Source organism: Prosopis cineraria, unplaced genomic scaffold, assembly GCF_029017545.1.
Source record: "Prosopis cineraria cultivar Desert tree isolate PC_DT_omini unplaced genomic scaffold, ASM2901754v1 PC10, whole genome shotgun sequence".
NCBI classification, from domain to species: domain Eukaryota; kingdom Viridiplantae; phylum Streptophyta; class Magnoliopsida; order Fabales; family Fabaceae; genus Prosopis; species Prosopis cineraria.
In genome coordinates, this window is record NW_026555341.1 from 4,430,749 (window position 1) to 4,497,561 (window position 66,813).

Genomic DNA, 66,813 nt, shown 5'->3' on the forward strand with positions numbered 1-66,813 from the left:
TATTAGTTAGTAAGGGCCATTAATATCCAAATTTAGCATTAATGATGGTGGTTGGGAATATTTAATAGCCATTAAAGGTAGGTTAATAGCTCACTAATAACAATGTAAGTTAAAAAAACCTAGTAAACCTAATAAGAATGGTTGAAAATGAATTTGTGATTATAGTAGAAGGAAAATGTTGAGATAGAGGGTTGGAAATTATTCAAATAAGGATTTTAATGGATATCCTTATGATTTGATTATAAATTAACCTAAAATTGAAACGATTCAAGCTATTTGGAGTTTTAAAAGTATGTATTTTGAGAGACAAACTTTTGACCTCTTAAAGGTTAGAGGTAATTGAAAGAAATTTGGTTTATGCTTTTATGTATTAATTAATTATGTGTTAGAAAAAATGATTTGAAATTCACTTATATTTGCGAACATGTATTCAATGCAAAGTTTGGCAATTTGTTATGATATGTACAATAGTATGATTAAGAAATCGATATGTAATGATTGTCAATATGTAATATCTTAAATTTTAATCCTCATATGATTAAGAAATTAATCAAGTTTGATTATAGCAATTGAGAGATTTAATGTGATATATGGGTAGGAAGGTTTAATAAATGTATTTGGTTGTATTTTCAGCCTTAATTATAGGTCTGAAGTGAAATCAAGCTACCCGAGCATCAAGAGAAAGAGAAAACATAAAGGAAGTATCTCTGTGCCATATGTCACAGCATGCAGCACATCTACCATGGCATACAAATGACCACTGAAGTAAGAGTACCTCTCCGTGCCATGTGCACTATGGTGCACGACCAAATTTTTTGATAAAATGATCGTGAACTGGGACAGAAAATAAAAAAGAAAGAAGAGAGAAACTGAAGAGCTTATCTTTGTTGCGTTAGGGTTTGTCACATTGGTGATTTAAGAGTATTTTGGTATTAGAAAGCACCTAAAATAAGTGTTCTACACCCTAATCTTCCATTCTCTTCCACTTTCTTAAAGTTATTGGTTAGGGTTTGGTAATGAAAGATAATTTTTGATCCATACATTTTATGGGTCTAAACTCAGTAACTCAAATAGAGTTAATGAGTATTGTTTAGAATATTTAAACGTAGAGATTATGGGTTTTGACACTTTTAATTGGTGAATATCATTAGTGTTTAAAAATGGACGTTTAATTCAAAATTATGAAAGTGGTTGAGGCATTAATGAAAATGTGGGTATTTAATGAAGTTGAATAATGCTAATAAGAGTTATTAAACCTAATGGGTAAGCTCAAAATTAGGAAATAAGGGTGTTGGGTATTGTAGAAGTGAAAGTGTAAGAGTTGAAATTATGCTCTTAACAATGTTGATGAGTTTAAATTGATAAATTGTATATTAAGCATTTGGGTGTCATTTTGACTTGAGAAGTCAAGCTTGAAAGCTAATTATTGAGAGGTAAACCTTTGACCTCTTAAAGGTTTGACGTAACTAGAGAAATCATACTTTGGGTAGTTGTTTATTAATTGTATGATAATGTAAAAATGGATTTGTGTGTATGAATGATTGATTTTGTTAATTGATAACATACTATGCATCATGTGTTGGTGCATTCAAAGTGAACCAAAATGCAAAGATGAATTTGAAATGTATTTCAAACTACAATTTGTATTGAAATATAAAATTAATGATTGTTATAGAGATTTTGATTAATGGTTAAGCATAATGGAATATAGATGATTATGTTGAGCTTGAAAGTAGTGAATATCTGTGATATATCCAAAAATGAGATATGATGCTTACTTGGCCAGCATATGGTCGTGACCCTAATGTGTTAATTTTAAAATGAAATTGTGAAAAATGAGTAGGTATCATACATTGCATGATCAGGTAATGAGAGTTCACCTAGAGAAATGAGTAGTTAAAATTCATATGGCATTTTAGGCTGTCTTCCAGTGCATAAGGGTACAACCTTATCTCATAGTTTGTTAATGGACTGCCCCATAGTTTGTCGAGGAACTAGAACCTAGCTATCTCTACTAGTTTATCAAAGAGGTTAGCTTAGGGTATATGATACCCCAGGGATTTGAGAGTAAAGGAAGCTATGGTCTGAAAGTGAATCCTGTGATCTTTAATTGGTTCATATCTCATAATTAGTAAGCTTGGGTAGTCTATTCACACGGACGGAGTCCTATTTGATGTTATAGCCCACGGTTTCAGTCAGAAGGTATAAGGAGGGTATAAGGATGATTGATCATGCATATGTGATTATATGGTGTGTCACATGGTTGTTTAAGTTTACGGGAAGTTGAGATAATAAATTAAGTTATTGTCACATGTTTATGTGTCTTTTGGCAATATACCTTAAGATAAGAATGAGGTAATTGAGAAATAATAATTTATGTACATGTGTTAGTGTGTATCTTGAGAAAATCAACTTCAATCTTATGCGTTTATTCAATTGATATGCAACCGCATAGGGTGGGCTTACCTTAATTACTGAGTAGTTAGATTCATCCATCTTTTTTAATATTTTACAGGCTTTAGCTTCGGCGCAGAAAGGAAAAAGGCTCCAAAAGCTTAGGAATCTGAGTATTCCTATTATATGCCTCTTTAATTCATTTTTTATGTGTAATAGACTGAATATTGTTAATTAGGATGCATTTTATTTACACTTGTACTTTACAGTTGTTTGTGATGTCTAAAATATATTTTGAGCCTTGAGATTTATTTATGGTAAATTGTAAATGTTGATAAGGCTAAAATACTAGTGCAAGTGTATAAATGTTCATTTGATTACAATGTTAAATATTATGTTGAAATGCAATGTTAAAACTTCCCTCTTTTGTTTTTGGTATAAAAGGGATTGAGGAGAGAAATTTTAATATAGTGGCATGCTTATACATGTGATGTGTTATATTGTTAGTCCTTGGTCCAATGAATATAGTTTAGGTGTTAGGAATAATTTTTGACACTTGTATAGGGTTTTGAACAGTCTTTCATTGATAAAGTTAAGATAAGTTGTGAAAATGAGTTTAAGTGTCTAACTTCCTGATGTGACTTGATTTGGAAGTAAAATCTGTGTCATTAGCTAGTTTATGAAAAAAAATTTGCAAACACCTAGAGAATTTCATTTGGACATCAGACGAAAAAATGAGGACACCAAAATTTGCCCGAGTCTGATTTGGAAGTAAAATTACTATGACAAGCCATGACATATGGTGCATGAGCTGCGGCGTATTGTTCTATTTTCAGCAACTTGAGATTTTCAATTGTTTTTAACTCCCTTTACTCCTTTGAAGTATCACATGCTTCCATAACATGAATTTACTTTGATTAAAGGTTTAATAAATGGGTTTAACTCATTTTTAAATTATAAAAACTTGAGATCTCATTATTTTAAATTACAAACTTGGTAATCTCTTTATGGGTTAATCTTTTAATTACCTTAGTTTATAAAGTTAATCATATTTATGAAGGAAGGATATTTTGTAACATCCCAATATAAATTTTAATAGTTAATTTGGGTTAATAGAAAAGTAAAAAAAAATAATTTTAAAAAAAATAAAAAAATAAAAAAAATAATATTATTAAATTATTATTATAATAAAAAAAAAGGTGTAAAAATAAGAAAGAAAGGAAGAAAACGTGAACGCAACCGCCGCCTCAACAGTAAAATATAATAATAAAAAAAAGAAGAAGAAAGAAAGAAGAGAGAGAAAATAATAAAAAAAAATGTGTGGGACCCACTGAATTTTTATAAAACTCACCCGTTTCCTTTAATTTCTTCAATTCCTTTCCTGCGCGCGAGCTGAGGCGGAGAGAACGCGAGTCACCGGTGCGAAATATCTAAATTTTTAAGGTAAGAGTTTTTAATAGGATATTTAGGGTGTGATTTTAAGCTTTTCAAGACTAAGTAAGTGTTCTAAAAATTTTTCTTAGTCATCTTTCTTCTTTGGTTTCTGATGTTGTAGTGGTAGAAAATTTAAGATCTGGAAGAGGGATGAATTTATGTTGAATAAATATGGTTTTTGAGGTTGTTAGTAGTATAATAAATATTCTAGAGTATAAATTTATTGATGATCTTTGAATTTATGGCTTATGGATCAAATTTTAAACTAGATCTGAAAATATATGTTGATTTATTGAGGTTTAGATGATTATTTGGGATGAGAAATGAATTATTATGGCTATAGGATTATGATTCTAAGCTAGAGACTCAATTTTTAATTTTTGAGTATTTTAAGTGCGAATTTATAAAATAAAAAGAAAATTTTGATAATAGAAATTAGTTTAGAAATTGATTTTTAGATTATTAATGTTTATTGATAATTAAAAGAGGAGTTAAAAATTATACTTAATAGTATTAACTATAAATTTGTATTAAGATTGAGATTAGAAATTATGTTATATTTTTAATTCTATTATTAGACTTATTTTATTAGTTTCAAAAATTGAAACTAATATTTATAAATAATATCTTATTTGTAGATTGTATTACTGGTGAAGATTGTGGTGAGAGAGAAATTTTAAGGAATAATTTATTGAAAAAGCCACAAGGTAACCATGCTTTTAATTTGTGATTAGTGTTACTTCTTGTTAATTGGGTGATTATTGAGAAAATTATGAATTTTGTAATATTGTATAATTGTGCAATATTATTATGAATTTATTTAATTATTGTGGGAGGTGTTGGGAGACTTGCTATTGTTGTTGTATTTATGTGCCACGTGGTATGCCCCTATTGGAGCTCAATAGGTGGTTTGTAAGGGCTCGGGCTAATCTACCTTTGGCCGGGTAATTTAGCACCGAGTGAGGGCTACGGCTCGAGGTTAATGGAGGGATATAAGGATGGTTGTTTGTGTGTATTGTAATATTTCTTATATTTGTTGGAATTATATTATTTTTAATTCTCACTTAGTAAGCACACACTTAACTGTTTGTATACACTATCATAAATTAGCTTTGGTTACTGGGACTTTTGAGTCTCATTATGTGGTTAACAAATTTTCAGGAAAAGAGCCACGAGTGACACGTGGAGGAGTCCCAGAGGCTTAGTGGTATAGATCCACTATCTCTTTTGGGTATTTAATTTATGATTTATAATGTGTTATATTGCCAATATTAGGGCTTTTTGTTTATTGTCAATTATATGAATATATAAATGTAATCATGCCTTTCAAACTATTTCTATTTTTGGTACAATTTGGATGACTGTAATTTTAATATTTGGTTTACTTTGGATTGGTTAAAATGGCATGATTATAAGGCCAAATAACTGGCTTATGTTGAAAATTGACTAAATTGCTTATTTTACTTGTTGGGAGTATAAGGATGGACAAATGTGATTTAGTTTACTTGTTGGGAGTATAAGGATGGACAAATGTTATTTAGCCTAATGGCATGTGGGAGGTAAAAATTTATCTGAAATGTTATAGTGTGTGAGTTGAAGCCAATTATAAAATATTTTATATCAAAATTATTGATATAAAAATGTGTTGGGTGGCTGTAACCCAACTATGGTTGAGTTAAATTATTTAAAAAAAAATTTGGTGTGTTACATATTTCACAATAATTTTGCATACTTTATGTTAATGCATGTGTAGTATGATAATTTATGGTAAAGGTATAGTATTAAATCCATATGGTAGTGGCTGCTCACTATTGAAATTAAAAGCTAGCCTCAACACCAAGTATTAGAATCAAGAGGTAGCCATTATCCCATGGTTGATGAGGGATTGTCCCATTTGTTTTTAAGGGACTAAATCTGACTAGTGTCCATCGATCTATAAGAAAGGTAGATTAGGGATATGACACCCTATAATTGTTAATATTTAGGGGAAATCATTAATCACAAGTAAATGAGGTAGCCTTGGCTAGGTAGCTCCTCACAAATGAAAGGCTTGGTTAGTCTGGATCATGGACATAGCCATTAAATAGCCACCAGTTTTACATTGGAGGTATAAAGAGGGTATAAGGTTGGCATTAATCATGCATTTTATATTTTCGACCACATAGTTGTTAGTTTTATAGTCTGGCATGATTTAAATAGCGACACATGATTATTATTATTGCATTCCCATATGTGTATAATTGATTATATATGATGAAATGCATATACTACTATGAAAAGGTTTATTAATGCCATTTTCATCCATAATCAATTAATATACGATTATTTAGGTTAAGTTGACCTTAATTATTGAGTAGTTATATTCATCCCTTATTCTTCAATATTACAGGACTTAGTTCATTGGATTAAGGTTGGGGAAAATAATCAGAGGTATAGGATTTTGTGTAAATCCTAATAGTAGGCCTCTTAGTTATATTTATGTGTATTTTAAATTGTTATTTACCAACTAAAATCTCATGTGATTTATTTTGACTACTTGCACTATTGTTGAATGATTTAAATGTATTTTGTGCCTTGGGCTGTTTGTGGTGTGGTTGTATAGCTAAATAAGGCCGAAATACTAGTACAAATAGAGAATTGAGTAATTAGTTGAGATTGATGGTTGTCATATTGATCTTTGCAAATTAACTTCCCCTTATGTTTTTGTAAATCAAGGGATTGAGCATTGAAATTATAATTTATGTGTGATTGTTTGGTTGTAGTATATTGCACAAGTTCTGTACAGCTTATTAAATGTGGTTTAAGGTTTAGTGTAAGCTTTTGACACTTGCGTTATAATTGGGAACCCTAGTTGTATATTTATGTGAAAAAGGAGTAAGTTTTGTAAATGATGTCCAATTTTTTTTAGAAAAATGATTTGGTTATAAGGTTTATGCCATTAGCTAAAGTTAAGAGAAAGCTCTCTGTAGACATCTAGATCACCTCAATTAGACGTCAGACAGAGAAATGAGACGCGTTGAAAGTTCATCCCAGGAGTTGTCATATGACACTTTATGCTGTCATGAAATATGCAATTTGCCAGGGCGTATGACATAGAGAGCAATATGCCACTGTTCACATAACACAAGTCGCGACACACTTGTCTCCACTGCATTAATTTCAACATTAACTTGTTTTAGATCCCATGCTTCAGTATATATTCTAAACTTTGACTTGTTGTTTAAAGGAAGTGTTTCGGTATGTTTTAAATTTTTATTCATGAAATCTTAGGATTTCCATTTATGCAAAATGATGAAATTTGATAATCAAGTTGGTTTATCCAATGGTTACCTTAGTTTTTAGATATTAATTGTGTTTATGTAATAAGTTTTGCAAACCTAGTAATTTTTTTAATGTTAGACCCTTGATTACCTTAATGATAGAGATTAAGGTAGATTAATACGGGTAGTCTTCCTTGTCTACTTAGAGATTTTACATCCCACATTTACACTTAAATTATGGATACTTGAATTTTAGGGTGTAATAATTACTTGACCAACATCATCCCCTGTAGGAACTAGTGATATTGACTATCCAACATTATGTTTAACCCATAACATGCCCGTGGGTTAATGGCAATACTAAGCACATTTAATAAATAGATATACCAACCACTTTGCACAAAATCAATAAAGGCCACACCATATGGCTTTTCCAATAATGCCCTTTACTAACACTTGGGTGAACTCCCACGCATAAATCATCATGCAAGTTTATTAAACATATGCTAGACATTCCTATAGGCATATCTCAATAGTTCAATTTAAGAACTTGTATGCTTATTACAACTCATAACTTTATGTTCACATAACCAATACATGGCTAATCTAGGCCCCACAATTCATAATCACAATAAACATGTGATACCTCTGTGTGTGTGTTCGTGTTCGTTAAGTAAAACTCATCACATAAAGACTTGCTTCACAATTCAAGTATCAAACTTAAAGACAATATAATTATGTCATGCTTTCATTGCTCATTCCAAGCCATCAATAACATTATAGAAATCATAATTTGCAAACATAGTGATATACTAAACTTAAATTTATAGTTATCTTAACTCTTGGGTTTACTACTCTAAGAATGTAACTTTGGATTTCTCGAGGGAGTTTTCAACCAACACTAGCTCCGAAAATTATCACTTTACAATTAATAATCCAAAAACAATGTTAATAACTAATCATCATTAATTAACCCTTAATCATGATTAAGGCCTAATACTTTCATTAGCATGATTGAGCACATCCAACCCCAAAACTCATTTTCATTAGCTTATTGAACTTCTAATAAGCTTAATACAGATTACTTGCTAGTCCTATTAATTTAAACTTAATTATTTAGCATTAAGGTTAACTCTAAACCCTTCATCACTTGCATTTAATGCTCCCAACAACTAAAACTAGGGGCATAACACTTAAACAACTTTCCTTGGACTTCATTATTGGAGTCATTAAAGTGGTTGGACTAGCCCTTAAGTTCGAACCCTACTCTCACAGCCTTACAAAATTGAAGACAATGCACAAGAATGGTAGAAGAGGAGAAGAAAGGACTTACCTAAGAGATTAGCACCCTTAAACAAGCTCTAAAAAGCCTGCTTTCGCGCTAGGGCATTAATTTCGTTGCTTGTTGCTTACTAATACATAGCCATTTTCTTGCTCATTACTTGTTGCGTACTAACACGCACAGCCATTTTCTTTCCTCGTTTTCTTGCTTGATTGCTGGTTAGTGAAAGCCGACTCCTTTCTAGTGTAACTATAGAGGGAGAAGTCAAGCTATTAGATCTAATAGCCTTAGATATATGCCTTTCAACTGGAAATGGAGATATAGCTCGAATAAAACCAGAACATTCATTCCCGGATTTGAAGGCACGAAAGGAGGACCTGGGCACAAAAGGGTGGGGAGAAAGACCAGAACTTCACTCTGCCTCTTCTAAATATCTATACTAACCTTAACAGAGCTTTTAACTCTCTCTCAAACTCCCTTTCTTTTTTGCCTGGTCAAGCTATAAACTTAAGATTTAAAATTTCATCACATCCACTGGGGCCCACTGTACTATCTGTCGTGATGGATGGCTTAAAATGTGCAGCATCACTTAAGCCTATTATTTTGGGCCTAAAATGGCTTAATAACTTCCTAAGCCTTATTTTAAACCCCTTTTATGGTCCAATAGACCTATAAGGCCATCCAAACTCTATAATTAACTTCTAATAACTAATTAAGTCTCTTAATTAATCAACTTAATAATTGAATTAAAATTTAAAATGTTATAATTCTCCTCTCTTATAGGAATTTTGTCCCTAAAAGTGGATAAAATCAGTAAGTAAACAATCACAAGTAGTCGAGTAAAATATTCATCTTGGACAACAATCTATCAATCATGTATTAGATCACCTAATGCAAACAAGTCACAAAGCAAAACAATCACTCAATTATACTTATGCAAACAAGTATGGGAACTGCTGACGCATCTTCTCCTCACTTTTCCAAGTGGCATCTGCAGGTGTCATTCCCTTCCAAACCACCTCTACTAACAGAATCCTCTTATTCTTTAGCTACTATCCGTGGTGACTACAATCTTCTTCAGCTCGGTCCAGTAAGTAGGGTTGTCATGAAGCGCTACATCTTTCAATTTAATGACAGGAGACGAATTTAGATGGTATTTCTTCAATTAAGATACGTGAAACATGTCATACACACCCAACAAGTGAGGCAATAAGGCAATTTCATAAACAATTGGCTCGATCCTCTTCAAGATCTTAAATAGACTAATAAATCTCGGTTTTAACTTCTTTGCCCAAATTGACCTCCAATACTGATCATTAATGTTACCTTCAGCAAGACATAGTCTCCAACCATAAACTCAAGCTGTCTTTGCCTCTTATTAGTATAGCTCATCTATCAACTCTGAGTCATCAATAACTTTTGTTTAATCATTTCACTCTTGTTGGTGGTCTTATCTAACAATTCCACCCTAAAAAGCTCCTCTTACTTAACTTTGTCCAACAAAGTAGAGATTAGTATTTTCTTTTATACCAAGCCTCATATGGTGCCATCTATATCCTTAAGTGGTAAATATTGTTGTAGGAGAACTCAACTAATTGTAAATGGCTCTTCCAACAACATTCCAACTCAATTACACAAGCCTTCATCATGTCCTCTAGAGTCTAAATCATCCTGCCCATTTGACTATCAATCTGTGGGTGATAAAGTATGTTAAACTTTAATCGAGTACCCATCACTCGAGGTAGGGTTCTCTAAAAGTTTAAAGTAGACCTCAGATCCCTATCTGAAATAATATTCTCAGGCACCTTGAGAAGCCACACTATCTCATTAATTTGGACTTCTACCAACTTCTCTAGCAGGTAAGATATTTTAACGGCCAAAACGTAAGTTGACTTCATAAGCTAATCCACTCCATTGAGAGAAAAGATCTAGCTTAGACTCTTTCTAGTTCAACTTTAAGATGAGCTTGAGATGGTTCCACTAAGAGAGAAGAGTTAGGGGGAGATAAAATTGATTCAATTATCATGCAGGTGACACCTGTATATATAAACTGTCGCATATGTAATTTTGGTCAAACAAATGGTCAGGCTTTCCTTGTTTTAACAACAGGGGCTAATTTGAACCATTTTGTAATTTTAGGAAGGAAAATGTACTAAAGTATAGTATTGGATGCCGAATGCTTCTAAGGATATAGTTCAAGGATAAAATAATTTTTAACCATATTTATTAACTTGGATTCTTGTATGAATATATGAAATATTTTCATTCATTATTGGTAATTGAGATTAAATGTACAAAAGAAAATAAACTACATATACTCCTCCAATCTTAATTATTGATAAAAAATAATTTTTACTCTCTCTGTTAAAAAATATAAGGCATTTTTCGAGGAGTTTGATGTTAAAAAATGTGAGGCATTTTTAGTTTTTTGAGGTATAATCATTACCTTTTTTTAAAAAAATATCTTTATTGATAATGACTTTATATTTATTATAGAGTGTTTAATAGGGATAAATATGAAAAATTAAGGTTAGTTTAAAAGTAAATAATTACTTTATTGGGGTGAGATTCAGTTAAAAATACTTTATATTTTTAAAAAGAAGGAGTACTCTTATTTATTAAATATTAATAAATGTTATTAAAATATATTTAATAGAAATAAAGTAATAAACTTTAAAATTTATTAATTTTAAGTTTTTAAAATTTTTAATAAACCTGAGTATTAACTTATAAATCTTCGAAAAATGAAGTGTATGTCAGTATATGTATAAAAACCATCGTTATTTTGTGAAAACTCCGTTTTAACTTTTGCGATGAAAAGAAGCGTTTGGGTGAATTGGTGCGGATAGTTCGTAGTAATATACTTTGAGGATCCTTTCTCAGTTTCCGTGCAATTAAGAAAACCAGAGTTGCTCGTGAGAAAGACTGATCCTGCTCCACGATCCCTGCTACGACTTCACTCTATCGCCGAGGATCTTTCTTTAATTCCCCTCTTTCAACTCCCGCAAGCTTCTTTCTTGAAAAGTGGACCAAACGGCCTCGCCGTCCTGTTCTCTTTTCCTCTCACTCTAATTGACCCTTCCCTTGAGGATGGGCTTTTTCAGAAAGATAGCTGGATTATTAGGGTTTGTCAAGGACGACGTCCACGAATCCAAAGGTGAATCCGACGACGACAACGATGGCCAAGCTCCCCCACGCGTCCGTTTCAAAGAAACTGGGATTCCCCGCAAAGGGTTTGGCGTCAAAGTCGAGGTTCCCGTCGATCGCCCTCACCTTGGTCCTGTTATTATTCCTTCTTCGTCCGGCGACGGTGGAGTTCAGGTCTTTCATTCCTCAATTCGCGCTCTAATTATTTCATTTTTGTGCTTTCGGCTACTTGTAGTTCGTAGGGACGGTTGTATTTTTAACGCGGCCGTTGTAATTTCATAATAGTGGAGCCCATGTTTCTATGCAAGAACATATTTTGGATTTGACAGCTCTTGATATTATTGCTGTGAAACTGTTGAATCTTTATGTTTTGTTTCTTGGTCCAGACGCTTGAATTACTGAAATCTGCCCCCTCCTCTCAAATTTCCCGCTGCTTCAATTTTTGAAGTTCAATCCTGGTTATCTAATCTAAATATGTGAGAAGAAGGAATTTTTAATTCATAAGCCCTACATTTAATGCATCTTATAAAAGCATCCACTGTTTCGGAGAAAGGAATTTCTTTATAGTCGCTTGCTGTGAATGGCGATAATTGTATCTTTGGATCTTCTATGTTGTGCTTGAAGTCGTTTGTTGTTGGATACTTTATCAAGGTAAAAATGTTAAGGTGCAAAAATTATGAAGAAAAAGAAATCTCGCTTGCTTCCGTGCACTAGGGACAAACAGGTATTTTTGAAAGGTTAGCGAGCTGAGTCTGGTGCCTTTAATCGTGATTTCTACGATGGACGGCATGTGTTTTTAGAAATTTTTCTTGTGTTTCTTGCTAATTGGCATCCGGGTACTTGGGTCAGTGGTCCTTGCATAAGTCCTTGTAAGGTCTCTGTTGGGCGGATCAAAATTTGTTCCATTGTAATGGAGAACAAAGCAGGGAGAGTACCTGCACAAATACTGCCCAGAACAAGCTAATCTGACACAAATACAGCTCAACTTTCAAGAATACTAGAAACAGATTTAAATCTAACCGTGTAGTTCTCTATCGGTATTATTACATTTGAAACTAATAGAATATCATTGCACGTGTCTAACATTGCTACCAATCTGAAGCATAAGTTGTTCTCCACTCTGAGCGCAAACATCGCGCATGACATTGTCACAGTAGATCAAGACAAAGAGAGCAGGGTTTGGCTCGAAGCAGTTGAGTCCCTGAATGAGTGGCCGGTGTACCTCATGTTTACTGAGGCAACTTTCTTGAGAATGTAACATTTTTGTAAGCATTATAGCCATAGTGATGTAGGTAAGAACCCACTCCTAAAAGCCTTGCTGTGAAAATTTTGGTAGCCTTCATTGCATATCAGATTTTTATGTCTCTCACCTGGTATATATTGGACTCTCCTTCCTCTATCACAAAAGTCTCTCGATGAAGTTATAGTAATAAACAATTGATTGATTTTGAAATAGAAAAGTAGGTGATTTTGTGCATAGGGTTTCGTTATTTGTTCATTCCATGGAATTTATCAGGTTCATTTCTGCAACATTGTTTAAGTACATGCCTGTGTATGATACAATGAATAAAGCTGCCTTTGGGACCCAATATATTCTGCTGTAAAAGTTACATTGCTCTGGAGTAAAACTTACTGTTTTAGCTTGCTACTTTATCCCTTCTTGGTTATGCATCTATTCCCTGTTCTTATGTTTTGCAATCCTTGTTTTGTCTCTGGTACTTTTGTTGCATATAACTATTTGGTTATCTCAGCTATGAGGTTTAGAATTGAAGTAGGACAGGTTACATCATGTTTTGTTTTGTCATCTGCTTGCTGGTGGTTAATATATCTTTTTCCCCTCCTTAAATGGTTCTTCCATCAGGGTCTGAGGTGGTATGCTGACCGCCTTAAGATAGATGAAGATGGAGATGTAGCTGATGAGTTCCTTGATGAGGTTCCTCCAGATACGTCAGCACCTCAAGTAAATCATCATAAATTAGTGGCAACGTTTAAAGTTAAGAATGGTACCAGGCCGGCCAAAGTGAAGGGACAGACCTTATTAGATGGGAAACTTCGGCAGCATGTGGAACACCAGGGCAGATTGCAGTGGGTGTAAAGATCTTTCTAGTAATTGATATGGATTTGGATTCTTTGGGCTTTTAATGTTTAGTCTATACATACGGTGGGAATCTGCCATCAAAACTCTAGTCTTTTAATTTTAAATGAGCTTTCCATGACGGTTCCTTTTTGGTGTTTAGTTAACTTTGATCTTACATCAATAATTGGATATGTCTGGGAACTGCTGCATAAAGTCTCTGCAAGTTAAATGTGCACGGTAAGGAAGTCGAAGCACGTTACCCTAGAAATTTAATTGCCTGTCTGGCACAGCCTGCGTCAGTTGTTTCAGTCAGGCGATTGAAATGTTTTGGGTTCAGCGATCTCAAAATGCGGATAGGCGCCTGCGTGAGCAGTACTATTAAAACCTTAGTTGACAGCTGACTGAGTTTGGAGTTTAATATTCTTGGTGTAATGGTGTTTTCCATTAGATGCATTGAAATTAAAGTTTCCTGTGCCTCAGTGAGGCATGGTAGATTTGTATATTGAAATGAAACGCTGTCTATGTTTGTTACTATTATGTTTCTAGGACTGGCAGTTTGTTCTATGCTCCATGTAGTTAATAATGGTTTTGGGCTCCTAACGCTGACATTGGCAACACATTTGTAATGCTTCTCAAATACGGGTCACACGTGGCTCTTCTTTTATAATGGCCACGGCTTGAACCACAAGATCCACTGCTCAACTTGGTGCCCCAGCAGCCCAATGTAGCTAGCCCGACCCTTCTTTCAAAGTTAAAACTAAATTCTCTTGAAAAAATAGAGAAACGGTGACAAATAATTTAACCCAATAATATTACTAAAATAATTATGAACTGGTTTGATTTTGTTTTCGCTTTTTTATTTAAAAAATATGTTAGAAACCATTTTAAATAATATTTTTTAAAATAAAATAATAAATTTATTTATGTTAATTTAAAAATAATTTTAACGTAAAAAATTGGTCAATGGTGGTGATGCTAGCCTCTCATTCAGGGGCTCAGAGAGATATTTGGTTCTTTTAAATAATTTTTTTTAATTAATATTATTTTTCTCAAATCCTTCGTCTGTCCTTATAATTTTCCCTACATTTTTCTTTTTTTAGTGCAAATTCACAGTAGCTGGCTGTTGCAGTAACCATGGAATAAAGAAAATGCAGGACATAAAAGGAGAGACAGATGCGGCATACATGTGTCCAACAATCATTGGATGAGTGGAGATGCACAAATACGATCTAATCCTGCAGCGCAAGCGCGTGAATTGGTTGTCCATGGATAGTGTTACCTCTGGTGTCGTGAGTCGTGAGTCGTGACTCAACGGTGAGCTCAACTAGAGGCAAGATGTCACTTCGAATTCCCTGTAACTGCTGCTGCATTTCCGACCTAAAGTGGCGATCCTTTCCGTCAAAGACCAATTACTGTTTCAATTCTTCCAAATGCCGCCGCAAGATAACGTCGGAGCTCCAAACACAGCCCCCACTCACTGCTAGGGCCGATTACTCCTCTACATCTGTTCCCACCCATAAAGTTACTGTGCACGATAGACAACGGGGAGTCGTTCACGAGTTCCTCGTGCCGGAGGTATTGGTTTATTACCGATTGTTTCCCAAGAATATGCCGAAAAAAAGTTTATTTAAATCTTTCCGTGTTCCCCATCCTTTTGCAACGTGGCCATTCGTTGATTTTCTTGACTCCTTGTTTTAGTAGTAACGGCATTACTAAAACTCCTAAATTATTTATTTATGAATTTTTTTTATTCGTTCTTCTCCATGATACTGGTAGTGATTATATGGTGCTTTCCTTATTCTTTCCGCTTGTGGTTATGGAAAGGATCAAATTCCCCCCTTTGTTTTAAGTATTCCGTCATCTTGTGATTTATTTAAATGCAGGATCAGTATATATTACACACTGCTGAGTCCCAGAACATTACGCTTCCCTTCGCCTGCAGGCACGGTACTAAGTATTCTCCATTTTGTTAACTGTCTAATCTCTTTTCACTGTAATAAATAATAACGCATAACTCACAACCAAATTTTCGCTCTAATTTCTTGCCGGACCGGTTTCCATTGTGTAGCATTTAACTGTTTTAACAAATGCTTGTTTCATAATATTTATATATTGTCATGAGTTCCATTCCTATGCTTGGTTCCACGAGCGTTACCTCTGGCCTGCCAGGCATCCTCAACTTGTCCAATCGTAGTAACTCATTTGTTTCCTATATATATATATATATATAACTCTTGCTTTATTAGACTTTGGCTCCGTAAATCGTGTGATGCATCTTGACACTTACGTTGCATGATGCATGGTTTGCCATCCAGATTGAATATTTTTGAAGATTTTGATGCTGACTTCCTAATGCTGATTGCTTGTTCTGGCAGGTTGTTGTACAAGCTGTGCTGTACGCGTAAAAACTGGAAAAATTAGACAGCCAGAGGCGCTAGGGATATCTGCTGAATTGAAAGAAAAGGCATGTATAAAGTGTTTACATACTGTTAAGCTTGAATCTGTAGAGTTGGCTTACGTATCAATGCATAAACTCTTCATGCTCTATCTTGTTATCCTGAGGTATTTGATAACAGAATTTATGAGTACAATTCTAATTTGTTGCACGAATTATTTCGAAAGAAGAAAGTTAGAACTTCGGTTTTATTTTCATTATGGGGTGTAGGAGACTAAACTGGGAAGACTAACCAATTTAATCTGGGCATCCTGTAACAAAGTAGAGGATGGAAATGGTAGCAGCTGGTTCAGAAAAAGGACTGGTTGTGTTGGCAAGAATGATAATTTGGATAAATTTAATGTCCTAAAGAGGGGGGGGGGGGGCGGTAATGAAAACATTTTATTTGATTTAGAAGGATTTAAGTTTACTCTGCTTGACTCTCCATTCGAAGTATCTTACTTATATGTTACATTAAATATGTAAAAAAAAAAAAATTAATGCTATCCTGTACCTGAAAAAGAAATAATAATAACGATTGTCTAAAAAAATGGTTAGCTTGATGTCATTGACCGTCCTTTGTTCAGTATAGGCATTCCTCTGTCACTGATTTTATTTATTTATTTTTTGAAAAAAGAAGAAAATTCAGACTGCTGTAATGTATATTCTGAGCGAGACAGGTGTATGGAACTTATGTGTCTTTTCAGGGTTATGCGCTTCTTTGTGTGGGCTTCCCGACTTCTGATATTGAGGTAGAGACTCAAGATGAAGACGAGGTATGCGCTGTACTGCAATTATCTTTTGATATGAAATGTTTTCCCTCTTGAGTGATTGAATTTAAAAATTTAGTAATTGAATGAACTTATGAAATATTGTTGCTGTTCTTATTTCTTCCTGATTCCTGCTGTGGAACCTTGTTGTTGATGCAAGAAAATTGGTGTATCTTTATTAAACTGGAGGCCACAAGCTTCAGCGAGAGATTATCACCTGCAGATCTCCTTTGGAATAGATCTGTTTATTTTGCCTCTGGGTGGATGCTCAGTTTCTTTTTTTTTTTTTTAACTTTCCTTTCCTTTCCCCCTTTTCTTATATATAAAACAAGTTCAGTTTCTTTGGAATAGAGCCCTTTTGAGTTTGAAGTTTATCTCCCTTTTGCTTTGCCCTTAGTAGTGTTTTCCCCTATAAGACCAAAACCATTAGTTGAGGAGGATTCCCCCTCCTCCTGCTCCTTAGTCGGTGTTTGTGTGTATCCTGAATTCCTGATTATGAATTATGGGAGTAACAATGTTTTTGTCGCTTTCAGGTATACTGGTTTCAATTTGGACGATATTTTGCTCGAGGACCTGTGGTAGGCTCCATTTTCCTCGACAGTCGAGTACTTAAATTGCCAAAGGGTAAAAGTGGCTTATATTCCTCATTTTAATTGTGTTACTTTGACATCTTCTATGTTACAGGAGAGAGATGACTATGCGTTGGAGTTAGCCATGGGCGATGAATAATCAACTTAGAAAAATTCTATGGCGCAAAGGACGAGAATTTCATGTGTTTCTCCTTCTCAAGTTACTGCTCCCTGGATTGTAATTTTGACCTCACAATAATCTTCCAAGCATGCTTTACATGTACGATGTGTCCTATGTAGGATTTGGCATAGTGAACTGTAGATCACCCTTGCTTATTTAACGTTGTGCTTCCATGACTCAATTTATATTAGCTATCTGAACGTTGAAGCTTCATGCATGCTTTTACCATAATTTCCAGACCAAAAATTCATGCACCCGAAAGAAAAGGGACAAGAAAACTGAAGAAGCCTTGTAATATGAAGAACCTTGTCATCCTAACATTTTCTGCAACAACTATTACAAGAAGTCTTACCTTATTACGTAGATCGTGAATATAGATTGTATTATATCATTGTATGCCACCATTTCTGAAAAACAAAATGCTGAAGGTTGCAAAGCCTGGAAAATTAGGAGTGGGGAAAATGAACACAGGCCAGTTCAAACTTTCAAACACCAAATTATATGCACTTCAATCTTGAAGACGAAGGCCTTCATTGATTCAATTGAGGTCCATGATCCACCTAAGCTTGGAGAAAAAGAAGCAAATAGTTCACTTGGTTACATTGCGAACGAGACAATGTTACCACTAAGATTTCGGAGGCTATACCAAGGTGGTCCTGTATTCAATTAAAAACGAGAGCGACTTCAGACGAGTATGGTGGAAATTACAGCACCAAGCCACGCCTACCTCTCCTTCCTGCCGCCCAAAAAGGGTCCCTCAGGGCTTACAAACAAAGGGTCACTTCAACATTGAAAGCTACGCACTGATCAGTATATGGACCTGGAATCAGATAAGCATGCGGTTTTTTCCCCACTGAAGATTACTCTCTACTCGCTTCAGAACTAAGGTCTAGGGAACATAAAATTTACCCGCTCGTAGAGCCAATTAATATTGTGATATTACTTGCTTCAGGAGTAAAGAGACGAGGACGGCCAAGTAGTATCTTTGTAGAATAATGAACGCCTTATACTCCAAAAGGAGTAATTTTCGATTGAACTGGACGTAATGGACATGTTCGGATCATTCACTGTGACTGATTCTTGCTACCTCTTAAAAAGGACTGACAATTTGACAGGCTTCGATTGGAAGGCAGAACAAGTGCCAAGTAGAGTTTGAAAGCTGAAAGGGACGTGTGTTTCACACTCGGGTTAAGCTACCAGAAAGGTTGCTTCCGTTATGTTATTCTGGGAAAGATATGGCCCAATTTGCCGGTCTGCCTGAAATTAATTTACCCCACAACGCCAACCTTAAAATAAATAACCTGTACTGCAGAATCCTCACCTCAATTTCATTTCTGAAATATCTAAACGGACCCTGATGTTATCTTTTTCAATCATGAATCAACCCCATCTTGTGTTTTCCTTGACTGCTTTTTTTTTTTTGGTGGGGGGGGGGGGAGGCGTACTTGGACCTTATGCTCTGCTGATCCCTAAAGTAGCAAGTATCTGAAAGGTAAACGAATTAATGATGTGTTTGGTGCTCCTTCATAAATAACTTATCACTTCATCAGCAATCGCAAATACGGTGCACCTTATCTAGAAGAAGTGGATTTTCTTAAACACTCATTACCAGGAATCTTATATAAGATAATAATAATAATAATATCCTTACACTCAATCCACCGAAATCATTCATTAATTCACGCAAAGGAAAAACAACTCTATACATGTGACTTGGAGAACTGCTGCTCTCAGATACGCACTCTTTACTAGGAGAAACACGTAACACGCAAATGGAGGTTGTGGTAATGATTTGGTCACAAGTTTAGGTACTAAACTTCTGCTCAGCCGTGCTTGCTGAGACCTGCAACATTCAGCAGCACAATCGTTTAGCATATGACAACAATCCATATAAAAAAAAATTCACGTTACAGAGAAAATCATTCTCTTCTTCCATTTATGACATTATTAAACAAACTAAGGCAAGCTCTTTTTGCACACTAGGAAATTTCTACTCTTCCCTCTCATCAAAATTAAAACATCAGTCATGAATGTCAAAGAGGATAAAAATTTATTCGCGGGACCGTGTGACAAAGATATTAGCTGTTATTAACTGATTATAAATGGTTTGCCTTTCCTACTGGCTAAATAAGAAATGTCATTGTTAGAAATTGCGATACAGCAAAGGGTCTTCAATTGCTTAAAAAAGGCATCTTCTCTAGTAACTACCAGTCAAAACAGAATTATTCCCTCTATCAAGCATGGAACAAAAATATTACCAGAAACCTGCATAGTAAGGAAAAATAATTAGATTGTACTAACCCCAACTGATGTCACAAAATTGCAAACAGCGCATTTCACGGATCTTGCTCCATATTGGTACATCAATAGCATTCTGCAGTTTCCACAGTTGACATGCGCCACCTGATTTGCTGTCAAAATGTGAAGCAATCTAAGTTCCAAACATGTCTTGAAAACCGATGAAGGCGTGAATGAAAGCTGATCAGTACCTTCCAAAGCTAAATTGACGGTGTGACAGCAAGAGCATTGAACACTTGTGGCTCCACGGATGTACATGAGTAAAGTGTGGCAGCCTCCACAAACCAACTGGGCCATTTCAGTGCCTGTCCACACAACACACATGCTTCTCCTTTGACTGTCTAATTAACAGTCCCTTGACTGAAAAAAGCGATAGGGATAGGTAGCAAATTGAACTTGAGAAGTGAGAAGAAACTAGAGCTTACCAGGAGGAGGCACAGCTGTGACTGCATTGCAAACAGCACAACAAACAGAGGTGGCCCCAACGGGATACATTAGAAGGTTTCTACACCCAGAACACACAAGCTGACTCTGTGCCCCTGAATACCCACGCAGATTTTTACATGGTTCATAAGTGTTCAATAAATGACCAAAATACGTAAGTACTACGGTCTCTTTTTCTTCTACCATTCCCCACTTTCTTCAAGGGAATAGAGTGTTCCACATACTACTGCATACAAATTACAGCCATGCATCTTAGCAAACTCGTTTACATACCCATTATCCCATTTTTTCTGTGAGTTTAATAGTAGAATTTGGCATGTTTCAAGTTTATATTCATCTGTTCATCTTAGATTCTAATGACTCGTTCCTTCAGGTAATCCTTATTTTATTCTTCGACGTTTGCTCTCTAGTCTCTACACAAACTTTTGGGAGTAAAATTGGATTATTTATGACACAATGGAAGAAGATGAAAAGCAAAAATCTCCAACCGAGACATCGCCAACATTAATGAGAAAACCATCCACGGAAAAAGCAATATATATACCATTTGCCGGAGGAGTATATGGAGCTGGGGGCGTCGGATTGGGGGCAAGTGGAACTGGCATTGTATAAAGCCTAAAAACTGTTGTCTTTCTCTTCCAAACTCTACACCCAGAAATATACATCCCTTCTTCCCATTTTCACAATTCCTGGAAAAAAAAAAAAAGAGGAAAGAATGAAATGCTTCGAAAATATATAAGAGGCAATCGGGATGCATCCACAGGGTGACCATGGAATAAGAAGAAAAGCTGTGACGCAAAGGGTGTACCAGAACCATATAGCGTAACATTCAAGGAAGACTTCCCCCTCAGAAATGCATTCATAAAGCTAGAGGTTGAGGAAGGAGAGGCAGAAGCAGAGAAGCCTAAGTCCCTTGAAGAGAAACGAAATTTAGTTGAATAATAACGTGAAAGTGGGGTGAACACCTGCCCTTGGGAAATTCTACAGATGAAGAGGAAAGAGAAGAGACACAGAGCAAGGAAGATAAGCAGGCATTGGAAAGAAATAAGAGTCAGAAAAAGGCTGAAAAGGTATTTGCAAAATTAGGTTAATTAGTTTTTTTAACCTCGTTTTCTAAAGTGTTATCCTTTGGGAGTTGAGAAACTATCACTGTCTGCTTTCTCCTTTTATATCTGACTGATTCACTGCCATTTCTGTTGGTGGCATATCAAGATCAACTCTGTCAAAGGAATCCCGGGTCCTACTTCTCTCCCTATCTCTCTTTTAAGCTTCGCCATTGGTGTAATTGCAAAGCATGCACGTGATCAGTGATGCTTACTACAGCCACACTCTTTTATTTCTCTCACGGGAGTTGGATGGCTCTTGACGAACCACGTTGCCTGAACCTGGACAGGGCAATCAGGGCCATCCGTAGCTAAAACGCGACTCGATGATGCAGAAATAGAGCCAAAGCGCAAGCAGGGTGAGGCTTTCACTTTTCAACAAGTGGTCCTGCATCAGCATGAACTTCGATTTGCAGTGAGCTATGAACACTCACATTGCCCTCAACTAACAAGCTTTAAAGGTAGAAACACCAAGACATAGTGAGTGCCAAATGACATTACTGGTGCGATTGGCCAGTAGCGATGTCAAGCTTCTTCATACACACGAGTGGCCCCTGTAATTGTTGTTTTTCTTCGTTTCTGGGTATCACTATGGCAACATGGTATTGTTAACAAGACAAAGATGATGACTTGCACAAGAAGATCGCAGCATGACTTCGGCTGGGGCTTTGCATTATTTTACCGAAAGAAAAGAAAATAATAGAGACGACGAGACGGGAAAAGAAAAATAGAGATACAAGTGGCGATATGGGTAAGTAACTAAAACCTTCTCGTAAGTCTGAAACGTTACAACAAGGCCGTAGATAAGCAGGGGGACCACGAACATGTACTTTTATTGGATTTTCTTCGATCCTACTGGATATTCCTCTCAATATTGTTCTGCAGATGCCCCCCTCAATCATTCTTCTAGAATAGATTATTTATTTATTCTTTTCTTTTTTCCTCGAAGTCTTGGTCAAGTAACTAATTTCTTTCATACGCCCATTTGACCTATTGCTAGAACCACATCCTTTCCTGGTGTGAATGATAGGATGCTCAAATTAGTCCAATGATATCTGGGGATATTGGAAAAAATTTGGGAAAAGTTTAGATGAGTTGGATTCTGTTTTCAAGAATTCAGAGAGATTCACGAATTGAAAAAACACTTACAAAAGGCACCCAGCTTACATCAACAAAAAAGAATTGTAATATAAAGCTAATTAAATCCTGGACATCTTTGGGTCATTCGTGTTCGTTTATATATCCATTAGTGATGATAAAACATAGCGGGAAAATTTGGAGAAAGGGTCAAACTCGGATTGAAGCCAAACAAACGGGTGTCTTCTAATATGGCAACATTAAAAGCGTGCTTTATGGTCTAAGTTCCAATCAATAAAATACAAAAAGTGAAGAAATGGTTTGCATGGAGAAAAGGTTATATAGGCCGGCACGAGTCCCAATCTGCTATCTGATCCATGTCCTAATCCAATAATCTTATCCTCAATCGATCTAATCAAAGTAATATAAATGGATGAAACTGATTAACTGAGATTAGTGAGGGGGACATGCGAGATATGTTAATCAACTCAATCTTCAATGAATTGTCTAAGTTTAAGATGATATTTTTGGGTCCATCAGTAAACGGAGATTTCTGAAAAGGACTGTGGAAAATCACAACAGGGATATTTATCTTCGAGTCTTTTGTTTTCGGCCACACCATTTCAGGTTTATGTCTATGGGCAGCGTCATTGAAGACTTCAAATTCAGGCCTCACCTTACGCCAAAAGAAAGCCAAGAAAGAAAAAGTCTTCCTAGCTCTCTGCCTCAGGTCCTGCCTCCCGGAAATGCGGTGGCCCAACCAGTATTCTACGTTTTTTTTTTTTGGGGGGGAAAAAATGCACTTTCTTGGATTAGTTACGTGTTTTTTAAACAATTATTCTGCTAAAAACATATTAGAAAGTATTGACCTCGAAACCCCCCGCTGGACATAACCCATTTTCTTTTGTTCTTCACCGTTAATCGCGGTTCCCAAGCTTTGCATTAGAGAGAGTTCACTTGAATATCGTGCTATTGTTGGACTCTGCAACTTCACAGCATGTTGGTCACCGGGTGTAACATCTCAAAATTAAATTAAAGAATAAATTAACTAATTAGGCATTGTAATTAATTAATTATGATGATTAGGAGTTGACTTTTTAAGGCCAGATGGCTATTGGGCCTATAGAACCCTTGAGGGAAGTCAAAATAGGGTTAAAAGGAGTTTTGAGCCATTCAAGGAGTAATATCTCCAATATTTAAACACAAAATTAACACATACTTAAGTTTAAAGTAGAGTTATCATGATAATTCTAACTAATGTAATCAATAATAACAGATATTATAGAGAAAAAAAAAGATTAACCTTAGCTATATAAAAATGCAAAAAGCTAAGTAAGAAAACTTTGTAGAAATGAGATTTCATAAATCATTTAATCTCAAAATTGAGTTTAAAAAGTCCTTTAACTATTATAAATCAAAGTAAAAAGTATTTGTGAGGCATGGAAGATAATTAGAGTTGAAAAAAGTCAAAATAAGGTAAAATGAGTCATTTTTTCTTAACAAGAGTACTTGGCTATTACTAGAGCATATTAAGCTGCGGTCAACACTTCCTGTGATGGTTGCAACCAATTCTCTTTTGATTGCAGCCTAATGGTCTTGAGAACTCCTTTGACTGTAGCCAACAATCTATAAGCTATAGCTAAAACTCTTATGATGGCACTCCCAACCATAAACTTTCGACGCGTATAACTTTTAACTTAAACTTCCAATTAAGGTGATTTAAGTGCTCACACATTAACAATTTTATATTCTAGCTAATGGTTTTGGTTTTCATGTCAATCTTGTAACATCCCAATTTAAATTTTAATAGTTAATTTGAGTTAATAGAAATTTTAAAAAATATTTAGAGGTAAGCAAATTAGTAGAAAATGATTATTAAATCTAATTTAGGATATAATTCTAAAAAAATTAAAAAAATTATTAATTAATTAAAAAATAAATAAATAAATATTATTAAATTATTATTATTATTATTATAAAAAGAAAGAAAGAGAAAAGGTAAAAAAAAAAGGAAGAAAAAGAAGAACAAAATTGCTTTCAGTGCGTAATGATCACATTTAATAAAAAAAAAAGAAAGAATGAAGAGAGAGGAAAGAAAAAATAATAAAAAAAATGTGAGACCCACTGAATTTTTTATAAAAACTCACCTGTTTTCTTCATTTCTTCATTCTTTCCTTCGTGTGTGAGCTGAGGCAGAGAGAGCGTCTGTGAGCCAAGTTCTCCGGTACTGGGTTTTAAGGTAAGATTTTTAATAGAATATTTAGGGTGTGATTTTAAGCTTTTCAAGACTAAGTAAGTGTTCTAAAAAATTTTCTTAGTCATCCTTTCTCTTTAGTTTCTGATTTTGTGGTGGTAGAAAATTTAAGATCTGAAAGAAAGATGAATTTATGTTGAATAAATATAGTTTTTGAGGTTATTAGTAATATAATAAATGTTCTAGAATATAAATTTATTGATGATCTTTGAATTTGTGGCTTATGGGTCAAATTTTAGACTAGATTTTTATTAAATCTGAAAATATATATTGATTTATTGAGGTTTAGATGATTATTTGGGATGAGAAATGAATTTTTATGGCTATAGGATTATGATTCTAAGCTAGAGACTCAATTTTTAATTTTTAGGTATTTCAGGTACGAATTTATGAAATAAAAAAATTTTGATAATAGAAATTAGTTTAGAAGTTAATTTTTAGATTATTAATGTTTATTGATGACTAAAAGAGGAGTTAAAAATTTTACTTAATAGTATTAACTCTAGATTTATATTAAGATTGAGATTAGGAATTATGTTACATTTTTAATTCTATTATTAGAATTATTTTATTAGTTTTAAAAATTAAAACTAATATTTATAAATAATATGTTATTTATAGATTGTATTATTGGTGAAAATTGTGGTGGGAGAGAAATTGTAAGGAATAATTTATCGAAAAAGCTACAAGGTAACCATGCTTTTAATTTGTGATTAGTGTTACTTCATGTTAATTGGGTGATTATTGAGAAAATTATGAATTTTGTAATATTGTATAATTGTGCAATATTATTATGAATTTGTTTCATTATTATGGGAGGTATTGAGAGACTTGCTATTGTTGTTGTATTTATGTGCCACGTGGTACGCCTCTATTGGAGCTCAATAGGTGGCTTGTAAGGGCTCGGGCTAATCTACCTTTGGCCGGGTAATTTACCATTGAGTGAGGGCTACGGCTCGAGGATAATGGAGGGATATAAGAATGGTTATTTGTGTGTATTGTAATATTTTTTATATTTGTTAGAATTATATTATTTTTAATTCTCACTTAGTAAGCACACACTTAACTGTTTGTACACACTACTATAAATTGGTATTGGTTACTGGGACTTTTGAGTCTCATTATGTGGTTAACAATTTTCAGGAGAAGAGCCACGAGTGACACGTGGAAGAGTCCCAGAGGCTTAGTGGCTTAGATCCACTGTCTCTTTTGGGTATTTGATTTATGATTTATAATGTGTTATATTGCCAATATTAGGGCTTTTTGTTTATTGACAATTATATGAATATATAAGTGTAATCATGTCTTTCAAACTATTTCTATTTTTGGTATACTTTGGATGACTGTAATTTTAATATTTGGTTTATTTTGGATTGGTTAAAATGGAAAGATTATGAGGCCAAATAACTGGTTTGTTTTGAAAATTAAATAAATTATTTATTTTACTTGTTGGGAGTATAAGGATAGACAAATGTGATTTAGTTTACTTGTTGGGAGTATAAGGATGGACAAATGTGATTTAGCCTAATGGCATGTGGGAGGTAAAAATTTATCTGAAATGTTATATTGTGCGAGTTGAAGTCAATTATAAAATATTTTTATATTGAATTTATTGATATAAAATGTGTTGGGTGGCTGTACCCTAACTATGATTGAGTTAAATTATTGTAAAAAAAAATTTGGTGTGTTACAAATCTGACATTATACAAAGAATTTGGACACCCGAGACTGTAATTTCATATTTTTGCCTCTAAAACCATCCACATGTCTAAATCTCACCATAAGCCATTAGCCCACACAAGGGCTTGAATTACACTTAATGAGTCCTAATACACTTTTTCAAATAGTCACAAGTATCAAACAATTTTTAATACAAGAATTAACTGCGTCACCACCATAAGGGCATATAATAAGGGGTGAAAATATAATTTTTTGCATTCAAGCTAAATAATCACCCAAAACATGTAAAACTCATTTAACTTGCTAAAATATACTTGTTCAAACTATTTTGGCACACTTTCATAATCAGATTAAGTGTTAGGATCCTCAAAACAATTCAAAAATGCCTAAAATCAAAGTTCAAGGTTACAATTGTAAGTAAACTTCAAATAAATATAAGTCAATATAAAAGATCCTTAATATTGACAAACTAATGTCAATTATACATAAGTTAACTAGAGACTTTACAAGATAAGCTGTAATGCTTTAGCATCGATGCCTCCCCCTTTCCCTTAGCTTTATTATCTCCTATAACGATACTAATAAACGAGAGTAAAATTAAACAATCCCAGTAACCAAGAAACTTAATTAAAGAATATTAAAGTGTAGCACGTATAAATGACTAGATAGTTTATATCACGTAGATCAATCACACATTAATCACATTATAACATAAGATAGTATGCCTCATGATCAATGCAATTATCTTACATCATCTAACTGAACCCATAGGCTAACAACTTGTATAGGTTTAGTCCGTATAATTAGATTAGCCATGCTTTCTAATTATAAGGGATCACCCGACCAAAGGCTATCGTACTCACTCTTGAATCATTGGTTTCCCTTACTCAAATTTCAAGGTGTCATAAGCGTCTGACCCACACTGTCTAGTCTAGGATTAATGATATTGAGCATGCTGCTTGACGTATGCCATACCCATATGTTGACAATTCTAAGCACATATAGTAATAAATTATGCCAACCACTGTGTGCAAAATTATTGAAGGTCACATCACGTGAATTTACCATTCTAATCTTTTACTATTTTAGGGTGAACCCCCACCTATCATGATGATGCAAATTCAATCAACATATGTAAATATATACTCATGCATATCTCAATAATTGAACACGATCATAAGCAAAACTTACATGTTATCATATAGCCATAAAACATCTTTATCACTATTAGATATGTTTATGATATAACATTAACTCAAAGTCAACATATTAACCAACATGTTCATATTATCCATCTCAAGCTAATGATAACTTAGCATAACTTACAATTGCAGACACTATGATATATAACAATTAAAATTCTTGATTACCTCAACTCTTAGTTTACCAACCAAGAGTACTCATAAATATCAAATGGAGCCTTCAATAAGTTCAATAACACCAATAATAGTTAATATACAATCAAATACATTAATAGTCATTAATGACTAATTATTCTTAATTAACTCTAATCAAGGCCTAAACTCAAAAATTCTATTGTGGTCATCTACCTACAACCAAGATTTTTAGGTTCCATTAGTTCACTTAGACTTTTATTAGTCTAATCAATATCACTAATAACTCATAACCTCCTTGGCTCAACTAATTAAATTTAAGGTTTACTTCAAACCCCACTTTAAAATTCTAAAATATCAGTAGCATCATAACTCAAAAGTTAGACACTTAAATAAATGCCCATTAATCTCATTAAAGTTAGAATTATAGGCAAAGCTAGAACTCATTTTCGAATTCCCAAAGAACTACTCAAAAATAGTGATGAAAATGCACAAGAGAGGAAGAGAAGAGGTTATAAGTACTTATCTAAGTGATTAAAAGCTCTAAATAGACTCAATTGAATGCCACAACAAACCCCAGTAGAGCTCTCATTTTATACTCCCCCTCAACTATCTAATTTTTTGAGTTGATATGCGAATTTGAAAGCTTAAGAATTAATTATTAGTTGCAGCTAGAGGCTAAAAATTCAAATTCTGAACATGGTATATCTAATTAGACTCAAATATGACCCGATGCCACTTAAGATTCAATTCTAAGTTCTAATTAGGGTCTGATAGACTTATTAGCTATATTTGTACCTTACTTTTAAATCTAAGTTAACTTTTAATTGTTGAATTTGTCATTAATTACCCAATTAACCTCAAGTTAAATTTTTTGAGATGTTACATGTAATCACTTGCCTTACTAAACACAATTACTCCAAACTAAGGTAATCAAGGGTTTAAACCCAATGAGGATTATCAAGTTTTCACAATTTTACAAATAAGATCCTAAGTTTTCAATATTAAAAACATACCCAAAGATCTTTGCAAACAATATCAAATCTCATTTTATATGTAGAAGCATGAGATCATTAACAAAGTCAGTGCATTTGCCTAAAACTTAAAACTAATGAATCAATGCAAAAAATAGCTTATGCACCGCAACTCAACGCTCTTGTGCTACAGCATGCATGTCTCTATGACATGTGCCTCAGCGCATTGCACAAGTTTGACAACATTTTGCTATTAAATTGACAGCACAAGGGACAAACTTTTGACACATCATTTCCATCCGACATCCGAGTAAGGTGATTTTGGTGTCTATAGAAAGTTTTCTCCTAACTCTAACTAATGGCACAAGTTTTACAACCAAATTCATTTTCTATCAAAAGTTGGACGCCTACACTTAAAACCAATTTCACTTCTTTTTCATAAATATACACAACTAGGGTGTCCAAACTCACACACACGTGCTAAATGCCTATACCACCCTTTAGACCACACTCAATAAACTATTTTGAACTCGTGCAACACATCACAACAAATCAAATTTACATATAACATAGTTTCAACCCCCAACCCCTAAATTCACAAAACATAATAGGGAGGAAATCTTTGCACAAAATCATCAATATGCATTCATAACATCCCAAAATACACTTTACTTTACTTGCATAAGTATTTTGAACTTATATAAGTTTTACAACCACATTACCACTAGCTCGAGGCACAAAATATATAAGATTTTCACATTGATAATGTAAATAGATCAAATAATGATATAAGTCCTAGTTAACAAGTTAACAACTTAAATACACATAAAAACAAACAAATTTAAGAAGCCTATTAGTAGAATTTGCTTAAAATTCTAAGCCTCAGAACATTTTTCTTAATCTAAATCCAATGAGTCAGGCCCTGAAAATATTTAAGAATGAGAGGTGAGTATAATCACTTAGTAACCAAGGTCCACCTAGTCTATATGATTGCATGTCAATTAGAAAACAGATGTAAATAGAAATAAATCCACATATAAAGCACATACGATAAATATAGCCTTGGTTATAATAATAACAATACCGGGCATAAAACACATATCATCATGTATATAAATTATGCACAACCTAGGGTTGTAAAACTAACAACCATGTACCCCTACAATACACCGAATCATAATAATAAATAATAATAATAATAACAACTATGTGATCGGGACTAAATGCATGATCAAGGCCAACCTTATACCCTTTTGTTACCTCCGATATAAAACTAGTGGCTATTAAGTAGCTACATCCATCGGACTAACCTAGCCTTTCATTTGTGAGAAGCTATCGAGTCAGAGTTAGCTCACTCACTTATGTATCGTGATTTCTCCCAATACTAACAATCATGGGGTGTCGTAGCCCTAATTTAGCCTCCTTATAAATTGATAGAGATTAGTTAGATTCAAGTCCCTTAAAGAATAAGTGAGACAGTCCCAAATTAACCATAGGACAATGGCTATCTCTCAATTTCAATAGTTGGTGCTACGGCAAGTTTTTAATTCCAACGATAAGCTGCAAGTACCACATAGATTTACCAATCTACTCCCCTCCCTAATACTCCTCTCACTTATGTATCTTAATTTTTTCCAATACTAACAACCATGGGGTGTCGTACCCCTAATTTAACCTCCTTATGAACCAGTGAAAATTAGTTAGGTTCAAGTCCTTCAAAGAACAAGTGAGAAAATCCTGAATTAACCATAAAATAATGGTTACCACTTGATTCCAATAGTTGGTACTAGGGTAAGCTTTCAATTCTAATGGTAAGCTGCCAGTACCATATGAATTTACCAATCTACTCCTCTCCCTAAGCAAACTTTCATTAATGATTATACTATATACATATTACGTATATTTATACAATTCAACTATCATATATCTCACACCATTTTCTTACTCTATCATACTCTACATACTAAATATCATATATAGCACATTTTCACAATATCATATTTTCTATTCAACATCACAAGTCACATATGTAAATGACAAATATATATTTCTCCATAATACCAAACAATTTCACATATATAAATAACCACATTGTTGAAATTGCATTAATAGTTTTCTGACACCAATCAAGTTCCAACACATTTATTTTAATAAATATCTAATTAATAAACAACTATACATGTTAGATTTTCCTCAAATTACTTCAAATCTTTGAGAGGTCAAAAGTTTACCCCTCAAAACACAAGCTTCCAAATTAATTTGAATGATGCCAGAATTAAATAATCTATAACCAATCATAAAGATATCATTAATATCTCTCTTTGAGTAAATTTTTTAATATTTAACTCTACATTCTCATTCCATCAACATCATAAATTTAATACCCACATATCCAATAGGTTTACAAGATTTCAATGACTAATATTGACATAAATGAGTCATTAAACTACCATTAACGATCATCAACACTCCCAACAACCTCATTTATTGCTAATTTTAGATATTAATGGTCTTAACCCTTCACAACTCACAAAACCATAAATGTAGAATTTTAAAATTCTAAATAACTCTCATTATATCTATTTTAGTTAATGGCTTCGGATATCAGACCCATAGCTCATATGGACCAAAAGTCACTCTCCTAACTCAAATCCTAACTTAACTCCTCATAAAAATGAAAGAAAAGGGATGAGAGAAGCACAATGTCCTTACCTTGGTGGTTAGGATGCTCTAAAAATGTCCCCAATAGTCCCCAAGTACATGCCCTGAAAGAGCAATCTCATACTTATCATTTTTTTCTTTTTCTCTCCTTTAGTTTTTCATCTATTTTGTGACTAGTATATCAGAAAATCTAGCCATGTGCTATGACACACACAACACATGCTACAGCATATAGCACAAAGAGGTCATTCCTTTATTGTATGCCTATATATGTCATGGAAAACATTCCTTGTGCCACAACATGTGGCACAAAGAACCTTCCTTCACTTTTTCCTCCACTTTTGATACCCAGGTAGCTTGACTTTACTTCAAACTCATATTTAAAGCTGAAATCACAATCAAACACACTTATTCAACCTTTCTAGCGACACACGACATTATTCACTTAATTATCCTCATTAGGCTTAATTAACCAGGTTTAGATTTCTAGGATGTTACATTACATTGGGCTGAATTTTTTGGGCTTTAGTGAAGTTGCTCATTTTGAGCTGTTCAACGTGGCAAGTGTGATAGAATTTTAAAATCTCAAATTTACCATTCTAAATGACAATTTTATCTTGTTCTTGAGAGAGATCTGAGGGGGAGGCATCTCAACTCTATTAAGGTTCGACTATAGTGAAGGTTTAGAGGTATTTTAAGGTTCTTATGCCTTATGTAAGTCTTATACTTCAATATTCTTACTTTTTCCTAAATCTTTAGCTAGCTTTTTCAGGTATGTTAGGGCTATCAAAAAATGGTCACATTAGTAAGTCATTTAGGATATGTTTAGTTAAGGGGGGGAGGGGTGATGCTTTCCTCCCCTTATTTAGTTGAATTTCAAGGGGAAGGGAGCCAAAATTTATCCTTCCCTCCCCTCCTTTTGGTTCCCTTCAAATTAGAATTTTTTAAAGGGGAGCCAAATATCTTGGCTAATTTGTCCCTATTAGTTTTCTTATAATCCATAAATACCTATCGATCAAAACTCTGTCTCTTGTGCTTGACTTCACAGCTTCTTGTCATTTTTCTATCAAGCTTTCTTTGGTGAGTTTCCCTTTATTACTGATCATACTGTAGTTCAATCTATCTTAGCATTTGATCTGTGTCAAATCACTAGCAATGCCCTTTCCCTATTCTCTTATATGCAAATGAATGAGGTTGCTATCATGTTACTGTTCAATCTATATGAGAAAAGGGAACTGGCCATCACTCATTGTGGACTCTAACTCTAAGCTTTATTTTGACAATTGATAGAGTGAATAAAGGATGAGCAAGGAAGTTTGCACTCTATTTGTTTGGAACTAGAAGTCGGCAGAGGCTAGCTTGAAGGAAGGGCAAATGGTTGAAGTTTAATGATAAATTTCCATGTGCATGTGGTTCTAGTGGTTATAAACATGCTTTTGAATTTTAAAAATATTCAATAAACACGTGGCTAGGAATTCATTTATTTATTATTTATTTAAGAATAATGTTTGTGCATGTATTTTTAATTGCTAATCTAATCACCTAAACAACACAGTTTCAAATGATTGTTTATTATAAAATTCTTTTAAGGTGTAAATTAATTTATATAAGATAAAAGTAAAAAAATAAAATAAAAGATAATATATATGGGTATGATAGTAAATTAATTATTATGTCCCTTCCCCTCCTAAATCAAACAAGAGATCATTAAAAAACCCTCCCTCCCCTCCCTTCCCTCCTAACAAAACCAAATAAGGTAATATAAAAACGCTCCCCTCCCCTGAACCAAACACAACCTTAATGACTTGGATAGAACCTAAGGGTGCTCATAAAGGTCATCAATGAAGGGGGTTTGAGTAATGGTTAGCATTGAATATCATTATTATGGGTTAAAGTGCTAACCCCAATACTAAATAATTATGGTAAGAAAAATAAATTAGTAACTAGCAGTGATGGTTAAGTCTAGTAAAAGTCAAAAAAGCTAATAGAAATTAGTTTTGGAGTTAAATGTGCTTAATCTTACATAAGAAAGGGTTTATGCCTTAATCACAATTAATAATTAAATAATAACAGTTGGTCATTAATGATAGATTGTTGATCTCTATGTGTAAATATATACCAAAGCTTAGCAATAGCCAAAAAGCTTCTTTGTGTTCAAACTTCCTACTTTAGGGAATGATAAAGACTTCAACATAAAGATAATCAAATGCAATATTTTACTATAGTGAACAAATGAAAATAATATCATCCTAAGGATAATTAAAAATAACCTTTTATTGAGTTTTGGTTCATTATGCGAAAAGTCTTTGGGCAAAATGCAAGGTTGAATATAGGGGATAAAGATTTCATGTTTAGCATGATTATATCTTTGGCATGTGAGGCCAATGATGTATATTGTTATATTTAAGTATAGATTAGTATGTCAAGAATTGCCGTATATAATTATATTATCTAGCTACTAGTACCTCCCATTACCTATTGCGATACCATATAAGAAACTTGGAATACAATGTCGATTGGAGCAATTAAGCTTAACCTTACTCATTTGTACACTTAATTTATACTACCACAATATATTAGTAACTCAAATCAGCTTAATTCCATTCAATTTCAAAAAAATAAAAAACAAAATCTGTTTGACATGCAATTTTATTTTATAAGTGATAGGAGGTACTAGTAGCTAGATAACATTTTTGTATAGATGTTTAAACCACCTTAATTAGAGGTATGAGTGATTAAATATGTGAGGTTTGTAGTTAATTGATCAATGGGTATAGCAACAATGAGAATGTTTATGCAAGTCGATTGTGATGAGTGTGACTTTAGTTGCACCATGTTAGCCTTGTTGTAGTTAGCCACGACGAATTATTGCAATCTCCAAAAATGATTGCTTTGTCCTTTTATTCATCCCCTTTCCCAAGTAAAGTTGTGTTCTCTATGTTTTTGCATTGTTTTTAAATACTTTGATTTTTGAAAAGTAATAAAAATAGTCCAATCGTGAAGCTATATTTTAAGTTATCATAAATTTTTAAAACTATCCCTAACCTAATTATTTATATCTATTTCTCTAAATCTATGTTTTCCCTTCACCTTTTAACCCATCAAGATCACTCATAGACTTGATTAAATGATGGCCAATCATAAAATCAACATGAAGAACAAGAGAAATAAGTATAAGTGAAAAAATAAAAATATTCATAAATATAAATACAAAGACTCAAAATAAAGAAAATAAAAAACTAGCTCTTCAGTTGGGTTACATCCCTACTCTAATTAGATAATTTAAAAACACATAATAAAATCAAATAACACTATTCTAAAATTCTCATGAAAAATAATTACAAAGAAAATTAATGAGTAGAAAAAATAATTATGATTTATAGAACTCCTCAATGATCTCACTTTCAACCTTCAAAATGCTTATATGGCTTCTAATATCTCTGAAAAAATTCTTAAAATATTCAAATAAATGATTGAATAACTCCCCTCTTGATGGATGGGGTATTTATAGTCAAAGTAGAAGCTCATTCTCTTATTTTTAATTGATGTATGACTCTAATATATAAATTATTTGCCTCATAATATGATATGTGAAAATCCACTACTTCAATATATATATATATATATATATTATTTTCTTTTCTTTTTTTGTATTTTCTTCTTTTGTTTAATCTATTATTTTCTTGCAAAATAAAAAAGAAATATATGAGTAAATTTTGTATCAAAATTATTTTTTATCTTATAATTAAGTGATGGGAGAAAAATATATAAATATTAATTAAATATATATAAAATTTTAATAATTATAATCAAATTAAAAATAAAATTAAAATTTATTTAATTATAAAATATGCACTTATCAATCACTTCACGAGACTTCAGACTGATTAAAAATCTTCAAAGGGACTCCCTAGTAATTTTTCCTTTTTTTTTCAACGACAACAGACGCATTTATATACAATATCTTAAATCATTAAATTAGAATGCTTTAAATTATGAAATTACAAAGTCCTTACAAACGCACCTGTCTTGAGTTTTCACCAAAATTTCAAGTGAGCTTTTATTTCATCGCTTGCCGATTTTTAAGGTCAAATCATCCTTTTTAATACTTTTATGTATAAAATACAATTTTATTACGTCTTGAAAAGTTCAGATATCTCATCAAAATTAAAACAACACATAATAACTGCCAAGTGATGAAATATTGAAACTTTTTAATTTACGAGAATAAAATAATTAATACTATGAGTATTTTAGTCAATTAAAAATCGCATTATTATAATGTCACCAGTCACCAAATAAATCAAAAATCACTATTTATAAATCATGTTGGGCCTAAATATGCTGGGCTAAGTGTATTGGGATGGGCCCTTGCCAATATAAAAAAAAGGAAGGACTTGGACACAGTCATGGACATGGCAAGTCATAAGTCGTAACCCCGAAAAACAGTTCAGACGATGAGCTTCAGTCGTGCAGCTGCATGCCGTGCCATCTCAATATTTCGTTGCCCCGTTCTCTCGCGGCAAACTCGGAGCACACTTAGACTCCGGCGCCGATCTTGATTGAGCTCTGTGAGTCTTTCTCTTTCCATTAGCCCTTAAGTTTTGATTTTTATTTTGTTGTTTAACTCCTCTCCCTCCGTTTTTATTCTTCTTATATTTGCTTATATATCTCTGCTTTTGCATGCCTCTGTATATAAGTTATAGATGGGTTGCAGTGGAAAGGAAAAACATACCCGAGCAAATCGAAAATCTCAATCGGTTAAGCCAGACAACTGCTGTCTTCGCAGATTTTCAATCTCTAAATCTATCATGGAATCAGGCCTCATGCCGCTGAAATACCATTTGGATCTCGACGATTCCACTCAAAACCCGAATCCCGATTCACACCCTAACATCAAACCTGCTCCTAATGGCGAGGAATGCGGCTGGGGTTACTGCACAGAAGAACACTTGGAAGAAATTCTATTGAAAAACTTGGAGTATTTATACAACGAAGCTGTATCAAAGCTTGTTATTTTGGGGTATAACGAGGACGCTGCTTTAAAGGCGGTATTGCGAAACGGGCATTGTTATCATGGTGGAACGGATTTGCTGACAAATATATTGAACAACTCGTTGGCTTATTTAAATAGTGATAGTGGGAGTGATAGTACAAGGAAAGGCAATTTGGATGAATCAGAGCCTGTCTTCTCAGACTTGAGGCAGTTGGAGGAGTACTCTCTAGCGGTCATGGTCTGTCTCTTGCAGCATTTAAGGCCGCATTTGAGTAAAGGAGATGCCATGTGGTGTTTACTTATGAGTGATCTTCATGTGGGAAAGGCAAACAAAATGGAAATCCCCGTGCTTCCTGAGCCAGGCGACGGTAATCCTTCTTCTACTACAGTTGAAACGGTTAACAAGTCAGTACATGTGATGAGTATGACCCCAGCTCTTTGTAGGCTTCATGGGAGTTGGGCATTTGCAAATAGCGGTGAGTCTGATTTCCCTGCCAATGGATTATTTTCTTGCGATGCAGACATGACTTTACAAAGAGATATTGAATTCCCAAAGAATTTTAATCTCTCTCCTTCTATGAAGTCATTGCTGAAAAGAAATGTGGCTGTTTTTGCTGCCTGTTTAAGGGCAAACTCAAAACAATTGCAGACACAAGCAAAAACACGTCCTGGCGATAGTTATTCATCTATTTCGGATTCTCCTCCTATACTGGGGACTAAACCTCCAGTTGAGGAGTCGGGGGATTCCCAGAATCAAAATAACCAAGATGCTGTGAATTCAGTTCTGAGTAGATTTTGTGATCTAAGTTTTCACGAAAATGTGGAGTCTCTGGCAAAAGATCGGAAGGATGAGTTGACTTCCACTATACTTCATCAGATTTATGATCTTGAGAAACAGGTACAGGAGCGAAAAGATTGGGCTCATCTGAAGGCAATGCAAGCTGCAAGAAAGCTAAGCAGTGATCTGACTGAGCTGAAAATGTTAAGGATGGAAAGAGAAGAGGTTCAGAGATTGAAGGAAGGGAAACAGGCCCTTGAGGACACAACTATGAAAAGACTTTCAGAGATGGAGATTGCACTGAGAAAGGCAAGCAGTCAAGTGGACCGAGCAAATGCAGCAGTGAGGAGACTTGAAACTGAAAATGCAGAGATCAAAGCAGAGCTGGAGGCTTCTAAATTGAGTGCTTCAGAGTCTGTCTCAGCTTGCTTGCAAGTTGCAAAAAGAGAGAAAAAGTGGTTGAAGAGGCTTCTAGCTTGGGAAAAACAGAAAGCTAAACTACAGGAGGAGATTTCAGATGAGAAAGATAAGATACCGGAGATGCAAAAAATGTTGGCTTGGATAAAACAATGTCAGAGAGAAGCTGAGGTATGCTCTTCCCCACGCCCCCTTTTATTTGTTGATCTATCTAATAATGCCACTCAGAGTCTCAGACTCGCATAGAAGAAAGAAGAAACAGAAGGTTTTCTTGCTGTATCTGTAATATAAGATTATTGGTTGGAGTTGCATATTTCATTTAGAAGAAAAATAAGATTGATATATATCAGACATCTGCAATACGGCTAGACAGGTGTGAGACACAGGTTGCTATTGTCACATTGTAATCTATAGTTGTGCATCCATTCGGGATTGCGGCAAATTTCTGCATACTTCAAAACTATTTCTAGTTACTTCTCCATATTAGTACTTCTCTTGAGGGGAAAAAAAAAAAGGCAGCAGTAGCACAGCCAAACAATTCGAATGATTGGGTGCATATCTAGCTTGAAGTTGGAGTCTGCAAAGTGTGGATTAACACATTTAAGTTCATTCTTCCATAGATGAGGCTTGTAATCGTGTTTGTCTGTCATATATTTAACGGAACAGCTTTTCTATTTGATTTGTATTACCAGAAGAGGAAGTGTTGCTGGTCTTTAATTTGCTTGTCTTTCCTTCATTACTCCCCTATTGGGAGAGTAACTACCTACCGCATAACAGTTGCAAACAATAGGCATGTCAAGTGCTTTTTTTTCCTTGTAGATCCTGAACTCTATAACCTAGGTGTTTCTTCATTCATAGTTTTTGAAATGAAATTATTAATCTTTTCTATTACAAGTCTATGACCATGGTACTTGATGGTTGTTATATCTGAATTTTCTCTCCGTAAACTCCATTTATGCTCTCTTAATTGGAATGAAATCATCTCACCATGTCGTCATTTCTCAACTGAATTCATTAACTTCGCATTGGATCCCTGCCTCTCAATTATTCCCCTTGTAAATGTCATGTGGTGCAAATTGCTGTCACTGTTTGGCGGTTCCTTGGTTTTTGCTTCCTCATTTCCCTCAAAGAATGACAGGACATAATTTATTCTTCTCTCTAATTATTTAGTTGACCAACCCATGCTCTTACTGAATCAATTTTACGCTACATAATGTATTTTGGCAGATCAAGCGGAGGGAGGAGTTGAGGGCTAAAGAGGAAGCCTTAACACTGTTTAAGGAGGAAAAGCGCTTGAAGGAAGAAGTAGAGACAAATAATAAGAGGAAGCTTGAGGCTTTGAGCTTAAAGACAGAGATTGATTTTCAACGCCACAAGGATGATCTCCTAAGACTTGAGCAAGAACTTTCACGTCTTAAAACATGTGATCAGCTTGCTAAGTTGCATCATCACCAATCAAAAAATTCACCTGCAGATGAGTCTGAGGGGGCAAGGCCCCAAAGAGAGACAATTGCTAAGCTACTTCAAGAATTAGATAAATTGGAGGAAATTTCCAAGAAAGAAGACAAGTTTGATAGGGAATGCATTGTATGCATGAAAGATGAAGTGTGTATTGTATTCTTGCCGTGTGCACATCAAGTGATGTGTGGTAGATGCAGTGATGAGTATGGGAGAAACGGCAATGCTGTTTGCCCGTGCTGTCAGGTTTCAATCGAACAGATGATCCGTGTATTTGGCCCAACTTCTTAGCTTTTTTATACTTTGAGGTTTTTGCTGAGTTTTCACTTCGTCTTTGCACTCATAAGGGTTATTTGTCCTTAGTCTCATAAGGCAATGCACGCTGTGAAAAGTGGAAACTGGGCACAACGCTGTGCATAAACCAAGCCTCGGCGTTTGCTTTTACATGGAAAACTGATAAAATATCATAAATCAAGTTGAACCCGCTTCATAACGGCTTTCTGGACTGTAGCATGGAAACATGTATCTAATTTTATATATGGAAGCCATTGGGCGCATATTTTCTTCCGTGGAGAATGTTCTTTTTGAAGGAAAAGAGACGGTAATTGTAAATTTTATTAATATATTTTTTACTTGTGATAAAAGAGTATGGTGATTGCATTGAGGATTTTTTTATGGAGAATTTTAATTCATGCTAGTTGAGTGTAATTTTTTAATGTTTTCAAGAAATAATTTCCCTAAGATGTGTGTGTTAATTTCCTCGCATAGAGATTTAGTTTTATGGTTTTGAAAAGAGAAATGGAAGAAAATTATTATAGAATCTGATAAAAAAGAAGAGTACAGATGGCAGGATGAAAACGGTGCCACATGGGAAAACCTGGGCCTCAAAATGAACGAGTTGGGAATGCACGAGAGAACTGCTCATGTAAAACATCAAACCAGCTGTTGTGAAACATGAAAAAAGCGTAGATTCTGATTCAGAAAGTTAGGTTAACGAATAACAACCCACACGCTTCTTTGTTCTTTTGGTTCCAAAAGGTTAAATTTTGATGTTATGAGGCATTATTGGTTCTGCTTCTACTTGCTTGCCGTGACTCAAAAGGGCTTTTCTGGACTCTGACTTCTCCCAACCACACTGTTGCCCCATTCTTTAATGCCCAATCAAGTATCTGTGGCCTTTGCCCCGGTTGCTTTGACAGCTCCACCACCAAAAATAAATAAATAAATAAATTGCATGACTTAGCAGTAATTTATGTTAACCTCATGAAATCAAGCTTGTTTTGTTTAGTTGATGTTTCTGTACGTAGCCTTAAGTGGTGAGAGTCTGTTACTGTCAACAATCACGCTCCAATATTATTGGACGCTTCTCCGCGTTTCCCTTGCTTCAGTTACAACTTTAATGCCCCTGATCATGATTCATGATACTCCCCGCAGATATGAACTAAAACATGTGAGATCGAGAATCTACAAATCCACAAATAATTTGTGCAAATACCACTGATAAGATATTCTTTTAAAACCCCACAAAGACATTGGAAATCAAATACATAAAAATGAGAATCACCAAAAACTGTACCTTCTGGTTTTTAGAGAATTGTATGCTTCTTGACATGATTTTCTATCAAAATTCAGCTATTTCCACAAGCCAAAAAGGCTTTTCAACCATAACTTTTGGAAGAAGACTGTATGCTTTGTCTTGCAAGCATAGTAGAGTAACATCTAATGACTCAAAATGAAGTGAAGGTAATTAATATTATTAGACTTCTGCTGACATTGACTTCTAAGACTCCATAAAGTACTCAACTTGAACTCTTGTGAACTTTAATGGATTTCACGTGAATATAGAAGTGACATGGCCAACTCTTCTCCCTCTTCCACACCATAAAAAGTTGACACTCGCTCAGCATCATACATTTAGAGTCCTAGACTCCCCGCCAAGAAATGGTCCTGAAATTTCATGCAGGCTTTGAAATGGCAATGGCTGCGAATGAGAATGGCAGGATCACTGGGAATTGGAAGAAACGTGTTCATAGAGCTGGTGAGAAACTGAAGAGGCTTCCGAGTTTGGCTTGGCAAACCATGTGGAAGGTGGGACGCGAAGACCCCAGAAGGGCGATCCATGCTTTAAAAGTGGGCTTGTCTCTAACTCTTGTTTCTCTGCTGTATCTGGTGGAGCCACTGTTCAAAGGGATTGGAAAGAATGCTATTTGGGCTGTAATGACCGTGGTTGTCGTGCTTGAGTTCACAGCAGGCCAGTTTCTCTTGATTTGTTCTGCTCATACTACTCTATATATGCTGCCTTTGAACTTGGATGACTATTTTTTTTTTTTTTCTTGGGGTTACAGGGGCAACATTATGCAAAGGTCTGAACAGAGGACTTGGAACCATTTTAGCAGGATTATTAGCTTTCCTTATTCAGTATATTGCAAAATCATCTGGCCATGTCTTTCAAGCTATTTCCATTGGAGCTGCTGTTTTTCTAACAGGTATCCTTTCTGATAATTCAAAAGGGATCATGCCACACACGACCCTGCTGTTTTGCTAACCTATGGGATTGTGCGGTCGTGTCAGGAGCTGCAGCTACTTACATGAGGTTCTTTCCCTACATAAAGAAGAACTATGACTATGGCGCAGTGATATTTCTCTTGACCTTTAATCTGATAACTGTGTCGAGCTACCGAGTTGACAATGTATTGACCATTGCACACGATCGCTTGGTCACCATAGTCGTAGGCTGTGGCATCTGCCTCCTCATGAGTCTTCTGATATTTCCAAATTGGTCAGGGGAAGACCTTCATAACTCCACGGTTTTCAAGCTCGAAGGCCTAGCCAATTCTATAGAAGGTATGCAAACCATTGACAAGTAACCTTCTTTTGCCTTTTTTCTTTAAAGAAATCCTATAATGGCTGGCAAGGTAAAATGTTGCAGCGTGTGTCAATGAATACTTCCATGGTGAAACGGAAGCGAGCGAAGACATGAAATCATCCGAGGATCCTATTTACGAAGGTTATAAGGCCGTTCTGGACTCAAAATCCACTGATGAAACACTGGCAAGACATCTGCTTTAGATTCATTTATTTAAATAGTATACGCAAGAGTTCATTATAACAGATTTTCTAATGTTGCTGCATTCTATTGTGAAAGAGTAGGCATTGCATGCAAGTTGGGAGCCGAGGCATTCAAGGTATTGTCACCGATTCCCATATAAGCAGTATGTAAAAGTTGGAGCTGTTCTTCGTCAATTTGGGTACACCGTGGTTGCATTGCACGGCTGTCTAAGAACTGAAATTCAGGTAATATTTGAGAAATCAAATTAATTTGACCAATCAGCTAATTCATTGCATGCTTAACTTTTGAGAAATCAAATTAATTTGACCAATCAGTTAATTCATTGCATGCTTAACTTTCAATTTGTTTTAAAGACGCCACGATCTGTTCGAGCCCTGTTCAAGGATCCCTGCATACGGCTTGCCGCAGAGGTATCTAAAGTACTGATAGAACTAGCCAACAGCATAAGGAATCGTCGTCATTGCTCTCCGGAAATTCTCTCTGATCATCTTCATGAAGCCTTGCAAGACCTCAACACTGCCATAAAATCTCAGCCTCGTCTCTTTTTGGGATCCAATGATAGTCGAGCTACCAACATGTTTGCTATTGCTGCAGCACAGGCAGGGCAGAAAATGCAGAAACTCAATAATGGAGTTTCACTATCAAGTGTTAAAACAGACTCTTCGGCATTGCTGGAGTGGAAAACTAAAAGGGTTTCTGCTGAGCAATCAAAGGACGCAGAGAGAAAGACTTTAAGACCCCAACTTAGTAAAATCGCGATCACTAGCCTTGAGTTTTCTGAAGCTCTTCCTTTTGCTGCTTTTGCTTCATTGCTTGTGGAGACAGTTGCAAAGCTGGACTTTGTCATTGAGGAAGTTGAAGAACTTGGAAGATTAGCTTGCTTCAAAGAGTTCAGACCCGATGATGAGGTTGTTGTAACTTGCGAGAAATCCCGTGTTGATGTGACTCAAAACCATTTAACTTCTCACGGGGTAGATTGATTTACAGAGTTCTTTGGAACTGTATTCTTTCATGAATAAGAAACTAAGGGTGTTTTATTATTTGATGACTTTTTACGACTTAGTGATATAATTTTCAATTAGTACAGTGTCACTTTCGGAAAACGGTGAAAGTCATCTGAAGTGCTCAAAGTGCGAGCTTATACCAGAAGCGTGTTGGGGGCAAAGAATTCGTCCATTTTTCCTTTCATGGCTTCTGTCTACATCCATTATGAAACAAATCCTCCACAGTAATGTCTTTGTGCAAAGAAAACAAAAATCCCTAAGCCTTCGTCATCTTCCACTAGGAAGATCTAATAACAAAGAAATATAGAAAAATGAATATGCATAAGCTAACCTTTCACTCGTTTCATTTTCAACTCTTAAAGGGGAGCATAAATGTGTTGAAGGAATTATTCTTTTGCAGCCATATAGAAACCTTGCTTAGTGAGGAAAAAGCCGCATGCGCGCTTTTAGATGGGGAGAGTCGGTGCTGAGAGTGAAGCAGGGGACGGAAGAATCTGTCACAGGCATTATCACATTTTTACACATGGTAATTGCTAGTGCTTTTTAAAAAAAGCGTTCTTAAAATTTATATACTAGTGAGCTCCTCTATAAGCGTACCTGCCAAGATGGAGAAACTTGGAGAGATGTACTTGTGCGAATTGTAGTTTCCCGGAAACTCTTGGCCACTCTTGAATATTTGTAATTTTGAATTCTTGTTTGTGTAAGTAATATCATAGCGGGCATGCCCAATACAAAATGATGGGCTTCGGATTAATGCAATGTTATTAGTAAAAGTTAGAGACGAAGTGCTCGAAATAATGTGATTGGATGAGGTTATACGCAGGACAGGCACACATGAGCCTTAATGAGTTTTATTGAACATTTACCCAATATTGCACATATATCAAAACACCAGTTACCGCTTGTAAACATGAAGTTTATTGGATGCTCCTCAAAGCAACTGCACACTGCAATTGTCCTATCAACTCCAAAAGCAAGATTTATATTGATTTTTTGGAAGACACATCTCTGCAATGATAAGGTTATATGGCGGCTCTGGTGACTAAAAGTAGAAACTGGAGCCCAATTCTGTTGGCACGCAGATTCTCCTTCCTGTTTGTTCCTGCTTTTGACTTCAAGCTTTACATAATTAAGCATCTTCTGCGCGTAATCTTACTACAGTGCAAATATCAGATTGAATTAGCATGATGCACGCATTGGCATGCTCTTGCGTTGGACTTGGAAGAGGAAGAAGATGGAGCCGAAGAAAAGCTTTTACTTAATACAGCACATATATTATAAGAAGCTTTTACTTAATCATAGAAGCTCGCTTTTACAGAAGATTGATAGTAAACCAATTCTCAGGGGTGAAATCGATAGAAGTGATGATCACCGGGCCACACTACATAGTGACACAAATGACAAACATGCGCGATCACTTCAAACAGAAAAACAACTCTGGTTGGTGCATGATAAGTGTACTTTTACGTCTTATTCGTCACTCCAAGACACACATTAAAAAAAGCGTTGCCTCGGATATCCCTTCTAATAACAAACCAGGTCATAGTTTAAATAATTAGGATTGGACTCTCGCATCCAGGCAAGAAACCGTCTCCAAATTCTCCTAAACTCTCATCTTAGCCTGCTTGTCTTTTCAGAAATGTCTTGGATGCGTGATTGAATTGAAGTGGTCAAAACCTTCATAGGTCACAGGGTCATTTCCGTAGGAGTCCATGAAGTTCGCTTGTGCCATGTAGGTTGACATGCTAAGATCACCGGCAAATTCAATTTCCCCATTCAAATTTGAGTACGATGAAGAGGGCGAAATGTCTCTGTGTTCCAATGGCTGCCATGGGGTCACTGAACTTGACAAGTCATACTGTGGAAAGTACTCGGACACTGCATGTCGTACTTCAGGATAGTCCTGCAGTTGTTGAGAGGGGAAAAAATGGTCAGAAACGCCTCTAAAACTAAGCCATACAATCTTAAATTTTCTTCTTTATTGTCCCTTCAAAAATGCAAGACCTTTGAAGAATCAAGAATAAAATCTGGAGAGATCCAGATATCTGAAGGATTAGTCTCCATTGAAGACGTCTGAACTGCATTGGAGGGAGAAGCGATAGGGCTTGAATGGCCACTCTCATTGTGCAGATGACTGGTTTGTGACGAAACGTCACCAGAGATGTTGAAAGGCTCGCTTGAGATTTTCATGGAGGTGCCATTCCCATTAACAGAACTGCCTCCAGCCTTTTTACCCTTGTGTTCTCCCTTCAAATCATTTGGTTTCTCATTCTTCTTCACTACTCGGCATAAAGCAAAAGCACCCTAGACTCAAAAACACACCAAACATCACTCTTGTGAGCTTCCAACACTAAGACATTACATTGAAGGAGGCTTAACTCAAGGAACTTCAGAACTGTAAAACATACCTGAAAGCTCGGTGATCTTGGGGCAAGATCATCACAAAGGCGATACTCGTGCATGACCCAGTCGGTTCGATCCCCTAAGGGAGCTCTACCGCAATAGAAAACCAGAGTCTTCCGATAACCGGTGACGGAGGAAGGAGAAGAGTGGCATACAACCTTCCTGTCTTTTCCGGTGGCTTTCCAGTACCCAGCTTTGGTTGCTCTATTTGTTCTTGAACCATTCGGATATTTTCGATCTCTGGGACAGAAGAAAAACCATTCCATATCTCTCTTTGGAAGGAATGATTTCTCTGCAAATCGCACAACTCATGAGTTAGACTTCTGGAATTCCCTTAACACCAGGGGGAAAAAGAAAAAGAAAAAGTCGTGGCGTTGCTTTTTTCCAAGCTTGACAGAAAAAAAAAAAAATAAATCCCCTAGGGTCGGCTTTTGCAAGGGGAAAAGTTATCAATAATAATTAACCCCAAGAAAAAAGTCGTGAAAAGAAAACGAACAATAGTCCGCTTTCTGACGTTCAAAGTCCCTGTTTTCACACTGTTATAGAAGAGGTTCCTTTTACTGCAATATTATATTGCAAATTATGACAATGAAAATTCGTAGATTACCAGGTAACTCCCAGGGATCAAATTTGTAAAGATCAATCACGGGGATAACTTCAAGCTCAATTTCCAGTCCCTCCACTTTTCTTTTCAGGTAATATCCCACCAGTTCTTCATCAGTAGGATGGAATCGAAAACCTGGTGGCAGTGCCGCACCTCCCATTGTAATTTCTTTCTTTCTAAGAAAGACTCGAACAATTTTGGAAACTTGAAAAAGGAAGAGGAAGTGGGGGGGAATCAAATTCTGGAAATAAAGCTCGAAGCTTTACGGAGAACTGATGGTAGTTTCCGAGATCTGCAAAGGGGGATAATGTAAACCGCCACTAAGTTTCCAGACTATATCTATTGAAGATATGGAAAATCCAGAAATAGAAGCTTCTCTCTAAAATAGATTTTTCATCAAAAGTCTGGTAGAATTTCCACAGACGGCACCCGTTGAATGCCAGAATCATCGTATTCACGAAATTCGAGGTCTCTTATCGCAGCTACCTCCCAGCACCCCCAACCCCTCCCCTTAATAATTAATCCCAGAAAAGTAAAAGAACAAGTTGAAAAAGTGGAAGCTATAACTGCCCAGAGGAACTGTAAACAAGGGACCCAGAAAGACAAAGTGATGACTGAACAAGAGAAGAGTGAGTAGGTAGAAATGAAGAGAAAGTGTAGAGTAAAAGCAGAGGGGAGTGGAGCTGCATTTATAGCATTTGGGAATTGAGAAGGGAACCAACAGTCCGCAAATGCTTACACCGAAAGTTTGAGGTAACTTGTCTCAAGTGCACCAAAAATTCTAAAGGGCATTGGCCCACCGCTAAACCCGTTTCACACCAGAGGCAGAGCATCAGGTTCCCGCCAATTCAAGTGATTTGTGACCGTTATTGCCAAGGTCCAGTTCCGGCGGATTTCAAGTGAACATTAACGCTGAGATTCAGCATTCATCATCGTGCCCTTGAATCCATAGGAGGAAAAAAAAAAGCAGTTGGGCGCCTCCAGTTTCATCAAATCAAAGTCCAATTCGACTTTGAAAGTTGAAACATTCTTGATGATGATTCAACTTTGACCACTCCGAGCACGATGGAAATGCCAGATGCCAGCCTCCGTCCCTCTCCTGTTGAATTCAAGCGAAGTGTTAGTATGGCAAATATAATATCCCCATTTTTTTCAGATCTAAGCGACTTTGAGATGAAATTTTCTGATAATTAGAATTTATCATATAATTAGTTGAATAAAAAAATTTACTCAAAACGAGGTTAAAGATATAATTTTTTGGAAAAAAATTATAAAATTAAGTGAGATTAGAAAAACATTTAAAATAATGTTCCAAATTGTCATATAATATTTAGTTAATATTAAAAAAATATTTAAATAAAATATAAGAATTCAGCTCAAACTATCAAATTTTCAAAATGTATGAACTTTTATTGTGTATATTTGTAGTTTAATAAAAAGAAAATGAGAATAAAATTCTTTCGAAAATAAAAAAATGAAGTTTAATATTTTGATAAATTTTTTTAATAATAGAAATTATATTTAACAAATTGTGATTTTTTTTAAACTCTTATGATTCATAAAATAAAAATTATTATTTTTTAAATAAAAGTTGTGATTGAGGCTTATTTTTCAATAATAGAAATTACACTTGACAAATTGTTATTTCTTATTCAACTTTTATGATTTACAGAATAAAAATTGTGATTCTTTAAAAAAATTGTGATTGGGATCTTATTATTTTTAGTAAGGACAAAATGGTCTTTTTTTTAAAAAGGTTATTGACAAAGAGATCCTTGAAAATTTATAAGTATTATGACGTTTTAAAAGACTAAGTTATCATTTATATAATTTAAAGGGGTTTTATTATCATTTTCTTTTATGATATATAAGGTAAACATAACTTTTGACTCCTGTTCTTTACTCTCATTTTATTTTTTATTTCTATACTTTTTTCAATATTTTAAATTCTTACACTTTTATTTTTTATTATTTTGTGTCCTTTCAAGAACTCTATACCTTACTCATAGAAAGACTGAAAATAATAAAAAATAAAAATTTAAAAATTTAAAATATAAAAAAAGGATAAGAATAAAAAACAAAAAGGGAGTAAATTAGAAGGATTAAAAGTTATATTTATCACAAAATATATTTATGTATGTATGTATGTATGTAGATTAGAAAAAGGAATAAATAAAAATAATGAATTTACGGGCATGGGCCCAAGCACACTATTTGATTAAAACCCTCGGCTGTGCTCCGCCATTACCTGATACATTCCTTTTCCACCTTTCAAGCATAGCGCGGCGATACTGTGCGTGAGAGGGAGGCACATCAAGAATGAGAGTCAGAGATAGTGTGGGGGCTTTATTTGAACATTATTGAATTCCAAATGCTCTTATTTTAAGATTTTTAAAAATTAGGTGAATGATTTAGATTTCTTTCTTTCTTTTTTTTTTTGGTTCTGTTTGATATTTTTGAGATTTAAGGAAAAGAAATTTAGAGTTGGATATATTTTTAAATTTGTTAAGTGTTTTCAACTTATTATTGGGCTACTAAGAGAGCTAAAAAAGTTACTATATTAAAAGTCTATATGTATTAGTTTTATCTTAATTATTAATTTTGAAGGCTGTAGAGTAGTTTTTAATGTTTCAAGAGATTTATGATAAATGAATAATGATATATTTATAATCCAGCAGGCTATAAAATCTTTCTAGAGGTTAAATTTATTTATAAATAAGCTAAATATGAGGATTAAAGTTGAACATATAAATATAGAAAATTGAAGGATGAACTTTAAAGTTGGAGTTTTAGTCCCTTGAGGAAAATTTGAATATAAGTCATTTTTATTAAATTTATAGAGGTCAAAAATGAACAAAAATTTATAAAATTTAATTTTAAATTAAAGGATAAAATAGTTTAAAGATTACATGGGGATTGTTGGGAACTATTAGAGTTAATTTTTGGACAAAATAAATTTGAGACTTGTTAAATAATTATATTTATTATTATTAATTTTTGTACATTAGTGTCTATGTTGGTGGTCTGTGCATATTTCGAAACGGATAATTTTAGCTGCAACTATGGTTGTTCTTGATAGAAAACACAAAAATTTTGAATAATTGATAGAATTTCACTTTTAGAGCCTCTTGGGCTTTTGGTCTACGTGCTTTAAGAAAACTTTATACATGGAGACAAACAATACATATATAGGAAACTAAAAGAAAAAAAAAGCACACAGACCCAATATAAGCCTAAGATTACCAACTGTAACTCAACCCAATTCTAATTCTCAATACTCCCCCTCAAGTGAGACCTAAACATATTTAAAGTACCCAATTTAGATAGCATTCACTCATGAGCACTTTTTCCAAGAGACTTTGTCAAAACATTCGCTTCTGTCCCCTAGTTTTCACACGTTTTAAACTGATCAACCCATTTTGTAGTTTCTCCCATATGAAATGACAATATATCCCAATATGTTGCGTCCTCTCGTGATAGACAGGATTCGAAGCTATTTGAATAGTAGCTTTACTATCACAATGCATAAGAATAGGAGTTAGATTAGAAATATATAAATTTGTGAGCAATCCATTCAACCAAACTAATTCAGAAACTAAACTGCCATGGCTCGATATTCTACCTCAATAGAAGATCTTGAAATAATACTTTGCTTTTTAGATTTTCATGAAATTATACATATCTTCGTGATTCAGGACATGTAGCCCAATTTGAATCATAAAAACCTTCTAATTTTATGTCTCCTATAGAAGGAAAAAATAAGCCTTGTCCAGGATTTTTCTTTAAGTACTTAACATTGTTCAAAGAAACTTTCAAATGAGATTTTTTAGGATTTCCCATGAATTGACTTAACACTTAAACTGAGTAATTAATATTAAGTCTGGTTGTGGTTAGATGTAAAAGTTTTCCTGTTAGATGTATATATCTAGTAGGATTTCCTAGTAAGTCATCTTTCTCCCCCTTTCTAGGTTCACTAAATAACCTCAAACCAGGATTCATTGGCATGTATCTAGGCTTAAAAGCTCCTAAACCTATAGTAGTTATTAAGTCCAATGTATACCTTCGCTGATTAAGGACAATTTCCCTTACTTGATCATGCTATTTCAATTCCAAGAAAGTATTTTAACGACCCTAAATCTTTCATTTTAAAATGCCCATGTAGATAACTCTTAGTTATTTCTATTCTAGCTAGATTATTTTCTGTTATAACAAGATCATCTACATAAGCCAACATGACTATAAATTCATTTTCACATTGTCTGGTAAATAAAGAATTATCAAATTTGCTTTGAACAAAACCACCAACTATTAATGTATCACGAAGCTTAACATTTTACTACTTGGCAGCCTGCTTCAGGCTACATAATGATTTCACTAGCTTACACACTTCTTCTCCCCTTTTCTATTAAATCCAAGAGGTATCCATATATACCTCCTTATTTTAAATCTCCGTGGAAAAATGCATTATCAACATCCATTTGAAAAAGATTGCAGTTATTTTGCAATTATAGTTAAAACAGAATAGACAGTGGTCATTTTAATAATCAGAGAGAAAGTTTATAAATAATATATTCCTTCTTTTTAACTAAAACCTTTTGCTACTAATCTTGCTTTGAGTTTATTTAAAGTACCATAAGCATTGTGCTTTTTCTTGAAAACCCACTTACAACTTATAGCTTTCTTCTCAGGGGCTAAGTTAACTATTTTTCATGTGTTGTTTCTCTCCAAAGCACTAATCTCATCTTTCAACACTTTTATCCATCTCTCATCTCTTATAGCCTTTTCAAATGTGTCAGGTTCAATTATGTCATCAGTTTGGGCAATAAAATCCTTATATGCCTGTGATATGTTTACATAACTTGTACTATGTTGCATGGGGTATAAAATTTTCTTATTTCCTTTGCTATCTATTTTATTAGCAAAATATAAACTAGAACAATCATAGTTAGTTAGCCATGTGGGTGCTTGTCAATTTCTAACAGGTCTAGTATGTGGTAATTCTAAATTATTCTGTAAAGGATTATAATTTGAATTTACCTCATCCATAAGATCAGAAATGACATTTAGAGGAAGACCAGTAATATCATTAGATATGAAAGGATCAGAAAATCTTACCAAATCTTGTGCTTGTGAGGTAATGTCTGCATCTGTAAAAGGAAAGTAATTTTCAAGGAATATAACATCACGATTAATAAAAATTTTATCATTCTCAATATCATACAGAATATAACCCTTTTGATTATTTAGGTAACCTAAAAAAACACAAGCTTCAAGCCGAGTCTCAAATTTATCTAACTTCAAGTTCTTTATCATACAGTAATTCATATGGGCTTTGGTAAGTTAGATAGAGTTCTATTTATTAGGTAAACTACAATTCTAACAGTCTTTCCCTAGTATTTTATTGGTATATTAGCTTGGAAAATTAAACTTCTAGACACTCATAAGACATGTTTGTGTTTTCTTTCAATGACCTCATTTTGTTGAGGGGTGTAAACACAGCTGGTTTCATGAATAATGCCATTTTCTGAACGATAAGCAGACAAATCACGAGACGTGAATTTAGAACCATTATCGCTTTGGATTTTCGTAATCTTAGTTTTAAACTGATTTGATATGAGGATAAAGAAAGTTTTAAGATAGTAAAATGTTTCATACTTGTTGTACATAAGGTAGACCCCTGTGTAACGAGATAAATCATCAACAATCGTTAAGAAAAATTTATAACCCTAATTGGTTGACTCCCTGTATGGTCCCCAAACATCAATATGTATCAAATCAAAACCTAAGGTACTCTTTATTTCATTAGAAGGAAATGATAGCCGAGTTTGTTTAGCCTTGAAACAAATATCACAGTAAGAAATATCAGTAAAATCTAACTTGTTTTGTAGAAAAGAAATGTTTCTCAGGACAGAATTAGAAAGGTGTCCTAGTCTTAAGTGCCAAATATTGCTTTCAGATATACAATTACTAGCAAAGGTTTTAGATGAAGGACAAATACACTCCTACATGATATATAGACTAGTGTTAATCCTACCAATCATCTTGGTTTTGCTATTGGAGAGATCTTGTAATATACTAGCATCAAGGAAAAAGGAAACAACACAGTTGTGTTCTTTTGTAAGTCAAGAAATAGAAATTAAATCATAACAGATCCTTGGTGGATATAAAACATTGTCCAGCATTATGTCATTAAATATCCTAATACTTCCAGTATGCGTTATAGTTAATTTTACTGCATTTGGTACCTTAATTTTTAATATGGATCTAGTATATTTTTCATATTAATATAAGAATGACAGGTTACTTACTACGTTATAGGTAGCTCTTAAATCTAATAGCCAATGTGCACATGCTTTATGTATGGATGATAAAAAAGGAAAAATTGAACTTAAAGACTTGGGTTCACCCAAGTCATTTAAAGTACTGCACCTACTGTGGATGGTTTGACAAAAAGTGCCTTGATTTCTTTCCTCAGGTTCTCTATGATTTGCTCATACTCTTTTTGAGAAAGGATTTGGCACTTAGATAAAGTTTCATGTTGTCATTTGGAGGAATTGGAAAGATTAAAACTTTCTACATGATTAGCTGGCTTGAATTGAATGCCACCAGCATAACCTATGCCCTTTTGGAGATTTGAGGGGAAACTAATTAAATGGAAGCAATGATCTCTAGTATATCCCTTTTTATGACAGCATGAGCATTCATCAGACTGACTTCCTCTAGTGTGTCCTTGCCCATATCTCCTTCTGCCTCTTGTCATCATAGCAGAGTATTCAGATGAGGAAAGAGAAATTGAACATTAAGCTTCTTCCTAAGAAACCATTGAGTATGCTTGATTGACCATGGGCAGAGGATTTATAAGTAGGATTTGACTTCTCAAGACTTGGTATGAGTCACTGAGACCCATAAGAAACTGAAAAAGTCTCTGTTGTTGCATATTTTTCTCGTCTTCAACAGATAAGTTGCATTTTACAATTAGGAAGAGGGAATATAGTTGAATGTTCCTCCCATAATTTTTTAAGCCTTGTAAAATATGCTGATACAATTATACCTCCTTGATTGAGAAAATTGACGAGCTGGTGTAAGTTATACATTTTTGTTACATCTGTGACATCAAATCGTTCACAAAAATCTTCCTAGACAAGATGAGCATCTTTAAAGAAGGTGATGTTTGTAGCAGTTTCCTTAGAAATTGAGTTAATCATCCAAGAAAGAACAACAACGTTGCATCTATCCCATTGAACTCAAAATTGTTTATGAAAAATCTCTCTTCTACAAGACCCATCAATTATCCCAACCTTGTTTTTAGCTCAAAGAGCCATCCTCATTGCTTGGCTTTAGATCACGTAATTCATTGCTCCAGTAAGTGGTTGAGCAACTAGGGTAACAGCTTAAGTGTCAAATGGATAGAGGTAGAGTGGGTGATTTATGTCAATAGCAATGGCAAAAGCAGAGGATTGAGGATCTTCTTTTTAGACATGATGATTGATGGTCTCATTCAACAAATATATATTAGGGAGATTGAAGGCCGTTGATAGGGATGAGTAGTGGAGAAAGAGTAAAGATGGCGTTGATTTAAGAATGATAAAAGAAGGCAAAAAGATTAGGGTTTAGTGATGAAGTTGATTCAGGTTAGACAAGATTTTCCCCGCTCTGGTACCATGTTAGAAAACGCTAAGATTCTGAATGATTGAGAGAATTTCATTTCTGGAGTCTCTTGGGCTTTTAGTCTACATACTTAAAAAAAAAACTCTACACTAAGACGAATAATACATATATAGGAAATTGAAAAAAAAAGGGCATGCAGGCCCAATGTAAGCCCAAGACTATGTAACATCTCAATTTAAATTTTAATAGTTAATTTAGGTTAATAAAAATTTTGAAAAATATTTAGAGGTAAGTAAATTAGTAGAAAATGATTATTAAATCTAATTTAGGATATAATTTTAAATTAAAAAAATTAAAAAAATTAATTAATTAAAAAAATAAATAAATAAAATATTATTAAATTATTATTATTATTATAAAAAGAAAGAAAGAGAAAAGGTATGAGAAAGAGGAAGGAAGGAAGGAAGAAAATGCGATCAGCTTTCGGTGCAATGCAATGATTATGTATATAATAATAAAAAAAGGGGAGAGAGAGGAAAGAAGAAATAATAAAAAAAAGATATGGGACCCACTGAATTTTTATAAAAACTCACCCGTTTCCTTTCATTTCTTCAATTCTTTTCCTGCGTGCGAGCTGAGGTGGAGAGAAGCGAGTCGCCGGTGTAAAATATCTAAATTTTTAAGGTAAGAGTTTTTAATAGGATATTTAGGGTGTGATTTTAAGCTTTTCAAGACTAAGTAAGTGTTCTAAAAAATTTTCTTAGTCATCCTTCTTCTTTAGTTTCTGAGTTTGTAGTGGTAAAAAATTTAAGATCTGGAAGAGGGATGAATTTATGTTGAATAAATATGGTTTTTGAGATTGTTAATAGTATAATAAATGTTCTAGAGTATAAATTTGTTGATGATCTTTGAATTTGTGACTTATAGATCAAATTCTAAACTAGATCTGAAAATATATGTTGATTTATTGAGGTTTAGATGATTATTTGGAATGAGAAATGAATTATTATGGTTATAGGATTATGATTCTAAACTAGAGACTCAATTTTTAATTTTTGGGTATTTTAGATACGAGTTTATGAAATAAAAAGAAAATTTTGATAATAGAAATTAGTTTAGAAGTTGATTTTTAGATTATTAATGTTTATTGATAATTAAAAGAGGAGTTAAAAATTTTACTTAATAGTATTAACTATAGATTTGTATTAAGATTGAGATTAGGAATTATGTTATCTTTTTAATTCTATTATTAGAATTATTTTATTAGTTTCAAAAATTGAAACTAATATTTATAAATAATATGTTATTTGTAGATTGTATTACTGGTGAAGATTGTGGTGAGAGAGAAATTTTAAGGAATAATTTATTAAAAAAGCCACAAGGTAACCATGCTTTTAATTTGTGATTAGTGTTACTTCATGTTAATTGGGTGATTATTGAAAAAATTATGAATTTTGTAATATTGTATAATTGTGTAATATTATTATGAATTTGTTTCATTATTGTGGGAGGTGTTGGAAGACTTGCTATTGTTGTTGTATTTATGTGCCACGTGGTACGCCCCTATTGAAGCTCAATAGGTGGCTTGTAAGGACTCGAGCTAATCTACCTTTGGCCGGGTAATTTAGCACCGAGTGAGGGCTACGGCTCGAGGTTAATGGAGGGATATAAGGATGGTTGTTTGTGTGTATTGTATTATTTCTTATATTTGTTGAAATTATATTATTTTTAATTCTCACTTAGTAAGCACACACTTAACTGTTTGTATACACTATCATAAATTGGCTTTGGTTATTGGGACTTTTGAGTCTCATTATATGGTTAACAATTTTTAGGAGAAGAACCACGAGTGACACATGGAGGAGTCCCAGAGGCTTAGTGGTATAGATCCACTGTCTCTTTTGGGTATTTAATTTATGATTTATAATGTGTTATATTGCCAATATTAGGGTTTTTTGTTTATTGTCAATTATATGAATATATAAATGTAATTATGCCTTTCAAACTATTTCTATTTTTAGTACAATTTGGATGACTGTAATTTTAATATTTGGTTTACTTTGGATTGGTTAAAATGGCATGATTATAAGGCCAAATAACTAGCTTGTGTTGAAAATTGACTAAATTGCTTATTTTACTTGTTGGGAGTATAAGGATGGACAAATGTGATTTAGCCTAATGGCATGTGGGAGGTAAAAATTTATCTGAAATGTTATAGTGTGTGAGTTGAAGTCAATTATAAAATATTTTATATTAAAATTATTGATATAAAAATGTGTTGGGTGGCTGTAACCCAACTATAGTTGAATTAAATTATTTAAAAAAAATTTGGTGTGTTACAGACTACCTATTGTAACATGACCCAATACTAATTCTCAACAATTCTTTTTATATTGGAAAACTATTATACACTATTAGATATATATATATATATTAATGGTTATGGGAATGTTGTGCTCACTAGAAATACATGTTTTGAACTATCTAGCATACTTGTTTGATATTTAAATATATATATATATATATATATAATTACTTTGTTCCTTTCAACCATGCTAGTTTTCATTGAGTTATAACTGGATTGTAGACATAAATTCTTAAGACAATTTAATTAATTATGTCTAGCATACTTGGTTGCTTTAAAAACTAAAAATAATATATGATTTAAACTTTTTAAACACGTTGTGTGTTTAAAATTGTTTTTCAATGTGATGCATTTATATGAGGTATAAGGGAAGATATATTTGTGGTGGATGTATTGGAGATCTTATTGTTATTCTAGCCACATGTTAAGCCACTGCCAAAAATCTTGTGATTGGTATTTCTTATTAGGTCTCTTTTCTCTTGTTTAAGATTGTGAGACATTTGGCACCTCCTTTTATAGCTGGGAATATGGGCGAGCCTGACCCTTAATTTTTAACCTCTTTTTTGAGGCTCGACCTTCATGTAAGGGGCTCAGGGCCAAGCCTGAAAGCTTTATTTAAAAAAAATAAAAAATTAAAATCCACACAATATTTTAAAAATTAAACAATATATTTAGAAATCTAAACAATACATATTCATCAATTAAAATCCAAATCTTACTTATTCTCATCATCTACATCTAAAACATTAGATCCCTCAGATGTAAGTGTATATATTGAAGATTGAGGTGAAAATTCAAAGTTAATTACCTTTACAACTTCTTCTTGATCACCTACAATAAATATTAATCAAATTGTGTTATTATCAATCAAGTGTGTGTGTGTGTGTGTGTGTAAAATAATCAGGCTTATCAAGGCTTGGAGGGCCGTCCGAGTCCGAGCCCTTTTTCACATGACTTATCAGGGCTAGGCTCTCAAGTCTAATTCATTTAAAAAAATAATTGTTAAAGTCCGAACCCTTATTTAAATATGGCCCATAAGCCCGGCCCTTCAAGCCTAACACTTATTTTCAACTCTACCACCTTTTTAAGGAGAGAAGTTTAGTTTTACAAGTAGTATACTTTTGACTAGATATATTCTCAAGCTAAATTCTTGCTAGTGGGATAAGGTGGATGGAAGGCATTAGGGAAGACAAGGATGACATTACCTATTGTACAATTATTTTTTATATATGTACTTTTGACTTGTAAAAATTTAAATAACATCCCCTCTTGTGAGCTAGTTTTGCAAATATAGTATTTATGTAAATATCATTTGTCAGCTGTTACTAGACATAAGATTTCATTTGTTATCCTTTATAATTTTAGGTGAGGGTTTTGATAGATAATAAGGGAAGGCATTGGAGAATTGATTGATGGCTTAATTTTCCTATAGGTATTGCACATATTCAATTTACATTTTGTTTATTGCCATGACTTAAAAGTGTGTATTTAATTTACTATTTTATTAATTTTGAAACATTTAATAAATTACGTTATTTTGGATCCTTTAAAATTAATTATTTTAAAGAGTTATTCTATTTGATTTTGATCTGAGCCATATTTTTTGTATTAATGTCTCTTTTTATTTTTGTTTAAAGATAGTTGTAAGTTTGAAAGCCCTAGATATTTTATTGGGATCTTGATTTCTAATTGAAAATTTTTTATTATTAATATATGAGAATTTTTGTTTATCAAATAAGGGTACTGCAACAAAGGATTGAGATTAATCTAAAAATAAAAGAAAATGTAATGGGTATCAAATGTCAAATAAATTGATTAATATTCTGAATAATTAGTGTTTACTCAAGGAGCCGTTGAAATAATTAGGAGTCGCATGGCGCGCGCGCGCGCACATACAGGAAAAAAGAGATGAATATTGTTTATAAGGCAGTGTAAGAAAGTGACGCGTAAAAAGGTTGTTGGAAGGAGTTAGCATGGAGCGCGAAGTCTGAGACACGTCATCCTGAGTCGGACAAAACACTTTTTAAGCTTTAATGGAGAGCGATAGTGTCATCAAGTGGGACCAATCCTCCCAAATTAAAGTGGCTCCTCTTGTAACCCTCCTCCTTCCTCGTTCCTTGTCGTTTCTCATCTTAAAAGCAACAAAAGCTCTCTTTCAACTCCTGCTTCTGGTGGGCCCTTTCCCTCACTTGATTAGTACTGCAATATCCCCCCTAAAGTTACTAATTAAGCCCTTGCTTTGGCACCTACTTGTGTTAATTACTTTCCTCCTTTGCTTTATGCGGTTAACACACACGCTCATGAATATAATCTAACCACTGCTGATTTGTGAAGTTGGAAAACAAAAGATGTATCGATCTCCTAACAGTGGATGCTGCTCCCTGCTTTTTCTGTGAAAACCAAAGAAAGAGCTTCAGGGCTTTTATATTGTTTTGCTCTGCAAGATCAGTCAATCGAGCCTTGACATAATTGTGTCATTTTCCAGGACACGGTCCGCTTTTCTTCTTGGTTTAATAAATATGCTGATTTGGTCTCACCAGTGAGGATTTATCTTAATATTGCACTTGTTCTCTGCGCATGCACGGTCTATCGCTGCATCATTTGCCAGCATGAAGCTAAGACCAACCATATGCTATATATAAACACTACATTAGAAAGAGGTTTTTTTGTTAGCACACTTTCATTATCACTTCATAAACAAGTACTTATAAGCACGAGACGGAGACTTGATGAAAGGCTAAGCTTCCTCTTTTTCATCCAGCGGATAAGCGAGTTGGATCTCATCATGTCCTCCGAATTAAAAAAGAAAGAAAGAGAGAAAGAAATGTTATTGTAGCAATGTATTGTTATAGAGTGATATTAAGACATATTATTAAGGGGAAAATTAGTTGAGAACGTTAATACTTGTTACATACGCTAATTGCTTAACTTTGGCCTCCCCATTCATTAACGGTCGTTTAGCTACTAATTTAAAAGTGCTCAGCTTTATTAAAAATATAAGTTAATAAACCCTATTTCTTTTTTTCTTTTTGGGTGAATTAATAAATCCAATCTCTAACGCAGTGAAAGCTTGTGCTTCTTACCTTCGACATTCATTAGCCAATTAATCTATGAAGCCACAATATTTATAAGCAAACACTCGAACTTCGTTTTTTAGGTAACCTCGAGCAACCTACTATTTTCTTCGCTTTTCATGTGGTACCTATGTTTTTCTGTACTATTTTCTTCTTATCAATACATACATGTATATCAAAAGCATTTGTAGTTTCTTTACACCGTGGGGGAAAATAATATTGCAAGAAAGAGAGAGAGATGCGATGGAGTGACTATGTCATTATCGTGATTCTAAAGCGATGTTGGTCTCTGATCAGGCTTGAGGGATTGATCATCTCTGTGAAGTTATATTTGACAAGGCAACTAAGAGAGAGAGTGTAAACTGCTCGCCACCTTTTTTAGATGTGAAGAAAGGCAAAAGAGGTCAAATTATTTGTTTTCCTTTTGGTCATAAGCTAGTGACCTTGTTTTTATGTGCTTAGCTTGATGGTGCAAGTACACTACCATTTTTGGCCTTTCCACACTGGATTTTGCATATTATCACAATTTTGGCGATCGCGTTCACATTGTCAGGAAGCAAGTTTACAATCTGAGTAAGCCAAACCAAATCTGTCTATCAAACACAGTGAAATATAGTTTGGCGATTTGTCCATAGAAGAAGGCAAATTAAAAAAGATTAGACTTTATTATATATATGTTACTATTTCTCTTACGTCATCATCCATACATTGGGCTCGTCTTTAATCATCATCCCTTCAAATCTTATCCTTATCTTGTCAAGAAAAAACGGTGTAATGTAGTCCGATCAAGGCGTCCAAGATATCAAATCTTGAATCTACAGAGGTCGAGGTGTAAAGTTCCATTCATACAGCAGTTAATTGCATTATTTCGTCAGCTGAACTTTGTAGAAAAGTTCAATGACGTCTGCTTTTACTTTTTATGAATTATATATTACATTCATCATGTAGGGTCGTAAATCGTAATGAACTCTCTTGTTCTAATTGATCAATAATAGCAGTTCTCATTGTGTTTTTGAAGCACGAGAATTGTAAATAATAAATACGGAGTGCGAAAAGAGAAGGCCACCTTCTCCGGTGTGGCTCGTTGCTCTTGCCTGTCTTTTCGTGGGATTGGGTTGGTGCCAGATTCAGTGTTGTGACCCGTCAAGATCTCCTCTTCAAAGCTCACCAATCCCAATAATGATGACTCTGTGTCTGTCCTCAATGGGATTACATAAATCGTCAACTTCCTAATTTCTCTCAAGAATCACTAATCAATCTTTCTCAACATCATGGTCGAGACAGTGTGTTTGCCCAAAAGCCGAATAAGACAAAAGATTTATTCAGTCTGCTATAACCATGTTCCTCTCCCGTCCCATTATCTATTCCAAAGCTGTCTTCCAGGTTTGTGTGATTCGTCCTCCTTTCGTCATAAACGGCCCTTCCTTGTCTCCCTCCATCATTCTGAGCCCATGAAACACATTTCACCCTTACTTATTTAATTCCTTTCGGAATATTTAATAATAACCTGTTCCTAAATTAATACACTCACTAATACAGTAACTGACAAATAAACAAAGAAGAAAATTAAAGTGGACAAGGAAGTGGGAGAGAAGAAAGAGACAAGGAAGAGACAAAAGAAGGGAGGGGAAGGAGAATAGCAGACATAGTGTCGGGGATCGGATCACTTTAAGATACTCTGGTTTACATTCTTCATGCCTACTCCCTCCCATCCCATTATAAGAAACATTTAATTATCTCGCCAAAACCAATAAATGGTTAGGTGATTAATTTTATTTAAAAATATAATAAATTTTTAATTCTACCTTTACTTAAATGAAAAAATTTTAAATTTACATTTCATTCTCTTATATAATTAATGAATTTTGAATAAAGGTGATAGTTCAAAATAAATAAGTTCATAATAGTAATTACTAATTGCAGATTTGGTTGACTAAATATAATGGCAGGTATATTGAGCATATGTATCACCCACCAATTTTTCCCGTTACACGGCGGCTCTCATCACCCCATTGCCTCTTTTGGAGTTTTGTTATTTCCAAACTTGAAACTCACCTCGTGCTTCGCAATTGTCTCCTCACTCTGTTTCTATGAGTATTATTATATTCTCTTCAATCACCCTATTTATTCCCTAATGTTGAGTTGTGTGCTTTCGAATTTGGATTCGCCGCCATGCAGGAAAGGGGGGGGGGGGGGCGCGGGAATCATGCGCTCCATTTCCCACTTAAATCCCCAATCCTGTCGCCACCATCTTCGTTTGGATTCTTTGCAGTCAAACTGATATTTTGTCAACATCTATTCTGCGAACACACTCCATAAGGAGAGTCCCGGTTTCGATCGGTTTCTACCTTTTAATGAAGATTCATATTCAATAAAAACGATGATTAGTGAAGCAAATCACAACATGCGTACGTGCATATTCATCACAGCAAATTCCCTGTTCCAGGATTGTCTTGTTAAGTCCCTCATCAACATCGATTTCACTCCATTCGGTACTTGATTTAGCGATTTACTTATCAACTTAGAGTTATAATTCTACCCTTTTTTTCTTTTTGGAGGGGAGCCTCGGAACTTACAATTTACTAATTCGAATGGAGTAAGTTTAGAAAGGACAGGGTTAGCGAAACCAAAAAAAAAAAAAAAGAGGACATAAATTACGAGAAGAGAAAAGATAGAGATTCAAAAATGGAATACAAGGAAAATTAGCTTCAGTAAAAGACACTCCTGGTCCCAACAGAAATAAATTCAAGAGTTTGCTTGAATTAGCTCCAAATGGTGTTTTGACTTTTGAGGCCTTCCACTACTCATCTTGTCAACTGTAGCAGTATCTTTTTTGTTGTGTACAAGTGTTTTTTTTTAATTGAATTTATTGAAAGTAATATTTGTTTGAGACATAATTAAATACTAAATATAGATATTTTTTAACAATAATAAAAATCTTATTCATTATGTTATGAAAATCTAGCCTTGTTGCTAGATTTGATTCTCGTTGGTCATAAATTGTTTGAGATGATAAAACTTTGAGGTGTGGACTTTGGAGAGTGAACGTCTTCTTTTCTTGGGCCAGATGCTTAGGCATTTCGGGCTTGGATAACTATTAGAGAGTCTTAGCCCAAAAAAACTGTGGGAGAGTGTTGGCACAAAAAGCTAGGGTAGAGTCCAAGTAAAGTTAATGGCAGACATGTTAAAAGAAACGGGCTCGCATGGCAGAACGAGCAGGTCAATTGGACTCAATAACTCACCAAATCCATTCCTACCAAAAAAAAAAATCCCTCACAAATCCATTTTTGGGTCTGAAGATCTCATAAGTGGACATGGCTGAATACAAAAACTTCGCAATTCCACTTGAAAACACGATAGCTAATTCCAGCACAAAATCGTGCCTCTTATTGGCCGTCAAAGGTCAGCGTGGTGTCTGGTGGAGAAGGCAACTAGGCCAGAAGTTAGATTTTTGGATGTTTCAGCACATTCAACTTTACATCGTCGATGAATGGTTCAGCCTTTGCTCCTCCAGTTTCGATGAGTACTTCATCCTTAACGCCTCCAGTTTACAAACCCTCAGTTCTTTTATTCTCACCATCTACGACTACAACTTGTAAGATCATCGGCAATCGCAAAACCAAAGCGACTGTCTCTGTTCAATCTTCTTTTACTTCACAGCCCATCACTTCTGACCCATTTGTACTTGAACTTGCTGAAACCCTTGAGGACTCTATCCCCTCGTCTTCTTCAGCTCCCCCACCACTCCAGAAGCTCAGAGAAGCATCCTCTGAATCATTGCTCTCGACTGCTTGGCCTTCTCGCAAAGACGAGCCCTTTCGCTTCACCGACCTCTCATTCATCAGGTACTCAGAAATCCGCCCTGTTTCTCACCCTCCATATCCATCTCGCTTGTCCGGTGTTTCTGTGAATTCTCAATTTCCGTATCTTGGAATTGTTGATGGCCACGTGGTAAAATCAATGTCCAATTTGACCGGATTGCCGGAAGGGCTTTATGTTGGTAATTTGTCGGAACTAACTTCGACGAGCATAATGGATAGGATCTCTGAAATTGTTTGGGGGCTGAATGGTGGGGACTTGTTCTGGTCTATCAATGGAATAGGAACTCCTGATGTGGCAGTAGTCTATGTTCCGGAGGGTTGCCGAGTGGAAAATCCGATACATTTAGCGTACTTTTCAATTGAGGGCAGCAACGAAGGTTTGAATGCAATGCATGTTTCAAATCCAAGAGTGCTTGTATTGGTGGAGAAGGGAGGAGAGATTGATATAATTGAGGAATTTTCGGCAGAAAACGGGAATCGATGTTATTGGGCAAATTCTGCTTTGGAGATGGTCATTAGAGAAGGTGGAAAAGTTAGGCATTCGTATATCCAGAGTCAATCCTTGGGTGCAGCTCATATAAAATGGACCTCAGTCCAGCAGGTAAATGCTTTTGTTTTTCGCCTTTACCCATTATGGTTTGTCGTTTCAAGCCTCCTACATTTAAAGCAGGAATTTACTGGTTAGTGGTTAAGTCCTAGTAAAAATCAATAGATAAGGTTTTATAAATAGGACCGGAGGGAATACTAGATAAGAATGTTTTACAAGCTAAATTGCTAGCTTACATCATCCCACATAACCAGTTGCTTGCTCGGCTTCACAAAGGAACATTCGCGACCCGTAAGGTAACTAATGTCCTGAGAGGTTATTAATTAATTGGTGCTAGTTATTAATTACTAATCATAGGATGCTAATTGATAAACGTTTTCTAATAGACTAATAGACACTTTGATATGTCAGTTGTTCTCTCAAATTAAAAAAAAAATGTCACAGTTAATCTAATTCAGTGGCGCCATAAATTTGTGGATACTCTCTACTCTTTTCAAAAGTAATAACCTTCGAGTTAGTATGTGTGCATAGGCAACGTCTTTATTAGGGGCATGCTCCTTGGGAGAAAGTTGTTGGATTTTTTCTTAAAAAAACTGAAAATTGATGTCAGTTTGCTTCATGAACGAACATGGAGATCTAAATTGTTGGCGACAAGAAGTAACTGTTGCCAGTGACTTATTTAAATCCAACTCTCTACTTTTTCAGAGCTAATTGTTCACATCAATTCTCTCCAGATCTGCCAACTCAGAGTCTGGGTTTGTAAGTAGGATTCGAGATGCTGCTGTGGGACAGCAAAAAGGATTTAAAGTTATACAGAAGTCATTTGTCGAAGTGCTTGCAGGATAAATGAGATATTGAATTAGGTGAAACCGTTTCCTGAGTCCACAAAAGAGCGGGGAAACCATTTTTTTATCAAATAAAATATATCATGAATTGCTCATTTAAAAAGCTCTTTACATTGTTGAGAAGTTATGCTAGAGTGGATATATGAAAGAAATTTTACAAGAGTAACCTCATGATTTTAGTTGATCGATCTCAGGAATCATCTAGCACATATGAGTTGGTCGAGGTAAGCTCAGGAGGAAAGCTCGGTAGGCATAATCTTCATATCCAGCAGTTGGGCCCCAGTACGGTGACAGAATTATCAACATTACACTTGTCTGTTGGCGATCAAACCCAGGATCTGCATAGTAGCCTTGTCTTGGATCATCCACGAGGTTATTCCCGTCAACTTCACAAGTGCATCCTGGCTCATTCACAGGGACAAGCAGTATTTGATGGGAATGTAAAGGTTAACAGGTAACTCCGTTTTATAACCCTTCTTTAATAACAATTTTATGAAATTATGTACAAGTATATATGACAATGAATGCAAATGCAATCCAAGTTACAATTTTTAGAGCTATCCCAGAAGTTTCTAATATGGGATTGAAATCCTTGCCATTTAATGGGGTTGGCTTTGTTGCTTTAAGTGATGATTGAAGTTAATTATTGACTAAAATCATATGTATTTGTTTCCAAATTCTGTGTAATTTTGATCAGATATAGGCTGCTTTATATGAATGCTGAACTATTATTTTATAGGTATGCTCAGCAGACAGATGCAGGGCAGTTAACAAGAAGCCTCCTTCTTGAACCTCGGGCAACTGTAAATGTTAAACCAAATCTCCAAATTGTGGCCGATGATGTCAAATGCTCTCATGGAGCAGCCATAAGTGACCTAGAAGAAAGCCAACTTTTTTATTTTCAAGCTCGTGGCGTTGACATAAAGACAGCTAGAAGAATGCTAGTTTTTGCTTTTGGAGGGGAGATCATAAATAAGTTGCCTTATCCTTCTATTAGAGAGAGTGCGCGAAGGCAGATTAAGCAATTATTGGATCCACCTCCTAATTGATCATCATGGTGAGGTGTCTACTGAATGTAAACGTATATTGTATTCTTCAATCTCCGAGTATTATCTGGTTAAGAATTGAAATTGGAAAAATAATTTTTGTGACATTTTTTCCTCTTTGGGGCATATAAACTTCTCATTATTTCTATATTATCTTTCCGCTTGCACAAGAATGAAATCATGTTTTATATAGAAAAAGGAAGCAAGAAACCGAACTGATTCTATTCTAGTATTATTACATAGTATAACAATATTTTCATGGTTACTGGCAACAGCTGGTGCAAAGATGAAAGTGAGGAGAGGGGAGTTGTTAGCGCAAATGTAAATAAACATGACTTGGATGAATCTGCTGAAGTACCAGCTCTATCAATATCACATTCCGATCACTCTTGGTTTTACAGAGACTGTATGGCCTTCATTTTTAGAACCCCTAGCACTTTTCTTGTTATTGTTATTGTTATTATTTTTTTCTCTCATATTGGTTGGATGCAGGAACTAACGTACGTTTCATTCAGGATAAAAAATGTCATGTCATAGAGAGCTGAAGTAACGTTGCTTCAGTTTTATCATTACGCATTAAATTTGTGTATGAAGCATGGTAGAAGGAGAATCAGGCAGTCCACAAATTGTTGATTTGCCTGCTTCTCCCTACTTTGCCCTCAGACCCTGTGAAAGGTGGATGTGCAGAGATTGTGTGTTTCAAGAGGAGCTTGCTTTGTTTTTCTGGATGACGAGAGCATTTTAATATTACAACCTGTCATATCACTTCTGTATTCGAAAACATAGGATTAATGGTGCTTCCTATTGTTTATTTTTGGGCTAAGTAATCAACTCGCTAAAAAAAAAAAAATTGTTGGCAATGATTCATTCTCAAATACCATGGAAAGAAAAACCAGGCTGGAGTCGTATGGGGGTGTTCTGTTTCGAGCCTGGAAACCCCCTGAGGGAGGAATTCGAGGATTGAAATTGAAAATTGGTTTGTCAGATGGGCAACTTTTGCTTTTGACTTCAGGAGGATTTTAGGTGCCTTTATTAATCAGATCCCTCCTTGGGGGTGAGAAGGCGCCTTTCTGAATTGCAGGGCCTGTTGCATCTAAATCTCTAAAGGACCTTCTCTATGCATCTTTGTCTGCTTAGATGTGTTCTCCTTAGGAATTTGGTCATACCACTCTTGGTACTCGCTAGAAATGAAAATTGTGGTAGGCCTTTTCTACTGTGTTGAATATGATTCAATACACAAAATCTATGTGGTGATCTGCAAAAAGGGGGACAACTTCACAAAACTAACTGGGAAAGGAAAACTTCAGGGGCTTGTTTCTGCAATGAAATGGTTCTTGATATTAACTGTTCCTTGAGGTGATGGTTTAGTGTTACTCCTATTTATAGCAAGCTTGCTATCTCGAC

At 34.6% G+C, this 66,813-nt stretch overlaps 6 protein-coding genes across 8 annotated transcripts; 4 read left to right on the forward strand and 2 right to left on the reverse strand.

Annotated features, from left to right (window-relative positions):
• Window positions 1-11,208: 11,208 nt before the first annotated feature.
• LOC129321865 (uncharacterized) lies at window positions 11,209-14,158 on the forward strand. Its single transcript, XM_054967797.1, has 2 exons — window positions 11,209-11,691; window positions 13,379-14,158. The coding sequence occupies exons 1-2, from the start codon at window positions 11,461-11,463 to the stop codon at window positions 13,610-13,612; spliced, it is 465 nt and encodes a 154-aa protein (XP_054823772.1). The 5' UTR covers window positions 11,209-11,460; the 3' UTR covers window positions 13,613-14,158.
• Window positions 14,159-14,778: 620 nt separating this feature from the next.
• Window positions 14,779-17,761, forward strand: LOC129321863 (ferredoxin C 2, chloroplastic). The gene is made up of 6 exons (XM_054967794.1): window positions 14,779-15,169; window positions 15,478-15,541; window positions 15,970-16,058; window positions 16,736-16,804; window positions 17,332-17,376; window positions 17,483-17,761. The coding sequence occupies exons 1-6, from the start codon at window positions 14,930-14,932 to the stop codon at window positions 17,525-17,527; spliced, it is 552 nt and encodes a 183-aa protein (XP_054823769.1). The 5' UTR covers window positions 14,779-14,929; the 3' UTR covers window positions 17,528-17,761.
• Window positions 17,762-19,153: 1,392 nt separating this feature from the next.
• LOC129321864 (protein LOL1-like) lies at window positions 19,154-22,192 on the reverse strand. Of its 2 annotated transcripts, XM_054967796.1 has the most exons (7): window positions 21,396-22,192; window positions 21,099-21,271; window positions 20,835-20,979; window positions 20,272-20,385; window positions 20,038-20,151; window positions 19,850-19,959; window positions 19,154-19,391 (listed from the first exon to the last, which is right to left on the reverse strand). In XM_054967796.1, the coding sequence occupies exons 3-7, from the start codon at window positions 20,953-20,955 to the stop codon at window positions 19,353-19,355; spliced, it is 498 nt and encodes a 165-aa protein (XP_054823771.1). In that variant the 5' UTR covers window positions 20,956-20,979; window positions 21,099-21,271; window positions 21,396-22,192; the 3' UTR covers window positions 19,154-19,352. The 2 variants fall into 2 exon arrangements, with proteins under 2 accessions (XP_054823771.1, XP_054823770.1); XM_054967795.1 differs by lacking the exon at window positions 21,396-22,192 and having other exon boundaries at window positions 21,099-21,372.
• A 13,605-nt stretch (window positions 22,193-35,797) lies between these two features.
• LOC129322681 (aluminum-activated malate transporter 12-like) lies at window positions 35,798-43,132 on the forward strand. Its single transcript, XM_054969009.1, has 8 exons — window positions 35,798-35,944; window positions 36,080-37,372; window positions 41,066-41,273; window positions 41,368-41,508; window positions 41,594-41,866; window positions 41,952-42,073; window positions 42,173-42,316; window positions 42,446-43,132. The coding sequence occupies exons 2-8, from the start codon at window positions 36,080-36,082 to the stop codon at window positions 43,070-43,072; spliced, it is 2,808 nt and encodes a 935-aa protein (XP_054824984.1). The 5' UTR covers window positions 35,798-35,944; the 3' UTR covers window positions 43,073-43,132.
• A 1,237-nt stretch (window positions 43,133-44,369) lies between these two features.
• On the reverse strand, window positions 44,370-46,936 carry LOC129322833 (NAC domain-containing protein 71-like). Its single transcript, XM_054969253.1, has 4 exons — window positions 46,107-46,936; window positions 45,505-45,791; window positions 45,101-45,400; window positions 44,370-44,999 (listed from the first exon to the last, which is right to left on the reverse strand). Exons 1-4 carry the CDS (start codon window positions 46,261-46,263, stop codon window positions 44,730-44,732), a joined length of 1,014 nt encoding a protein of 337 aa, XP_054825228.1. The 5' UTR covers window positions 46,264-46,936; the 3' UTR covers window positions 44,370-44,729.
• Window positions 46,937-62,507: 15,571 nt separating this feature from the next.
• Window positions 62,508-66,133, forward strand: LOC129322011 (protein ABCI7, chloroplastic). 2 transcript variants are annotated; one of them, XM_054968042.1, is made up of 4 exons: window positions 62,508-63,572; window positions 64,558-64,817; window positions 65,103-65,420; window positions 65,685-66,133. In XM_054968042.1, exons 1-3 carry the CDS (start codon window positions 62,637-62,639, stop codon window positions 65,410-65,412), a joined length of 1,506 nt encoding a protein of 501 aa, XP_054824017.1. In that variant the 5' UTR covers window positions 62,508-62,636; the 3' UTR covers window positions 65,413-65,420; window positions 65,685-66,133. The 2 variants fall into 2 exon arrangements, with proteins under 2 accessions (XP_054824017.1, XP_054824016.1); XM_054968041.1 differs by lacking the exon at window positions 65,685-66,133 and having other exon boundaries at window positions 65,103-65,562.
• Window positions 66,134-66,813: the final 680 nt, after the last annotated feature.

What these genes read in the sequence shown, in the direction of transcription:
- LOC129321865 (XM_054967797.1), top strand. Translation starts at nt 11,461, where the DNA reads ATGGGCTTTTTCAGAAAGATAGCTGGATTATTAGGGTTTGTCAAGGAC. An exon ending in CCGGCGACGGTGGAGTTCAG is followed by an intron (nt 11,692 to 13,378) that starts GTCTTTCATTCC and finishes TTCTTCCATCAG; the next exon opens with GGTCTGAGGTGGTATGCTGA.
- LOC129321863 (XM_054967794.1), top strand. Translation starts at nt 14,930, where the DNA reads ATGTCACTTCGAATTCCCTGTAACTGCTGCTGCATTTCCGACCTAAAG. An exon ending in CTGCTGAATTGAAAGAAAAG is followed by an intron (nt 16,059 to 16,735) that starts GCATGTATAAAG and finishes GTGTCTTTTCAG; the next exon opens with GGTTATGCGCTTCTTTGTGT. An exon ending in AGACTCAAGATGAAGACGAG is followed by an intron (nt 16,805 to 17,331) that starts GTATGCGCTGTA and finishes TGTCGCTTTCAG; the next exon opens with GTATACTGGTTTCAATTTGG.
- LOC129321864 (XM_054967796.1), bottom strand. Translation starts at nt 20,955, where the DNA reads ATGTATATTTCTGGGTGTAGAGTTTGGAAGAGAAAGACAACAGTTTTT. An exon ending in CACAGCTGTGCCTCCTCCTG is followed by an intron (nt 20,152 to 20,271) that starts GTAAGCTCTAGT and finishes TTGTGTGGACAG; the next exon opens with GCACTGAAATGGCCCAGTTG. An exon ending in CGTCAATTTAGCTTTGGAAG is followed by an intron (nt 19,960 to 20,037) that starts GTACTGATCAGC and finishes ACATTTTGACAG; the next exon opens with CAAATCAGGTGGCGCATGTC.
- LOC129322681 (XM_054969009.1), top strand. Translation starts at nt 36,080, where the DNA reads ATGGGTTGCAGTGGAAAGGAAAAACATACCCGAGCAAATCGAAAATCT. An exon ending in TAAGGATGGAAAGAGAAGAG is followed by an intron (nt 37,373 to 41,065) that starts GTTCAGAGATTG and finishes AGAGCTGGTGAG; the next exon opens with AAACTGAAGAGGCTTCCGAG. An exon ending in CCTAGCCAATTCTATAGAAG is followed by an intron (nt 41,867 to 41,951) that starts GTATGCAAACCA and finishes AAAATGTTGCAG; the next exon opens with CGTGTGTCAATGAATACTTC.
- LOC129322833 (XM_054969253.1), bottom strand. Translation starts at nt 46,263, where the DNA reads ATGGGAGGTGCGGCACTGCCACCAGGTTTTCGATTCCATCCTACTGAT. An exon ending in TGATCCCTGGGAGTTACCTG is followed by an intron (nt 45,792 to 46,106) that starts GTAATCTACGAA and finishes TGCGATTTGCAG; the next exon opens with AGAAATCATTCCTTCCAAAG. An exon ending in CAAGATCACCGAGCTTTCAG is followed by an intron (nt 45,401 to 45,504) that starts GTATGTTTTACA and finishes TTTTGAGTCTAG; the next exon opens with GGTGCTTTTGCTTTATGCCG.
- LOC129322011 (XM_054968042.1), top strand. Translation starts at nt 62,637, where the DNA reads ATGAATGGTTCAGCCTTTGCTCCTCCAGTTTCGATGAGTACTTCATCC. An exon ending in AATGGACCTCAGTCCAGCAG is followed by an intron (nt 63,573 to 64,557) that starts GTAAATGCTTTT and finishes GATCGATCTCAG; the next exon opens with GAATCATCTAGCACATATGA. An exon ending in GGGAATGTAAAGGTTAACAG is followed by an intron (nt 64,818 to 65,102) that starts GTAACTCCGTTT and finishes ATTATTTTATAG; the next exon opens with GTATGCTCAGCAGACAGATG.